The sequence below is a fragment of the Ziziphus jujuba genome, chromosome 1 (assembly GCF_031755915.1).
Source record: "Ziziphus jujuba cultivar Dongzao chromosome 1, ASM3175591v1".
NCBI lineage: Eukaryota > Viridiplantae > Streptophyta > Magnoliopsida > Rosales > Rhamnaceae > Ziziphus > Ziziphus jujuba.
In genome coordinates, this window is record NC_083379.1 from 28726677 (window position 1) to 28798765 (window position 72089).

The 72089-nt window shown below is 32.8% G+C and overlaps 5 protein-coding genes and 1 non-coding gene across 10 annotated transcripts; 3 read left to right on the forward strand and 3 right to left on the reverse strand.

Annotated features, from left to right (window-relative positions):
• Positions 1 to 13824: 13824 nt before the first annotated feature.
• LOC107426552 (pentatricopeptide repeat-containing protein At4g30700) lies at positions 13825 to 17998 on the forward strand. Of its 4 annotated transcripts, none has more exons than XM_016036762.4 (3): positions 13825 to 16440; positions 17031 to 17136; positions 17769 to 17998. In XM_016036762.4, exon 1 carries the CDS (start codon positions 14073 to 14075, stop codon positions 16416 to 16418), a length of 2346 nt encoding a protein of 781 aa, XP_015892248.3. In that variant the 5' UTR covers positions 13825 to 14072; the 3' UTR covers positions 16419 to 16440; positions 17031 to 17136; positions 17769 to 17998. The 4 variants fall into 4 exon arrangements, with proteins under 4 accessions (XP_015892248.3, XP_060676405.1, XP_024932649.3 ...); XM_060820422.1 differs by having other exon boundaries at positions 17829 to 17998; XM_025076881.3 differs by having other exon boundaries at positions 17047 to 17136.
• Positions 17585 to 22876, reverse strand: LOC107426543 (cellulose synthase A catalytic subunit 7 [UDP-forming]). The gene is made up of 12 exons (XM_016036749.4): positions 22549 to 22876; positions 22039 to 22437; positions 21839 to 21941; positions 21611 to 21731; positions 21262 to 21528; positions 20566 to 20911; positions 20206 to 20469; positions 19906 to 20118; positions 19561 to 19774; positions 19259 to 19455; positions 18675 to 19028; positions 17585 to 18378 (listed from the first exon to the last, which is right to left on the reverse strand). The coding sequence occupies exons 1-12, from the start codon at positions 22621 to 22623 to the stop codon at positions 17797 to 17799; spliced, it is 3135 nt and encodes a 1044-aa protein (XP_015892235.1). The 5' UTR covers positions 22624 to 22876; the 3' UTR covers positions 17585 to 17796.
• Positions 22877 to 25198: 2322 nt separating this feature from the next.
• Positions 25199 to 29038, reverse strand: LOC107426410 (translation initiation factor IF3-4, chloroplastic). 2 transcript variants are annotated; one of them, XM_048476955.2, is made up of 9 exons: positions 28678 to 29030; positions 28526 to 28565; positions 28353 to 28412; positions 27673 to 27725; positions 27225 to 27280; positions 27090 to 27123; positions 26477 to 26549; positions 26267 to 26359; positions 25199 to 25771 (listed from the first exon to the last, which is right to left on the reverse strand). In XM_048476955.2, the coding sequence occupies exons 1-9, from the start codon at positions 28995 to 28997 to the stop codon at positions 25628 to 25630; spliced, it is 873 nt and encodes a 290-aa protein (XP_048332912.1). In that variant the 5' UTR covers positions 28998 to 29030; the 3' UTR covers positions 25199 to 25627. The 2 variants fall into 2 exon arrangements, with proteins under 2 accessions (XP_048332912.1, XP_048332915.1); XM_048476958.2 differs by lacking the exon at positions 26267 to 26359 and having other exon boundaries at positions 28678 to 29038.
• A 621-nt stretch (positions 29039 to 29659) lies between these two features.
• Positions 29660 to 32316, reverse strand: LOC107426626 (heat shock 70 kDa protein). The gene has a single exon (XM_016036860.4). It carries the CDS (start codon positions 31852 to 31854, stop codon positions 29890 to 29892), a length of 1965 nt encoding a protein of 654 aa, XP_015892346.3. The 5' UTR covers positions 31855 to 32316; the 3' UTR covers positions 29660 to 29889.
• A 13201-nt stretch (positions 32317 to 45517) lies between these two features.
• Positions 45518 to 51753, forward strand: LOC107426396 (eukaryotic translation initiation factor). Its single transcript, XM_025067831.3, has 9 exons — positions 45518 to 46018; positions 47136 to 47207; positions 47435 to 47530; positions 47774 to 48001; positions 48711 to 48808; positions 49283 to 49370; positions 49470 to 49820; positions 49930 to 50172; positions 50252 to 51753. Exons 1-9 carry the CDS (start codon positions 45818 to 45820, stop codon positions 51308 to 51310), a joined length of 2436 nt encoding a protein of 811 aa, XP_024923599.2. The 5' UTR covers positions 45518 to 45817; the 3' UTR covers positions 51311 to 51753.
• On the forward strand, positions 46624 to 46728 carry LOC112489393 (small nucleolar RNA snoR103). The gene has a single exon (XR_003053666.1). It is a non-coding gene; the product is annotated as a small nucleolar RNA snoR103 (small nucleolar RNA).
• Positions 51754 to 72089: the final 20336 nt, after the last annotated feature.

The window sequence follows — 72089 nt, forward strand, 5'->3', positions numbered from 1 at the left end:
TATAAAATTATATGAAAATTAACAATTGATTAAATTTACCTCTCTTGCAACTGAGGACAATTTCTTTTATCATGTTGTTACCCATGAAGTCCACATCCTTGACGAAGTCGTGATTTTGAAATTGACATCTCTTTTAGAGTTTTAAATCTTTTCCCACATCCTTTTGATCTTATGTACAATGGATTATTAATACTTCGAAGCTCTTTTGTACTTTTTTTGCTATTTGTTTTTTACACTACAATTCCATCGCCATTCATTTTCTTAATTTTGCCACATAGCAATTGAATCTCATTCAAAAGGAATTTGGTACCCTCAATTGTGAGAGATGCATCATCAATTAAAGTAGAACAAGATCGAGATAAACTTGCATGCCTAGTCAACAATGATATATCGTGTTGGTCATTCATTTCTTGACCATTATTATCACACATTTCACCAATCATTGCACTTTTTGTCCATCTCCTAAGAATATATACGCTTGGCAAAAACATGACTTGTTTAATTCAAAAATAGGCTAATATATGTATACATGGAATTTTATTAAAGTCAAATAGCCTACAAGTGCATGATACAAAATCTGAAAGCTTATTATATTTAAGCTTTTTACTTATTGATTAACAACTACCACTAGCCTTCTGCACCGTATAAAGCCTTCATCATCCTCAAATGTGCAACTTAAGAAATAAGTAGAAATTTCAAATAACTCATCCTGAAAAATCATAAAATTTCTCTTTGTGTATATTTTCACCATTTGTAAATCCATTGGGCACATAGTTTTCAACTTTGGTTGCTCATTCACATCAATATGATCTGCAACTAACTCATCTTGTCTTTGATGATTAACAACTCTTGTAAAGTGTACAATAAAGTCCATCAATGAATTTTTTGTTTTAGATGTACCTTTCGAAAAATGCATTTGAACTTTCTGCTCTTTGACCTCTCAACATTTCTGCATTGAAGATATGATTAAAATAAATAGGAACCCACTTATTGCGGATTTCATACATTAGGCGCAACCATGTATTATCTTTCACATGAATACTCTTCAACAACTCTACCCAACTAGTTTCAAACTCTTCAACAGTCTTAGAGTTAAAAATGAAATTTTGGACAAATTATAGTTGTCCCGATAAATTACTGTATTTATCTTTTCTGAAAATTTATTCAAAATATGCTAGATACAGTATCGATGACACATTGATGGGGGAACTTAAGCAATTGCCTTAGTTATTGTAGGATTTTGATCTGTAATAATCATTTGAGGTGCACCCCTTAGAATTGCATCCAACAATTGATTGAATAACAAAATAAAAGATTCAGTTTTTTCACCACTCAACAAAGCACACAGAAAAAATGATAGTTTGACCATGATGGTTTACTCATGCCAATGGGACAAATATCATATCATATTTATTCTTGCTGTAAGTTATGTCAAACACTAGAAATGATATGATCTCCTTGCAAAAGGATCTGCCCAGAAGCATATAACAAGCCTACTTTCTTCATCAAGTTCAAACTTAAAATAAAAGGCTGGATTTTTTTCTTCTTTGGAAGAAAAAAAATTCAATTAACAAATTTGCATCATTATCTTTTTTATCATCTTTCACCCTTTATCCATAGTTTATTATATTTTTCTCAACACATCTGATATTTTGAGGACCATTAGCTTTTATTTCCAACACCCTTATTTGTTGACACATTGGGATATTTGCTTTTGATAACTGTTGGCTCAAAACTCTTTTTGCAATTGACACAACTCTATGAGATCTTAACAAATGTACCTTGCTTGGACTAACAAGTACATAGTTATGCTATTCTACAAATGACTAACAATCCAATTTGGTCTTATTTGCCTCTTAACCAATATCATCCTAGCTTTGCAGCCAACTCAAGCTAACCTCGATTCCTTTCACATGATCTTTGGACTGTATGTTTTTCTTTCTTTTGATAATGTTCATTCGTCTCTCCTTCCTTAAAACACACAAAATGTTTCCAAATTAGCTCATTTATTCCTTTTTTTTTCTTATTAGGACTCATTCTTGCATTAAATCCACATTCTCTTACATATGCATTATAAAATTGGAAAGCCTCTTCAATTGTTTGAAATTCTTGTTTAACTTTTGGCTTTTTTGGCTCTACAATTTGTGGAGTGTACAATTGAGTTCCAGTCTCATGAGAGATGTTGCTGCAACCAAATTAAATATTTCAATTAATTATCATGTAAATAAAAATAATTAGTTCAGCACATAATAATGCAACCAGCCAAAGAGAAGCAATGCGGGCAAGCAGAAAATATGGCAACCAACCAATGACCACTCACAGATATGAACACATCAAAGCTGTTTATCAAAGCTGGATAGTTAATGTGTTTATCAAAGTTGTTTTCGTAGTCTACATTACAGATATGAACACATCTATAAACATTTTAAATTTTGAACAAGGAAAACTAAAGTTATAAAGGACCACTGAGAAGGATTCATCAACTCCTCTATTTTGCTTAACTTCATACCAGAGAAGAGTTCATAGATAAGACAACCTATCAAGTTAATTACAAAGTTAGATTTCTTATAGAAGCTAAGACAACCCAGTTTTGAGTGCTTATTTTATTACTATTTTTTTTTTCCCATCTATACCTTACCTTGTCTCCAATCTATGGAGGAAAATTCTAAGACATGGCAGAGAAGGAAAAGTGGTGGCAAGTGTGCAACGACAGAGAATGAAAACTGGTGGTGAGCTTGTCTCCAATTTAAGGAGGAAATGTCGAAGACATGGTAGAGAAGGAAAACTAGTGGCAAGTGTGCAACGGCAGAGAAGGAAAACTGGTGGTGAGCTTGTCTCCAATCTATGGAGGAAATGTCAAAGACATGGCGGAAAAGGAAAAGTGGTGGCGAGTGTGCAGCAGTAGAGAAGGAAATTTTAGGGATTTTTGGGATTTTAAGCTTTTTGCAGTTGGGTATTGAAGTTTTAAGGATTCTAAGAAGGAAAAAAGGAAAAAGGATCATATAAAGAAGAAGAGACGAAGAAAAAGACGCAACAATGTTTTCCTTTTTTTTTTTTTTTTTAAGAGGGGGTGTTAAAACGCATCGTTTTGATTAAATGGACGTAACAATTTAACATCTGTAAAGGGTGCATTCCAAGAGGTGCATACTGGCTCTCTCTGTAGCATTTCTCTATATAGATGTACATATATATACACAAATATGTATTTATATATATATTTATATAAATATATTCGTCTATAGATATCCATACATATATTCACATATATATATATATATATATTCATACATTTAAATATATACATATAGACCTTTAACGAACATATTATATTCATACATTTAAATATATACATATAGACCTTTAACGAACATATTTTTTTAACAAGTATAAATGTTCACACATATATATATATATATATATATATGTGTGTATATTTTTATATTCATATACAAAAGCTTTCAACAAAGATATATTTAAACAAATATCTATACATGTATACATTCATACACTCACAATATATATATATACATTTGTACATACATATATGTATATATACATATATAGGAGGAGACTACGGTGCGGTCCGCATGCCGACCTGCACCAAAGCCGACATTTTTTTAAAAAAGCGTCTACTTTGCTATGTATGTGTATAACTGTATACAGCAAAACTGATGCTTTTTTTAAAAACAGTCACTTTAGTGTGGGTCCGCATGCGAACGGACCGCACCGTAGCCTTTCGCTACATATATATATATATATATACACACAAAATATATATATTTGCAAACATACGCTCACATATACATGCAGATATACATTTACATATGTATATATATTGAATTTCACACCATTTTCACGCTAAATACAAAATTCCCTAAAAAATGGTAACTTTTCAAATACATCATCATAATTCATAAATAAGGTACCAATGGAAAGACAAAGAGACGAGGAACACGTTACTAACCTTCATTGGGCTCAATACCACCGGTGTTGATAGGAAAACAGACGGAAATTTTCGGCCAAACTCCCATTCAACGTATCTCCCAAACAGTTTGGAATTTGGATGAATGGAAGTCATTTTCTAGATTAAAGGATAGAAAACAAGGGGAGGTACCTAGATCTTGGCCGAAAATCATCGAAAAATAACCGATTCTGGCTCTTCTGCTGGCCAAAAGGTCGAAAACTCGACCGCCAATGTCACCCGGTTGTGGGCTTTCACGTCTGCTGGCAAGCGTCACCACTCAACGACAGGAACGCAGCCAAACAGCCAGTCAATGAAGAGAGAGAGGGAAAGGGAGAGAAAGAGAGAGAGATAGAGAGAGAGTGGGGCTATTTTTTCATTGGGGGTGGAGGAAGAAAAGAAAGGAAAAGAAAAAGAAAAAGAAAAATTAAAATATAATATAATAATATAATATAATATATTGTCCTTCTTGAAAAATTCTATTACCCTTTAAACAATTTAAAAACTTCAACAAAAGAAAAATGGATTAAATCAGCTAAATCCACAGTCCTGTCTAGTCACCTTTTAAATACAAAAACCATTATACCTCCTCCAGAATCACCTCTTAATCATTTAAAAACCCATTTAAAAACCTTAGAATCACCTCCTAGTACCAATTCCATAGATCCTAAAATATTAAAAATACAGAAAACAAAGTGTCACAAAGCCTTGAGGTACCATTACCCTTAATTGGGCTGTTGGGCCAAAGAGGACAATATCTTGGACCGAGTTAGCTTTGGTATCAGAGCCTACTTGGATCGGTGGGCCTAACTGGGGATCAGATGCCCCGGAAGGGAGTGGGGATTGGAGTGATTGCTGATCCCACATCGGTTGGAAAGAGTGGAAAGAAGCGCCTTATAAGCGTGTGCTACCCCTTTCCTTCCAAGACGCGTTTTGACAAAGCCTTGAGGTACCATTACCCTTAATTGGGTTGTTGGGCCAAAGAGGACAATATCTTGGCCCAACAGCCCAATTAAGGGTAATGGTACCTCAAGGCTTTGTCAAAACGCGTCTTGGAAGGAAAGGGGTAGCACACGCTTATAAGGCGCTTCTTTCCACTCTTTCCAACCGATGTGGGATCAGCAATCACTCCAATCCCCACTCCCTTCCGGGGCATCTGATCCCCAGTTAGGCCCACCGATCCAAGTAGGCTCTGATACCAAAGCTAACTCGGTCCAAGATATTGTCCTCTTTGGCCCAACAACCCAATTAAGGGTAATGGTACCTCAATGCTTTGTCAAAACGCGTCTTGGAAGGAAAGGGGTAGCACACGCTTATAAGGCGCTTCTTTCCACTCTTTCCAACCGATGTGGGATCAGCAATCACTCCAATCCCCACTCCTGACGAAGCCTCTAGTCAACCTATAGCTGAATCATCTAAATCAAAGGACCTCTTTGGAGCATCCACAAGATGGGCCGACTACCAAGACAGTCAAGATCCATATGACCTGGGATCTGACTAAATCATAATCAACATCAGGAATCTCTGCCAACACAAAGTTGCTGACAGAAATTCAAAAATCAGACAAATCACGAGACTTACTGTTCAATCACTATTCATGAACAGTAAAAGGAGCCGAAAGCAAATCACTGTTCAATCAATCAATCAATCAACTATTCATTGACAGGACACTGTTCAATCAACTATTCACAAGACCTCCTTTGGCTATTTAAAGGAGCCTCATTTTCATTTGTAAATCAAGTTTTTTAAATGGGTTTTTAAATGATTAAGAGGTGATTCTGGAGGAGGTATAATGGTTTTTGTATTTAAAAGGTGACTAGACAGGACTGTGGATTTAGCTGATTTAATCCATTTTTCTTTTGTTGAAGTTTTTTAAAGTTTTTATAGAAGTTTAGAGAGAGTTCAGAGAGTTTCTGGCAGATTTCTCCTCTTTTCTCAATCTTCTTCTCTAACAAACTTTGTAATCAATTTATTTATTCTGAGTGTGAGTGCTTGTAACACTTTGGTTCGTTCTTCGGATCAAGTAAGCATTCATTCATATCTTACATTTCTGCATATATATTAATATATTGTTTGGCTGGCTTTGCCGCCTCTATCTTTTATTATTTTGTTTTAAGTATTTTAATTATATTCATTTTCATTATTTTAATTATATTCATTTTCATTATCCTTGGCTGGCTTTTGTCACGTCCCGTGAAAAAGGAGTAAAACCCTTGAGGTTTAACCGGAAGACTCTACACTCTCCATGAAGAATCAAGAGAAGCCCGGAATATTCTAGAAGATTCAAGAGAAACCTAGACTAATATAGATTGGAATTTCTCTAGAATACTCCATGTAAATATCTTATGCATAACCCTAGAATAATCTAGAACCCTAACTAGATAGGTGACATGTGTACATATCTAGAACTTTCCTACATGCCAAGCCCTCTATATAAAGGGTTGGACTCTCTCATTTGGATCACATCCAAGAATTCCCACATTCACTTGAAAAGCTCTCCTCTAAGCAATATACTTTCATTCTCCCAAACTCTCTTTGTGCTCTAGCTTTCTTTGCTTAGCTTTCTCTTTTTGTGAGCAAAAGGCTTACTTAGTTGCAACAAAGGGTCGGAATAGCAACTAAGGCCGCACGGCTTGAAGGGTAAACAAACAAGTCCGTGACACTTTGCCGCCTCTATCTTTTATTTTGTCATTTTCATTTCCTTCCGCTTTCATAATCATACTCTGCCTCTTCCGCATTCATATCTACTTTTACTATTGGTGCATCCCCCCTTGTTGGTATCAGAGCCTTAAGTGTTCCGATCTATCGTTGCTTCTTCTTTTAGCACCCGTGGAGTGTTATATCTATATAATTGTTTCATATTTTGATTTTTAATTCTTAAACCTTCATACCGTAGATTTATTCTGAGTCTTGTCTATCTTTTAGTTTGCTCTTGTGCTATCTCTGTTTGTTCGTAGTTAGCCAATTGCTTTACCCGTGTGCTACCTGAAACCGAAAGCTGAACAGTAAGACCGTGGGACTGAACAGTAAGACCCGAGGGATAGGGCATGAGAGGAGCGGCGTGAGAGGTCTAGGAGGAAGGAAAGGAGGGTAAAGTGAAAGGTTAGTGAAAAATAGATAGTAGAAAAGAAAAGAGAGTAAGTTAAAAGTGTAGATTAGGGTAAGGAATAGATTTATTTTATAAAGATTTAAATTTAAAAATTTGAAAATGGATAGATTATTTAGGTCTAATTCTTCTTCGAGTTCTAGAATAAGTACTAGCTTTAGGTCTTCACTTAGTGGTAATCAAATACCAGACATAATCAATGAAGAACATTTTAGTTTCACCTCTAATGATTCAATCAACCCCGATTGGAATATACCTTCAGTTTCCCCTAATAATATTTATTGTCATAAATCATGGTCTTTATCTTCTTTTAAGTCTGAATCACATGTTAAAACTGTCGAACAAGTTCATACAATTAACAAATCAAATGAAACCTGCCAACTAATCAACAAATCAAATATTAATCAACATCTAAAAGATGGTCATAAATTCATGCATATAGGATTAGTCCAAATAGGAATAAAACCCCTTACCAAATTAGGAACTAATTCATCCATTCTCTTGTGTCTCAGAGATGCAAGTTTTAAACAATTTAATCAAAGTGTTTTTGGAGTTATAGAAACTAGCTTATGTAATGGTCCTGTTCATTTTGACTGTTATCCAAACTTTCCAGTCAGTTTAACAGATCCATGCATACTAAAAGTCTTAACTCTTAATTTAAAAATTTCGGGTTATAACTTCGACGAAGGTCGTCAACCTTTAGCTTTAATTTACAGAATTCATTATAAAGTCTCAGGAACTAATATGAACTTTAGAGCTAAACAGCATAATGCTAAAGGTCATACTATGTTAATCCAGAGTCAAAATCAAGATTTAAATATTCAAATTCCTAGATTAATCAAATGGTCAGAAGTTGATCTACCCTCTGATTGGGTATTAACGGATGTCCAAAGTCCAACCCCAATTCAAAATATATTAACCAACACTGAATCTATCTCACAATCTGATGATGGATCAGTTCGAATCACATTTGATAGAAATAGATCAAATCAATACTTAGGAGAAACCTCCTCAAGAAAATCCTTCAATAAACCAATCATCGAATCAATCTCTTCTGATAATACATCTCGAAGAGATAAAGAAATAGAAAAAGAATTACATAGGATCAAAATTCAGGAATTAGAACAACAATTACACAAATTAAGATTAGATAATCTTAAGTTAAAATCAATCCACCACACTGGACAGGTTAGTCAACCTCGTTACAGTGATGAAGAAATACAATCAACACAGTCACCCACAGCCTCAGATTTCATAGATCCCCAATTAAAAACATTAGATACACCCTTTAAACCACACTGGAAACAATTAAATCAAGAAATGATGTCTGATAAAAATCACGATAAATTAATCAAATATAGACAATTACACACTAGAGAACAAAAAGAAGAAATTTGGCAAACTTGGAAACAAACGATGTTACAACTTAAATTTGATATTAAATTTTTTGATTTTCTTGAAAAATTCTATTACCCTTTAAACAATTTAAAAACTTCAACAAAAGAAAAATGGATTAAATCAGCTAAATCCACAGTCCTGTCTAGTCACCTTTTAAATACAAAAACCATTATACCTCCTCCAGAATCACCTCTTAATCATTTAAAAACCCATTTAAAAACCTTAGAATCACCTCCTAGTACCAATCCCATAGATCCTAAAATATTAAAAATACAGAAAACAAAGTGTCTTAATTGTAAACAATTTGGCCACCTTAAACATAAATGCCCTAATCAATATTCAAATAAAAATTTAAACAATTTTTCTGAACTCCCTTTTCATAATCAACCTTTAGATCCAATCTCCAGTTCCAAACCTAAAAATCATAAAATCATTACTCTCGATTTACAATCGGAATCTAAATCAATTAAAAATGAAATCAAAGAATTAAAAATTCATAATCAACCACCATTATATCCTCAGCCAACACCTAGGAAATGGCACATACAAATCACCATAATTATCCAAGATTTTCAATTAACCACACAAGCCCTTTTAGACTCAGGTGCTGATCTAAACTGTGTCCAAGAAGGTCTTATCCCGAGTATATACTATACCAAATCAAAAGAAAAATTAAACTCTGCCAATGGCAGTAAAATGAATTTAAAATACCAAATCAATCAAGCCCATATTTGTCACAAAAATGTGTGTTTTATCACATCCTTTGTTCTAATCAAAAATTTAATAGATCCAGTTATTTTAGGAACTCCTTTCCTTTCTTTACTATATCCATTTACTATACACCAGGATGGCCTATCTAGTCAACTTTTAGGTGGAACCATCAAATTCAATTTTATACCTTCTAATCACATTTTAGAAAAGACTTCTAATCAACTTCAAAACAAAACCAAACATTTACAATCCCTTCAGGAAGAAATCAAATACAAACAAATAGAAAATCAATTGTCTCAGTCTAGTCTTCAAAATCAAATTAATCAATTTCAACAAACTTTAATCAGTGAAATTTGTGCTGATAACCCTAATGCCTTTTGGCATCGGGCTAAATATATTGTTAAGTTACCCTATATAAAGGATTTCGATGAAAAAAATATCTCTACTAGGGCCAGAGCTATTCAAATGAACCAAGAATTAATGGAATACTGCAAATCAGAAATCAATGATCTTTTAAATAAAAAATTAATTCGTCCTAGTGAATCCCCTTGGTCTTGTTCTGCTTTTTTTATATTCAAAAAAATGCTGAATTAGAAAGAGGATCCCCTAGATTAGTAATCAACTACAAACCATTAAACAAATGTCTTCAATGGATTAGGTACCCTATTCCAAATAAACAAGACTTAATCAAAAGACTAAATCAAGCTACTATCTTCTCAAAATTCGATATGAAATCAGGATTTTGGCAGATAGAAATCAATGAATCAGATAGATATAAAACTGCATTTGTTACCCCATTTGGTCATTACGAATGGAATGTAATGCCTTTTGGTTTAAAAAATGCCCCTAGTGAATTCCAACATATGATGAATGACATATTTAATCAATATAGTCATTTCACTATCGTCTACATAGATGATGTCTTAGTTTTTTCCCAATCAATAGATCAACATTGGAAACACTTGAAAATATTCTTGAGCATAATCAAAAAACATGGTCTAGTTGTTTCTGCCCCTAAGATCAAGTTATTCCAAACCAAAATCAGATTTTTAGGTTTCAACATATATCAATCACAAATCACCCCAATCACTCGAGCCATAGAATTTGCTAATCATTTCCCTGATGAAATATTAGACAAAAATCAATTACAAAGATTCTTAGGATCTTTAAATTACATTGCAGATTTTTATAGCCAATTAAGAATCAAATGTAAACCCTTGTTTGATAGGTTAAAATCAAATCCTCCTCCTTGGTCTTCCCATCATACAAGTCTTGTCAAACAAATCAAAACCCATGTTAAATCACTTCCTTCTTTGGGAATTCCTTCTCCAAACTCATTCAAAATTGTTCAAACCGATGCCTCTGAGCTTGGCTTTGGAGGAATCCTACTCCAACAAATCACTCCACAATCACCTGAACAAATTGTCCGCTTCCATTCTGGAACCTGGACCTCTTCTCAAATCAATTACAGCACAATCAAAAAAGAAATTTTATCATTAGTACTATGTATATCAAAATTTCAAAATGATTTATTAAATCAAAAATTTTTAGTTCGCATTGATAGCCAAAGTGCAAAATTTATCTTAGAAAAAGATGTTCAAAATCTTGCATCCAAACAGATATTTGCCCGATGGCAAGCTATCTTAAGTGTTTTTGATTTTGACATTGCATATATCAAAGGAAATCAAAATTGCATTCCAGATTTCTTAACCCGAGAATTTTTACAGGAAAAGAAATCTCTCTGCAGGATAATCATAATGCCTCCCAAGAAAAAAGGGTCATCAACCCACCACAAGGGATCATTCATCCGTCCACCTCCTCAAACGGGATCATCTATCCCTCCTTCTCAATCCCACACCCAATCATCCCAAAATCAAACACTCCCCGAGGATCACATGACACCCAAAAATCAATCCAATCAATCCATAATTCCCATTAAATCAACTCATCTTCAACATCCTATCCCAATCAGTCAAATTAATTATCAAACTGCTCTCACCAAACCATATAACCCATACAGTTTAACTTCAAGCCAACCATTTACCCCTCTTGCTCAATCACAAACCAAATCAACTCCTTACTTCGATATTGCTAAGAAACTTTTATTTTACATTGAGCCTTCCCTAACCAAATTACCTACCATTCCCCAAATCATTAATCAATTCTTACCACCCAATTTCCATTTCATACCTAAAATACCTGGCATGAACCTCAAATACTATACAGCCATTCTCCAACATACACAATCAGCAATCACTCCAATCCCCACTCCCTTCCGGGGCATCTGATCCCCAATTAGGCCCACCGATCCAAGTAGGCTCTGATACCAAAGCTAACTCGGTCCAAGATATTGTCCTCTTTGGCCCAACAGCCCAATTAAGGGTAATGGTACCTCAAGGCTTTGTCAAAACGCGTCTTGGAAGGAAAGGGGTAGCACACGCTTATAAGGCGCTTCTTTCCACTCTTTCCAACCGATGTGGGATCAGCAATCACTCCAATCCCCCAAAGCTAACTCGGTCCAAGATATTGTCCTCTTTGGCCCAACAGCCCAATTAAGGGTAATGGTACCTCAAGGCTTTGTCAAAACGCGTCTTAGAAAGAAAGGAGTAGCACACGCTTATAAGGCGCTTCTTTCCACTCTTTCCAACCGATGTGGGATCAGCAATCACTCCAATCCCCACTCCCTTCTGGGGCATCTGATCCCCAGTTAGGCCCACCGATCCAAGTAGGCTCTGATACCAAAGCTAACTCGGTCCAAGATATTGTCCTCTTTGGCCCAACAGCCCAATTAAGGGTAATGGTACCTCACAAAGCTAACTCGGTCCAAGATATTGTCCTCTTTGGCCCAACAGCCCAATTAAGGGTAATGGTACCTCAAGGCTTTGTCAAAACGCGTCTTGGAAGGAAAGGGGTAGCACACGCTTATGCATGCCACCAGTCTACTGACTCTTATCAATGAGCACTATCACACATAAGTCAACATCAAAATCCATACAGATAAAAAGTCAACTCTGGCTTGCTGATCAATTCCAATCGCATCTTCTTTTTACCATAACTTTCTATTATTAGCTTTGATTTTGGCGTACTACTAGTCTGCGAACTCATGTCGATTAGTACTTTTCCATGGTATCTCGATCAATACCAAATTCCTCTTACAATAAAAAGTCAACTATGAGATCCACTTTGTCAAAACCGATCAACTTTGGTCAAACTTGATCAAAATTTCAAACTCAAGGCATTTTCTCAAGTCAAGGTGTTATATCATGCTCACCATCTAAAGCCATCTTTAAACCCTCATTAACCAATACCACCTTCATTTTCATCTTCTAATTGATGGTTACTACTATATGTAGTTTGAAAGCAAATCTCAACCAAGCAAACAAACCAATGGCAAAAAAATAGCAAGGAATAAATATGAGCAACAATAAATATCACCCATCTAGAAAGAAAGAGACAAGAGCATAAATAAAAAGAGGTAAGAAACAATGCACCAATTACCAACAATGGCACTTTATGGAGAATGAAAGCCCACTCTTTCCAACTCTTAAAAGCTCACACGCATTCACATTAGCCTCCATCTCCAATACCTAAAGAGATATATCACAAAAAAAGGCAAAAGAGACATTTCCAATTCCCAAGCATCAAAACACAATCGACCTATAGCTTTTGAGTTTTTTTCTCAAAATACATGAAAATGAGTATCAGTTATAGGGGAAGCACCAGGGCATTCAAGGAACAGCATTGTGATGCTTGACTAATCAATTGGCTAGCACTTCAGCTCTCAAGGAAGAAAGCTACAGCCTTTCAAGCTCAGTTTGGAGCCTTGATCAGCTCCTTCATAGCGCCACTACCTTAGAGGAAGGGCTATGGCACCCAATGTTGTCCCATGCATATACCTCTTATTCCTTCTTCATTTCATCTCCATTCTTTCTCTAACTCATACATGCCAATCATACATCATCAAGCTTCATAATCCTTGAATTTAGAGTCACAATATTCACTGTTGTCATCCACAATTCACATGGTGAGTTAATGGGAGGTCTAGCTCAACCTTTTGAACATACATGGAGTGCTTCATTTGTGGAATTCCTTGCAGTACAAGAGGGGGTAGAATGGTGGAGAGGTAGTTTTTTAATCTACAGAAGCTATTTGGCTGTTAGAGGAGACTATGCCATGCATGGATAATAATTCTTTCCTAGTTGAAGAGATTTGATGCCTGCTTTTTGCATATCAGGGCTTTGCCTGCTCTTATGCCAGTAGAGACTAGAATATATATATATATATATATATTTATTTATTTTTTTTTTATGAAAAGACTAGAATGTTGTTGCTCATTGTATAGGACAACATGCTGTAGATTTATAAAAGGGTTAATTTCATTTATCTTTTTTTAAAGTTTGATTTAAATACAATTTGGTTCCTGGTTTCAAAAATGATATTTACCTTTTCTAAGATATCAACCAGTTTTTATTTTTTTTCTCTATTATTTCATTCACACCCTTAAAATAATTTTATTTATTCTTTCTATAAGGATGCCAATTATAATTTTCAAAATGTGATAGACTAAATTGAAATTAATACAAACTTCAAAAATCTACATTAAATATTCCATTTATTATAAAATGTTTCTTTTGAGACTAGGCTTGAGGAACGGCCCGAGTGGCTTCTTCCTGTTTTTCAAGCTAATGTTTGTAACGATATTTCTTTGCAATAGTTGGTTTCTGTTTGTTTGAAATGATTTATTTATTTATTTATTTATTTTTGTTTGTTTATTTTATTATAATTTTTTATGCATCATAAGAACGGCTAGTTGTAGGAGAAGTTGAAAATAAAACCGAACCAAATTTCTTCGTTTTACCGCCTTTTCTCCAGTTGGGGAATCAAAGCACCAGGCGGATGATTCCTGCATCGCGCAGCCGAAACTTATTGCTGAGTCTGCTGAACAATGCGACCTCTGTCTCTCAGTTGAACCAGACCCACGCTCAGATCATCCTCCATGGCCTCCAAAACGACCTTGCTACCGTCACCAAGCTCACCCACAAGCTCTCTGACCTCAAAGCCATACGCCAAGCTCATGCCCTCTTCCTCACCACCCCCAACCCCGATCGCTTCCTCTACAACGTCCTCATTAGAGGCTTTTCGAGCAATGATTCTCCCTTATCTTCCATTTCAATGTATTCCCATTTGAGGAAAAAGACTAATCTTTTACCTGATAACTTTACTTACGCCTTCGCTATTTCGGCTGCTTCCGGGTTTAAGGATGATAAGTATGGGATTCTGTTGCATGCGCATTCGATTGTTGATGGGTTGGCGTCGAGTTTATTTGTTGGGTCTGCGCTTGTTGATTTTTACTTCAAGTTTTCTAACGTTGAGTTGGCACAGAAGGTGTTTGATGGAATGATAGAAAGAGATACGGTTTTGTGGAATACAATGATATCTGGGCTCATGAGGAATTCGTGTTATGTTGACTCCATACGGACTTTTGTAGATATGGTTGCAGTTGGGATGCCATTTGATTCGACAACCTTAGCAACGGTGCTTCCTGCAGTGGCAGAGTTGCCGGAGTTGCAACTTGGAATGGGAATTCAATGTTTGGGTTCGAAAGTGGGGTTGCACTCTGATGCGTTTGTGCTTACAGGTTTGGTTTCAATGTATTCAAAATGTGGGGAAATTGACACGGCGAGGTTATTGTTTGAGCAGATTGGTCAACCGGATTTGATTTGTTATAATGCAATGATTGCTGGATATACTTGCAATAACGATATTGAGTCCTCAGTGCGGCTATTCATGGAATTGCTTGCATCTGGAGAGAGAATAAATTCAAGCACAATGGTGGGCTTGATTCCTGTATCTTCTCCCTTTGGTCATCTGCAACTGGCTAGTTCTATTCAGAGTTTTTGTTTGAAGTCTGGAATTCTTACACATTCTTCTGTTACAACTGCATTAACAACAGTTTACTGTAGACTGAATGAAATAGAATCAGCACGGCAGCTTTTTGATGAGTCACCAGCGAAAAGCTTGCCGTCTTGGAACTCCATTATCTCGGGTTATACCCAAAATGGGCTAACAGAGACAGCAATATCTCTTTTCAGGGAAATGATGTCTGAATTCACTCCGAATCCTGTCACAATAACAAGTGTTCTTTCAGCCTGCGCTCAACTTGGAGCCCTAAGTCTAGGAAAATGGGTCCATAGCTTGATTAAGCACGAAAATCTTGAGTCTAACATATTTGTGTCAACTGCTCTGGTTGACATGTATGCAAAGTGCGGGAACATTATCAAGGCTCGAGAACTATTTGACTCCATGACAGAGAAAAATGCAGTCACTTGGAATGCAATGATATCTGGATATGGACTCCATGGTCACGGGCATGATGCACTGAAGCTTTTCTCTGAGATGTTACATTCTAGGGTTTCCCCAACGGGGGTAACTTTCCTTTCTGTCTTGTATGCTTGCAGTCATGCTGGCTTGGTGAGAGAAGGAGATGAAATCTTCCAGTCTATGGTTCATGATCATGGATTTGAGCCCTTATCCGAGCATTACGCCTGCATGGTTGACATCTTTGGCAGAGCTGGACAATTAGAGAAGGCCTTGAAATTTATTAGGAATATGCCAGTTGAGCCTGGCCCTGCTGTTTGGGGTGCCTTACTTGGTGCTTGCATGATTCACAAAGACAGAAACCTAGCACGTGTGGCTTCTGAAAGGCTGTTTGAACTTGACCCAAAAAATACCGGGTATTATGTCTTACTTTCTAATATTTACTCAGCTGACAGGAACTTTCCAAAGGCAGCTTCAGTACGAGAAGTAGTCAAGAGTAGGAAGCTGGCAAAAACTCCTGGTTGCACCCTGATTGAGATTGGTGAGACCCCACATGTTTTTACAGCTGGAGACCGATCCCATCCACAAGCAACATCCATCTATGCAATGCTGGAGAAGTTAACCGGAAAGATGAGGGAGGCTGGATTTCAGACAGAGACTGTCCCTGCTTTGCATGATGTGGAGGAAGAAGAGAAGGAGTTAATGGTGAAGGTTCATAGCGAGAAACTGGCCATTGCTTTTGGTCTTATTTCTACTGAACCAGGAACTGAAATTAGGATCATTAAGAATCTCCGGGTTTGCTTAGACTGTCACAATGCAACCAAATTTATATCCAAAATTACAGCGAGAGTTATTGTGGTGAGGGATGCTAATAGATTCCATCATTTCACAGATGGTATATGTTCTTGTGGAGACTATTGGTGAACTTTATTCTACATTGGTTAAGGTATGTTGGGTGAGACAGGCATCCGGTCTGTTTTGTTTTCCTAATGCTTATATGGATGCCATTTTACACTCTCTTGTTAGTTTGTTGTAAAAACTTTTTGACAATAATAGAAGAAATTGAATTTTATGAATGTTAACATTTCATACCATGGTTGTGTAAGTTCTATTTTTCCATCACTAATGATTCTGCAACAGCTAAATTTAGAAAGCATTTTAGCACTGTTCTTACAACTATATTCAGAGTAGTCTGGTCATCACATATAAGCAAAACTCCTTGTCATTTTGGATTATTGATCAAGGTTTATTACTATCATTTTTAACTATGTTACGTTTTTGGAAGAATGTTGGTCTACAATTAATATGTGTCTTGAATATAATTGAAACAAATGTCTAAATAAGTGGGTCCAGTTGGTAACAAGTTAATTCTGTACTCTATGCATATTGAGGTGTATATCCCTTGTACAATAACTAATACCAGGAAATTTTGTTTCTGTCTGCTAAACCGAAATCAGGTGTCTACTTAGTTTTTCAAGCAAATATTTCATGCACATTGCTTTTTCCTTGTAAAATTCTTTTTTATTGATGTTATAGGTTGCTAGCACTGCAGATGAGGACAACAATAATGAAACAATTCTGTCCGTAGAAAGATAAACAAGTATGGAAGAATTCTGCCCTTTGGAAAGCTAAACCTCTTCAGGTACAATGCATGTCACATGAACTTAATTTAATAGTGCAGAGAGTGTTTCTTTTTCCCAATGTTTTGTTTTGTTCTATTTTTCGGCCACTGAAGATAATCCAGGATGCTATACCATTTTTCGTCATATTCTATCGCACTTTTTCACCACCTCCACCACAGCCCCCCCCCCAAAACCAAAAAAATCTCCTTTTGTTTTTGTTTACGGTGCTTACTTAGAGCTTGTTTTGCCATATACTAAAAACCTTTTTTTAGATTTAAAAACACAATATTGTTCATTAAAGAACAATTTTTAAGTACATGGTCAAACAAGGGCTAAGCTTTCTTTATCTTTTCATTTATTGTATTTGATTTCATAATGAAGATGCAAATTGTACAAAGAAACTAAATAGAAAAATCAGCAGTTTCAAAAGCATCAGTTGTGAAGCGATGGTGTCCTATCCCTTTGCAGTTGGTGTCAAAAGCATTATAAGCAACAGTTTCCATTTCACTTGCAAAACTGGATACATTGAATTTATGCTACACAAAAATTTTCCACTCTAGCTTTATTCATTCTTGAGCATCTCCACGTTCTTGATTCATACATCATACTCATATAAACAATAATGTATCATGTATCTTCTGGAGATGCACAGATAAAAGATAAGGGAAATACAAATATATTCAGCAGTTGATTCCACATTGCTTAACGTCAGGGCCCTTGGATTTCAACACAAATGGATCAATTCGGACCCAGAGCAAGGAGAAGATAGAGGCCAAAAGGATTGACCATATCACAACAATAGTTGGTGTCCTGTTTTGCCGCCCCATCAGACCTTTAAGGAACGGATAGAGATGGACAATTACCCAGAATGAAAAGAAGAGCTTTCCAAATAATGGTCCCCATGATTGATATCCGTTGTTTATGGCATCTGATATCCCAGCAACAACTCCAACAAGGTTTATTACTAAAATTGTGGTAGGTGGGATTAGAAGGGTTGTCCACTTAAAGGTGTATAATTCTCCAAATTCTTCATCATCTGTTGCCTTGGATGTAACAGTAAAGTTGGTGTCAATTCCAGCCAAAACCTTCAGAAGGCCTTGTATGACAGCAAATAGATGGGCTGACACACCACCAATGACCCAGAATTGCTCATTTCTCCACCATTCTTCAATGCTCACTCCACTCCATCTCAACTCAAGAATACCGGTTGCAAAGATGGAGATGAACAGACCAATGAAGTAGAGACTTGCAAAAGTGCTTATCTGGATCATGAACAGGTGAAGAATTAACTCTATGGAGATTTAGCAGGAAGAGACGGGGAAAAAAAAAAACAAAAAAACAAAAAAACAAGAAAACAAGAAAAAAAAAAAAAAAAAAAAAAAAAAAAAAAAGAGATGAATCCTGAGAAGACATGAAAAGCTATAGGTCATATTCTTTGCATGAGTTGGATGTAATTTATCTACGAATCCCATGGATTTTCATTGGTTTATTGTCTCTAACCATTTCCTATATGTTACTATTTATGTTCACAAGAAGTAGTGTAATTAGATATGATTACCGGTGGCATAATAAATTTATCAGTGAGCAAGCAGATGGCAGGGAGGACAGTATAAGCGAGAAGAGCTAGCGAGGTGAAAGGATAAACAGTTGTGTTGACATAAGCAAATCGCTCGAGCCATTTGAGCTTTCCTTCCTTGTAGCCATACCATAGGGGACTATGGTGACTGAAAAAGATTTCAATGGAACCCAGTGCCCACCGAAGCACCTGGTTGAGCCTATCTGACAAATTGATGGGTGCTGTACCCTTAAATGCAGGTAATGTTGGCATACAGTAAATTGATCTCCAACCACGGCAATGCATCTTGAAACCCGTCAAAATATCCTCTGTGATAGATCCATAAATCCAACCTAGCTGCTCATGCAAATGTGAGAATATTTTCAGTTGTATAATGCAGCATGGCAAACTCATGCTTAATGAGTGGTTCATGCTTTCAGTGAGTAATCATCTATTTATGAAGTAATAGGAGAAATTCTTTCAAGTACTTGAGAAAGTATTTTGTATGGAAAATATGGGGTTACTTTTTATATGGAAAATACTTGAAATTAATTCCAAAATACTCAGAATCATGATGAAAACTTTACCTCAAGACCCCATTCTGTTTTGTCTTCATAACCACAACTGATTACGTGAATTGCTTCTTTAAGTAGAGCTGCTGGACTTGACGATGGAGGGACACCACCTTCTTCCATTAAGGTTGAAGTCACAAAAATTGCAGACTGTCCAAATCTCTTTTCGAAATTCATCTGGGACATCAGTACCTCCTTGTCATCATCCACTCCTAATGAAAATATATAAGTTATTGTTAGGTGAGGCATGCTCTGATTGTATTAGGAAGTGAAACTGTATCCACGAGAAACTATTATCAGGAAATAGATCTCTAAACCTTGTAGGCTTGCACCCTCTCCATTTGCATCATTCTTAGAATACTTGGGAAGCTTCTTGCGGCGTCCAAAACATGGGCAGCAGTCACAGCTTATCATCTTTGGACGCTTAGGACCCTTTGGAGGATTATATCCATATAAAGCTTGCCTTCTGAAAACACAGCCTGTACCCACATAAACCGGACCTTGAATTCCATCCAGACCCTTCATGTTAATCTGCAAAATCAAGCAGAAAAACGAAATGATTCTCATATTTTTAAAGCATTCATATACATTATGAATATTATATATGCATATTCTTACACAATCTAAAGAACAAATAGTTTGTGTTTCATGCATCCACTTACATCAAAGAAGACAGTGTTTCTATTGGCATATCGATCATTCCTATCAATGCCATCAAATCTTTGAGGGAACTGGACATAGCAGACCCTCTTTCCAACCTGGGGATCCATCAAGAAACACATAGCCTCTCTCACAGCCTTGCTGTTGTTAATATAATGATCACAATCCAAGTTCAGCATGAATGGAGCATTTGTGAGCACCGCAGAGACCCGAACCTGAAAACTTACAAAGTATTAAAGCCAGGGATTTTGAAGCAACAGATTCAAAAGACAAATTTTTAAGGAAGCTTGAAAAATTCATACCAGAGCATTCATGGCACCAGCTTTCTTGTGATGTGAGAAACCAGGCCTTTTCTCACGAGATACATAGACAAGACGAGGAAGCTCATTTCCTTCAGTATCAAGTCCTCCACTGTGGCCAAGAAATACTTGGATCATACCAGGGTGATCCCTTGTATTGTTTCCAGGCCATGGAGTTCCATCTTGCATGATCCACCCTTCCGGAGGAACCTTTGTGGCTTTGGCCACAAGAGCATTGATCCTTACCTTGAATTCCTCGTATTCTCTCTGTCAGACACAGGAAAAACCGATGAAAACTCTCGGCTTATATAAACTGGAATTTCCTGCAAGTAATTATTAATTCTCAGAGAATGAATTACTCACCTTCATAGCCCGCCGCTCCTTGACAAAAGTAGGCTGCACTTTGTCCTTCAGATAATCGATTTTCTCACAGAAGTACATCTCGGGAGCTCGAGGCTCAATAGAAAATTTCTTACAGAAAGGTACCCATTTCCTAGCAAATTCTGCAGTTTCGGACAGGGCTTCGAATGTGAGCATCGAAGCTCCATCATCAGAAATATAGCATGAGACCTTATCAACTGGGTAGTCCATGGCCAGAATTGAAAGAATTGTGTTGGCTGTAACAAGTGGAGGTTCCTTCATCGGATCCACTGTACTCACAAACACATCCACTGGAGATAGCATATTAGGCTCTCCCTCCCTCTCATACCTGCATTATAGGTATTCTACTATCAGCATTATTACATAAAAGCACTACACTAGTTAATCTCAAACTATATATATATATATATATATTTTTTTTTTTTTTTTCCACTTTAAAAACACAAAAAAAAATAGTCTCATTTATTCTATAGATTATGTTTCAATTTTTGTTACTTTTCATATAAATTTCCAGAGTTCATGTAACTTTTTATAAGTGGGTTTTCAGAATTTAGAGATAAAAAGTTAAAAACTATTGATAATTTGATGGGAAAGTATAATCACCTTAATAGTTTAGGCTCTTGAAGTTCATGAATAAAACAGGAAATTTAACATTAATTAATGAATTATATATGTTACCTGAAAGAAAGACGATCAAGGTAGGTCTCACGATCAATGGGTAACCACTTGGGGAACTGATCAAGAATCCATGAAATTGCAAACCAGATTTCACAGATCACAGATGTTAACCAGAGACCAAAGGCATCGTTGACAGGGTTCAATATTCGATATCGGAGAAACAACGAAAGCACTATCAGCCGAGCCACAATGAGCATTCGATATGGGTTGATCTTGCTTGATGCTATAGGTACTTTTCTAGACAGTGGCTGCCTTGCTTCGTCCATCCTAAAGATTCACATTCAAAGATGTTAACAATTAGTTTAGCTAATTTCGACAAAACGAAACTTTCTTTGCTATGTATACATACAAGGCCATTTCATCGTTCAATTCTTCGGCGTCAGGACCCTGCAGGTTGCCCTGCTGCATTTTCCAATCCTCCATCCTATCTTTCCACCCTCCTTCCTTCTTATCATCCCATCTTCCACTTCCTGTTTCTCCAAGCATGCATGAATATGTATATCATTACGATCCATATATAATATTCTCACACACACACACACACGTATCATGAAGCTATAGATATACAGTAGCGTACCAAGCTCATGATCAGCAACTGGATATGGATGCACTCGCTTATGCAGCGATGAAGACAGAACCTGCTCTCCATGACCATGAGATAATGGCAGCTCCCCACTAACCTGTATGCATGCAAATTCATGTATACCAATGATCATGATGCATGATATTAACGTACATGTGTGTGTGTGTGTGTGTGTGTGTGTAACATATACATACCGGTCGGGATCTACCACCGGTGATGACAGGTACGGGGAACTGAGCATTTTCATCATCTTCAGGGCCTCTTCCATAGCTCATCTTCCCATGAAGCATGGCATCCACAATGTACTCATTCTTTTTCTTTTCGTCTTCGATCTTAAATTCTTGTTCGATATCATCCACGTCTTCTTCATCCTCATCTCCCTCCACCCTTGGACTCCCTTTGAGACGCCTGTATCTGGTTTTGCACTGAGGGCAATTCTGGCTGCCTTCTCTTCTCTCATACTCATAGCAAGGTCGGCACACTGGAAAACCACACTCATTGCAAGCAACAAACAGATCTCCATCCACCGTCAACCCGACTTCATCACCGCATATCTCACAAACTTGACCATCCAAGTTCCTCAATGTCTTTGGCTGCAAGCAAGCACCCAACAAAAAACACACACATACAAAGGCACTATTAGCAACGTCCTTTGGTCTCCTATGGAAAATGCATTAAGATCTTTCAAGAAGTGGTTATGTTACCTCTTCGTGGCCGTGAATGACGACGAGCTCGTTGCGGTTGTGAGATCCCGCAACCAGTCCAGCGCTGGCTTCCATGGCGACAGATCGAGGCTCTCTGTCTGTCTGTGTGTCCTATCTCTCTTTTTGTCCGTTGGAGAAGGAGGTGAGAGTTTTGAGAGGTGATGAGGATAGGGTGGTTTGTATCTTAAGAACGGTGGGAAAAGGAGGGGTTTGTAATGGGTTCTCCACCTAATGAGAGAAACCACGTAAGAAGGAGGGTGCTGTTGGTTGCAGGGTCACCATTGCCATGAAGTTAAGCTTCAGCTATTCTTCAACTACCACCCTCACCCCATCTGCCTTCTCAAACACCTTCTAATTCATTGCCTTTTTTTTTTTTTTTTTTTCTTTTTTTTCAACGACCGCCTTTGTGTCCATATTGTAACCCAATTTCTTTTCTTATTTTTATTGAATTAAATGTCCTGCTTATTTGTCTATTCTTTTTTGTTTCCTTGTAGTTTGACAAATTGAATTTATATTTTGACATTTTTTTTTTTTTTTGGACAAATATAGTTTGATAGCATTGAGAGATATAAGTTATAAGGTAGGATTTTTTTTTTGTTTTTTTTTTTTGCAAAATATATATGTGAATTATTATAGGTAATTTGAATGAACATTAATAATACACAATAATTAGATATTTGTGTAAGTCCTACCAATATATTATTATTATTTTTTTTTTTTGGGGTAATAGTCCTACCAACATATGATTTGATCATATAAAGCAAGAATTTAAGGTTGAAAACTATCCTTCCAAAAAAACAAATGGTTAAAAAATATAGAATCGTATAATGTATTATGTACTTTTATTTTTTTAATCTTAAAAAATGCATGCGGATGGAAAAGTATGTTATTTTTTATTATTAATTAAATAATAAAATTTGATCTACTCAAAATGTATATCGATATATATATATATATATTATTATTATTAATAGAAGAATAGTGCCTTCAGTTGGGTATAAAAATCCCGGGTTTGTTTATTATCAGCGTCGTTGCTCCACAGCAAAAAAAACATGAAGATCATTTTTTATACCAATTATTTCCCTCTTGCTAGTTTCTATGGAAAGGAAAAGGACACAACCCTTGAATAAGAAGATATCCTCGCACTTGTAGTAATTCAATTTACGCTACTTTTAATATAGAAACTTCCATTTGGAATTTTCTAGTTGTGTGATTTTCCTATCCGGGTAGTTCTTTTTGTTTGTGTATATGTATATATAAGTTATTTTGGTCTATTAAGATATTTATCTAAGGGATATTACAAATTCACGATGAAAAATTATATACAATATAATATATATATATATATATTTTATAAGTTATTTTGGTCCATTAAGAGATTTATATGAGGACATTAAAATTCATGATAAAAACACATTTTTCTTTTTCTTAACATCACGTGCCGATTCGATTCACCTAAACCGTGTATCTTCACAAATGCAAAATAAACCTCACCATATCATTCTGTATTTGTCACCTGAAACAGTAAGCCAGTCAGCATCTAATTTCCGGAAAAAAAAATACTAAGAAAATTACAGCACCTTTTGATGTTTAAATGGCATACACATCTTGTCAGCATCTAAAATGTGAAAAATTATTGTGAGAGAAAACAAAAGTACTAAAAATTGCATTGTAACCTTTAAATTTTTTAAAACATTGTAATTAGTAGATTTTTAAACTTCAATTTATTACATTTTAATCCAATCAATTTTTTTTGATAAAAAAGGAAGAACTAAAATGCAGATTTAATAAATTAAAAAATCGAATTGCAAAATGGCTTAAATTGTAAATAAATTCAACTATATTGGTAAAGTTAAAAAAATTGATCTAAATGTAAAAAGTTAAAATTTTAGTCTAAATTGCAATATTTTAAACATGAAGATATATAATTCTCTTAAATAGGGTATTAAATTGTAATTAATCTTTATTATTAATCAACAAATCGGTCCTATGTCCTGACGAAACGCAAAGAAGAAGCAGAACCCAGACACCCAAGTGCTTATCTGATGCTCTACAGGGAGCCAACCTAAAATGCATTAAAATACAGCAAACCTATTGCTTTCACAATTACCAGCAGTTTAATAACAAGTTGTGAAAGAAGCAAAAATATCAGAGAATGCTTTAAATGCAAGAACTTGGAAGCTAAGCTAAGTTCATATCGTTAGGTAGGCAAGTTGAAAACTCTCCATCTAAAAAACAAACAGCTGATGCAACATGGCTGTAACTTGTACATATATAAAGCTATCAATAACCTATTTTCAAGCACATGCAAAGAGGTTGACAGTACATAACATGTTTGCTCAGAATAATGATTTCCTGCCAAACCCTCAAGCACTTGCCTTTCATGGGTAAACCAAGGAACCTAAATTCCGGGGATTGAGGAAAAAAATGAAAAAAAAAAAAAAAAAATTCTATACTACCGTGTGCAGGACCGCAGGTCCCGTTTGATAACATTAACCTGGTTTACTTTTGGTTTTTGTTTTTTCTCTCTCTAAATATGTATAATCTACTTTCCTCGAGTGTTAATTAAAGCGTTAATCAATGATAGCTAAAATTTGTAAAAACATTTTAAACAACTGTAAAAGCATCTAAACTAATAATAATAAAAAAAGGCACCAATTGAATGCAACTTTATATTATAGCTGTTCAAGTGTTTTAACAAACTATAATTACCACAACACACATTTGAGATAAGCAAATTATCCACAATTAAGCAGAAAAAAATATTAAAAAAAACAAAAAACCAACCATACTACCATTGGTGCTTTTATATTTTACAATTTTTTTTTTCTTTTTTTTTTTTTTGGGACCCAAAAAAAGAGTTACTTGATGATTGGTAGGAGCAAATGCTTCACTGCAATATATGGTAACAAATTTAATAAGATAATTTCTAAATCAAAATCTAATAACATATTTCAGCACAGTTTTAACACTAATGCTATACATAACCCTTGAACATCCCCCAACCTCATTGACCAATATAAATCAAAATACCACAAATTTCTTTTTCTGTCAAGCCTTCCTCCGAACATTAGTCAACTCACACACCAGCTGATACTTCATTTACTGCTGATTTATCCTTTTTAGCTGGTGGTTCCTGCCCTTTCTGTAGAACAGTCCTGTTAGGAACTAAAATTATGAATATGTTCCTGTCACGGAAGTTCTTGGCTTCCTCTGTTGCAAGCTGGAAACCATAACAACACCACAGGGGGTCAGAAATGAATTAAGGTAAATAATTCTAACAATAAAATAATTAAAATGATTAAGAAATAAAATAAATGGCATAAAAATACATTTATTTCAAAGCTTTTCAACAGAACTCTCTTGGGCTATATATGAGAACCCAACAAATAAACTCGGAATAAACAAACTACTTTCAAGTTTGTCTATGGACCAAAATTTATTTACATTTGGTAGTTTGGCGTATCCAAAGAAGTAAAATTAACAAGACACTGATTTGAAACGATTATGGGTTTTGTGTAGTTCCCTCTTGAACCATTAGCACTCTATTGGTAGAAAATGGTCTGGCACACTTGGGTTGCTAGAAACAAACCATTAGATCTTTCTAGCAGAAGTTGACCATACTGGTCAACTGCTTGACTAAATCCCCCCTTAATATAGTTTTAAGTATTGGCATACTGTTACTTGCTTAAGATAGTTTATGGACATATTTAAGTACCTCCCCAACTTCATTCTGGAAACGTCTGATAAGCTCGATCGCAATATTCCGGAACTCATTTTCACGACCTTTCAAGTTCACTATGACCTTAACCTACAAAACAGGTTTAAAGGTTTTAAAACATTTTAAGAAAAGGCATAACTAAGCAAGCAAATAAGGATTAATAATCAAGCATGGGAAAATGCTGACAGCTAAAGAAAGTTAAGCTACCTTGTCACCATCTTTCAAAAACTTCCGAGCAGCTTTCAACCGGACAGAATAATCATGTTGATCAATGTTATAACTGTTAAAGAAAAACCAATGAAAACAATAAGAAGAAATTCTATATATTAAGAATAGCATAAGTTAACCATTCTCAGCCTTGAACGATCGAACCTAAAACATATAGGTATACAGGAAAAGACACTTGTAGAGCTAAATTGTGCTACTGGATTTTCAATACATTTTGAGTTAAATAGCAACCACCTCTTGTAATGTTGAGAATAAATTGTATTTTAGCTTGAAATACATAGTTGGACCCACCTCCCATTAGCTTAAGCTTTTGGAATGGATGGTGATGAAAAATTTTTCATGCTACAAGATATTTGGTACTCACCCAGTTTAATATGTTATTCCTTGTGGTGTTAGGCATACAACTATGATACAACTTAGACAGCCAGCTATCTATAACGAAATTATGCTTCCAGATACAAGTAAACAAATTCGAAACCAAAATTCAACACTAAAATGCTTACACTAAACAAGTGCATCAACCATATATACTATATAACAGAAGTTTGAGTAAGACAGAATGAAAATAGAGAAATAAGGACTCAGATTATACCCCATTTTTAGCTCCTTCAGTGCCATCCGACTCGCTGACATTTAACAGCAGACTAAAGTCAGGAACTTTACTCACATAAATGAACTTTGCATAAATCATAAAGAAAAGCAACCTCTTATTGGAGAAGACATTTACCTGCACTTTTCTTCTGCTGATCTCTTTTCTTCTTCTGCTGTTCATATCTATATTTACTGACAAAAAGAAAAGGTATAGACATTTAGGTCTAGAAATTCTCATAGGTAGACTGCATGGGATGTGTCTGTGTGTCTGGATCTCTGTCTGTATTTTGTACAGAAAAAATTTTGTAGGAAAAGAATAGAGATGAGAAATAAGGAAATTAACAAATATTCATAAATATTTTGTTTTTTTATTTACAGGTCGGTATTTATTGGTTGATGAAATCAAGAAGAATATATATTTACAAGGTCACGTAAACTTTGCACAAAAACTAACCTTTTCTTACTATTATAATAAACATTCCTTGTTTCAAGATATCAATGCACATCTACAGTGAGGTAGGTTTTTGAAATGAAATATACTATGAGCATGTTATACAAAATAAGATCTCACAAAATTGTCATACTTGTAATCCATTATTTTGACAACTGGGGGATCTGCATCTGGTGATAATATAACCTGCAATGACAAAGAGAAATAGGTTTTGACACATAGCAAAAGAATTATACTTACCCCACTTACTAACATAAGAAGCTGAAAATCAATGCCTCTTTTTCTTAGAGAAATGATTAACGTACTACATAGAACATGAAGTGTACTCCAATTTATCAACCACAAGTTGTCTGCTTTAACTCTAACTCAGTATTCCAGAGCAGTACACTAGAATTTTCTCTTAACGACCTATACAGCAACTCATCCAAGAGGCAACCATATTAACACAGTAATGCCAGTGACCAAAGTGTGCAGATAAAACAACTTTTCCAGTATAAATCAAGGGCAAGGTTAGCCATATCTAGCGAAATCTTTCCCCATTCATTAGAATCCAGTGGTATCTATAAATTAGTGGGCAAGAAATATGACCCATCTCATTACTTGTATGAAAAATTTCAAGTCATTGTGTAATATTCTTTAAGCTCAAACCCGAAGGTTCATACAGAAACAACAATTAAAGCATATACCATCTTCTGGCAGAGTTCAAAGTTCACGAATTTGATATCTAATAAACCAAATTGCACGGCTAGAATTCAAAATTCCATATTGCTCGAGGAAAACAACAATAAATTTAATGGGAAAGAAAGCACATACAAGATCGAGTTCAGCATCTTCAGCAATTCGAACGGCCTCACTTTTAGACACAATTCCAACCTACAAATATGAAACAATATTAATTAACATAAATATATATATTTAGTAAGCAAAAAGTTAGCCCAAAATAATACCCAAAATTTAAAATTGAAATGCTCTCAAATAGCACTAACCATATTCTGGTTCTCATCGATAAGCCTCACGGAATCTGACCTATTTCAGACCACCCATCAAGCAACCACTTTCAATTTCAATCTCCCAATAAACAAAGAATGGTAAAAAAAGGAACTATAACGAATAAAATTGCTGAACTAATTTGATTAACCTGATAGTTGAAATATCAAGGGCTTGATCATCATCGGAGTAACTCTGGCGTGACCGTTTGTCAGGACCCGAATAGCGAGACCCACCACCATATCGGGAAGTGATTGCGGCGCTGAAACTGGAAGATGCATAGACGAGAGAGCTGGACTTGGCCAGGCTGGAGTTTTGAAGACGAAGACCAAAGAGCTTGGAGTCGAAAGAAGAAGATATGGGAAGCAAAGACGGCGTAGTATTGGTGGAGGTCTGGGTATGCACCAGCTTCAATGGACAGCCGGTGGCGATCCCAGCCATGGCGTTTGAGAGCTGAGCTCCTTCTACCATACTGGTTCGTGGAGGAATTGGCGCATAATTGCCAAGACAAATTTCTCCTTATCCACAAATTTGAGCTGGGCTGGGCTGGGCTTCACGTAGATTGGGTCTCACACTTGCAGCCCAACTGAACCGACCAGGCAAACATAATAAACTGTACAATTACACGAAGTGAGAACAATTTTAGCCACAATTAGTTTCATTCAATCTTCATCCCAAATTTATATACATACAGTACAGTTTCAGAGTGAAAACGGTTTTAGCCAATTTGTCTCAATCTTCATCTCAGATTTATATTCCATAATCAATCATTTGAGTGTTTTGTTTCTTTTAAAAAAAAAAAAAAATCAATCATTTTAGTCTTGCTCCTCCTTATGACAGATAAATTGAGAGAGAAAAAAAAAAATATATATATATATATATATATATACAAATGTATCCAAAAATAAAAAATAAAAAAGCATACAGAAGTTTACGATGACAAAGGATGAAAAAACCCAAAAGAGAACGGATCAAGCTTCCCACTCTTTTTGTTACGTATAGAATATTACTGTAGATAATTTTTGGCAGAAAACACAGGTTTCCTGCGAATTTCATTTCATTATCTTTTACACGCAAAGTGAAAATTAATGAAAATAATATATATATATATATATATATATATGATCCGAAAAGAAAGAAGTAAACTTTCTTCACTTCAAAACCATGTTTTGCATTTTTCATTGCATGTCTTCTTTAAGTCCTAACCTTGTCCATTTACATTAACACACAAAAAAAAAAAAAAAAAAAGAAAAAAGAACGACGTGAACAAAAGCAACTTTCTTCTTCACATGACTTTGAACCCAAAACATGATCCACGGCATCTCAAAAAGCCGAAACCCAACCGCCCACAAGGTCTAACCCCTTAATCAACTTCTTCAATCTTGGGGCCCGGTCCAGAAGACCCGGTGGACCCACCACCATAGCCACCGCCGGCGGGCATGTCACCTCCCATGGGCATGTCTCCGCCACCGCCCTGATACATTTTCGCAATTATGGGATTGCAGATTCCCTCCAACTCCTTAAGTTTGTCCTCCAGCTCGTCAACCTCCGCCAACTGGTTCCTGTCCAACCACTCGATAGCCTCGTCCACCGCCTTCTCGATCTTCTGCTTGTCCTCCGGGCTCAGTTTCCCGGCGAACTTCTCGTCCTTCACCGTGTTCCTCATGTTGTAAGCGTAGTTCTCCAGCACATTCTTGGCGTCCACTTTCTTCTTCACCTCCTCGTCCTCGGCCTTGTACTTCTCTGCATCTTTCACCATCTTCTCTATCTCTTCCTTGCTCAGCCTTCCTTTATCGTTGGTGATGGTGATCTTGTTCTTCACTCCGGCTGTCTTGTCCTCCGCGGTCACGTTCAGAATACCATTGGCGTCGATGTCGAAGCACACGCTGATTTGGGGTACTCCTCTGGGTGCCGGAGGAATGCCAGCAAGCTCGAATTTTCCGAGGAGATTGTTGTCCTTGGTTCGAGCTCGTTCTCCTTCATAGACTTGGATTAGAACGCCGGGCTGGTTATCGGAATAGGTGGAGAAAATCTGCTCCTTCTTGGTCGGAATCGTGGTGTTCCTCGGAATCAGAACCGTCATGACACCGCCCGCAGTTTCGAGCCCAAGACTGAGCGGCGTGACATCGAGCAACAACAGGTCCTGCACCTTCTCGTTCCCTTCTCCGCTCAGAATCGCTGCCTGAACTGCAGCTCCATAGGCCACGGCTTCGTCGGGGTTGATACTCTTGCAGAGCTCTTTACCATTGAAGAAGTCCTGCAAAAGATGCTGAACTTTTGGAATCCTTGTAGACCCACCGACGAGAACCACCTCATGAACTTGGCTCTTGTCGATTTTCGCGTCTCTCAAACACTTTTCCACCGGTTCCATACATTTCCTGAACAAATCCATGTTCAATTCCTCGAACCTGGCTCTGGTAATCGTCGCATAGAAATCGATTCCTTCATACAGAGAATCGATCTCTATTGTAGTCTGTGTGGTCGAAGAGAGGGTCCTCTTGGCCCGCTCGCAAGCCGTCCTCAACCTTCTCAGCGCTCTGGCATTCCCGCTGATATCCTTCTTGTGCTTCCTCCTAAACTCTGCAACAAAATGGTTAACCATCCGATTATCGAAATCCTCACCGCCGAGATGTGTATCGCCGGCCGTCGCTTTGACCTCGAAAATCCCCTCTTCAATCGTCAACAGTGAAACATCGAAGGTTCCACCGCCGAGATCGAAGATCAGCACGTGTTGCTCGCCTTTTCTCGAAGCCTTCTTGTCCAATCCATAGGCAATAGCCGCAGCTGTGGGCTCGTTGATGATCCTCATCACGTTGAGCCCAGAAATTGCTCCGGCGTCCTTCGTGGCCTGTCTCTGCGAATCGTTGAAATAAGCAGGGACAGTGATCACGGCGTTGTTCACTGAGTAGCCCAAAAAGGCCTCGGCGACTTCTCTCATCTTTATCAACACCATGGACGAAATCTCTTCGGCCGAGAATTGCTTCTCTTCGCCTTTGTAGTTGACGACGATCATCGGCTTGTCTCCCGGTCCGGGAATGACCTTGAAGGGCCAGAGCTTCATGTCGCTCTGGACTGAGGGATCAGAGAATCGCCGACCAATCAGACGCTTGGCGTCGAACACCGTGTTCTGTGGGTTCATCGCCACCTGATTCTTCGCTGCATCGCCGATCAACCGCTCGGTGTCGGTGAAGGCGACGTAGGAAGGGGTTGTTCGGTTGCCTTGGTCATTGGCGATGATCTCAACGCGGTCGTTTTGCCAAACGCCTACACAGCTATAGGTCGTGCCGAGGTCGATTCCTATAGCCTTGCCTTCAGTCTTGGCCGCCATTGAAGTGGCTTTTATTGGCTCAAAAATCAAAGACAGAAATCAGAAGAAATATCGGGAAAGAAAGAACAAATATCGCAGAGATTGTTTTTTGATAGTTTACGGCTTGAATGGAAAATATCTGAATTGGGTTTCGCTACTGAATCTTAGAACTTATAGTAACTAAAGAGAAAGTTCGAGAAAATTTCAGAGAAAAAAAACAGATTGTGCTGGAGGGTTTTGGAGCGTATCGGAATGTTTTGATGTCGGTTTCTAGAGGAGGGGAAAGAAGCTTGGTTAGGAACTGGTCATAAATTTTGAAGAATTTACATAAATACCATATTGGGTTGGACGAAATTAGGATAAAAAAGAAGGTTAATTTTGAGAGATAGAAATATTTTGGCGGTGTTTGAAACGGTGAGTTTGTTTGCATGCGATGGGTTTTGAGAAGTTGGGAAGGAGATGAGGAGTACGTGTGATAGTCGACGTGGAGAGAATTCGAGGGTGGAGCGGATTATAAGGTGGCAGGTTCTCGACGGGGTTCTGAATTCACGTGGCAATTCGGTGGTCAAAGAAAGTCTTTGTACAGTGACACCTGGAGTTGAAGAAATTCAAGCGTACAAAGGTGCTCGTATGCAAAGATTATATCAAAATATTATTCGGATTGATTGCAATTTAATATACTTCATTTGGGAAAATTACATTTTAGGCTTTTAAGTTTAAACCATTACGATTTAAATTTTAAATTGTTACATCCTGATACAATCAAATCTTTTACCAAATGGCCATTGATGCGGGATTAAATTATGTTAATATGTAAATCTTTAAAATTGAAGATAAATAATTTGGAAACCAATTTAAATACTGGATTAATATATGCTTAAATTCAAAGGTGGAATATAAAACCTAGCCAAAGTACATTATATTATATAGGACATGCTTATCTTTTGGACTAGGATTAGCATAGGATAGGATAAAAATTAATTCAATATTCTAAAATTACCAATTTGTTTGGTTAAAGTGAAGATTGGATCCATTTATAATAAATTATAAAATTAAAAATTTAAATTACTATTTTTATTTTTAAAAATTAAACGTTTAACATGCTATTTTTTAAAATTGAGGATCTAGATCATAAAAAATGGTTTAATTTTGGCAACCATTTTTTCTTGTTTTCCTTTAACCAAATTCATAGAAGAACCGAAAATAACTTGTTAACGTGTTCCAGAAGCTTCTTATTGACCTTTTTCGATCGCTCGTTCAAATCTTTGAACTGTGTCTCAAATTTTACTTCCTCAATCCGATCTAAATTTTGTTCCTCTTTGACCAAATTCATCGCAAATTCTAACTCGGCGTTCTTCTTCCTAAGATGGTGATTTGAGCATCTTCGACTCCCTTATTAAACTTTTTGAGAAGCTTATCGTAATTTTCTTTGGCTTTATATGCTTTCTCATTCGCGGCTTTGAACTCCGTCTCGTATTTGACTATTTTAACCAAGTTGTCTGGAGGCAGGATTGATGAAGTTGTAGGTAATAAGGAAGTACCAGCTCATCTGAATCTGATGATACGGATAGCAGCAGTGATGCTTATGCTGACATTCATTAATGAACTTCTATCAAAATATCAGAAGACTGAAGAAAATCAAAGATGGGCACCTGGAGCTGCCATGGTTTCAGCATTTGAGAAAGATCTCGAACTTTGTTTGAATGCTTTTTGTGCACTTCACTAAATCCCAATTTATCTTATTGCTCACCGAGTGAGACGCAAGTCTTATCTTTGCCCTTCATTTGTAGTATTTTGTATGCTTGTTACGTATTTGGAGCAAAGTTTTTTTTTTTTTAGTGATTTTGTATATTTTATTTAATATCATTTATTATTATTTTGTTTAAAATTATTAAAAAAATTATCAAATAAATGGAAATTATAGTATTGAAAGATAACAAAAAAAATAATAATAATAATTGAAAAAAAGGGACCAAAGCCAATGCTGTTACATGTCCATAGCGTCGGTTTTGGTGCATTTTGTTAAATTTTTGAATTTTTTGTAAACTTATTTTTTTTTTATGATTTTGTATTTTTTGTTTAAAATTATTTGTTATTATTTTGTCTAAAATTATTAAAAAAATTTACAAGATCAATGGAAATTACAATAACAAAAGATAACAAGAAAGAAAAAAAAATAAAAAAGGGGAGGCAAGGCCGATGCTGTTACATTTCCATAGCGTTGACTTTGGTGTATTTTTTAATTGAAGAGATTTTTGGAAAAACTTAAAAAAACAGAGAAGGCCAAAGCCAACACTTGTAAATGTCCATTGCATAGGCTTTGGTGCTCTTTAAAAAAAAAAAAATCAATGATTTTGTATATTAGTCAAAATCCTTTGTCATTATTTTGTCTAAAATCATTAAAAAAATTTATTAGATGAATGACAATTACAATAGTGAAGGATAATAAGAAAAAAAGAAAAATAAAAAAAAGGAGCTTAAGTTGACTCTGTTACATTTCCATAGCGGCAGCTTTGGTGTATTATTTATTTGAAGAGATTTTTTCGTAAATTTTTTTTTAAGAAAAAAAACTTTAAAAAGTAGAGGAGGTCAAAGCCGATGCTTATAAATGTCCATAGCTCGGCTTTCGTTCTCTTTTAATTTTTTGATTTTTTATGTATATATATATATATATATATTTTTAATGATTTTGTATGTTTTGTTTAAATCCTTTGTCATTATTTTGTGTAAAATCATTAAAAAAAAATTTACCAGATGAATGGCGATTACAAAAGTGAAGGATAACAAGAAAAAAAAGAAAAAAAAAAAAGGGCCAAAGTCGACATTGTTGCATGTCCATAACATCGACTTTGGTGCATTTTGTTAAATTTTTGAATTTTTTGTAAATTTGGTTTTTTTTTTATGATTTTGTATCTTTTTTTTTAAAATTTGGTTTAAAATCATTAAAAAAATTTACAAGATCGATGGAAATTACAATAATAAAAGATAACAAGAAGAAAAAAAAATAAAAAAATGGGAGGCAAAGCCGACGCTGTTACATGTCCATAACGTTGACTTTTTTGTATTTTTTTATTGAAGAGTTTTTTTTTGTAAATTGTTTTTAAGAAAAAAACTTAAAAAAACAGAGGAGGCCAAAGGCGATGCTTGTAAATGTCCATTGCATCGGCTTTGGTGCTCTTTTAATTTTTTGATTTTTTACGTATATATTGTTTTTTTTTTTTTCAATGATTTTGTATGTTTTGTTCAAAATCCTTTGTCATTATTTTGTCTAAACTAATTAAAAAAATTTATAAGATGAATGGCAATTACAATAATAAAGGATAATAAGAAAAAAAGAAACATAAAAAAAAGAGGCCAAAGCCAACGCTGTTACATTTCCATAGTATCAGTTTTGGTGTATTTTTTTCGTAAATTTTTTTTTAAAGAAAAAAATTTTAAAAAAAGATAAGGCCAAAGCCGACACTTGTAAATCTCCATAGCGTTAGCTTTGGTTCTCTTTTAATTTTTTGATTTTTTTATGTATATTTTGTTTTGTTTTTTCAATGATTTTGTATGTTTTGTTCAAAATCTTTTATCATTATTTTGTCTATAATCATTTTAAAAAATTAAAAAATAAATGGTAATTACAATAGTGAAGGATAACAAGAAAAAAGAAAAATTAAAAAAAAAAAGGTCAAAACAAACGCTGTTACATGCCCATAGCAACGGCTATGGTGCATTTTGTTAAATTTTTGAATTTTTTGTAAATTTGGTTTTTTTTTTTATGATTTTGTATCTCTTTTTTAAAATCATTTGTCATTATTTTGTCTTAAATCACTAAAAGAATTTACAAGATCAATGAAAATTACAATAGTGAAGGATAATAAGAAAGAAAAAAATTTAAAAAAAGGGAGGGTAAACCTAACACTGCTATGTGTCCATAGCGTCGACTTATTGTATTTTTTAATTAAAGATATTTTTTTCTGTAATTTTTTTTTAAGAAAAAAACTTAAAAAACAAAGGAGGCCAAAGTCAACACTTGTAAATGTCCATAGCATCGACTTTGATTTTGTTTTAATTTTTTTATTTTTTATGTATATTTTTTTTCAGTGATTTTGTATGTTTTGTTCAAGATCCTTTATCAATATTTTGTCCAAAATTATTAAAAAAAATTACAAGTATCAATGAAAATTACAATATTAAAGGAAAACAAGCAAAAAGAAAATAAAAAAAGGGATCAAAACTGACGCTTTTACATGGCAAAAGCATTGGCTTTGGTTTTTTTTGTAATTTTTTGTAAATTACTGTAGTTTTTTTAATGATTTTGTAACTTTTAATTAAAATCCTTAATAATTATTTTGTCTAAAAGTGTTAAAAAAATTTACAACTGTCAATGGAAATTACAATAGTGAAGGATAAGAAGAAAAAAAAATTAATAAAAAAGGGGTCCAACGCCAATGCTTTTTTATGTCAAAAGCATTGGCTTTGATCATTTATTGAATTTTTTGTAGTTTTTGTTACTCTTTTTAATAATTTTGTAACTTTTGATTAAATCGTTTGAAATTATTTTTCTAAAAGTGTTAAAAAAAAAGTTTACAAGCATCAATGACAATTACTATAGCCAAGGATATTAAGAAAAAAATATTTTAAAAAAATGTTGCCAAAGGCGACGCTTTTAAACATAAAAAGCGTTGGCTTTTGTCGTTTTTGTAATTTGTTAGTTTTTTTAAAAAATTTTAATTTTTTTAATGATTTTGTAACTTTGCACTATAATCCTTTGTAATTATTTTGTCTAAAACCATTAAAAAAATTTACAAACATGAATAGAAATTACAATAGTGAAGGATATGAAGAAAAAAATAATTAAAAAAAAAGAGCGGCCAAAGCCGATGCTATTACATGTCAAGAGCATTGGCTTTGGTCCTTTTTTTTTACTTTTTTAACTTTTTTTATAATGTTTGTTAATTATTTTAATGATTTTGTAACTTTTAATTAAAATCTTTTGTAATTATTTTGTCAATAGAAAGCGCAATAGTGAAGGATAAGAAGAAAACAAAATTAATAAAAATGGGTTCAACACCAACGCTTTTTATGTCAAAAGCGTTGGCTTTGATCATTTATTGAATTTTTTGTTTTTTGTTTTTTGTTTTTTTTTTTAGTTTTCTTTACTCTTTTTAATGATTTTGAAACTTTTAATTAAAATTCTTTGTAATTATTTTGTCTAAAAGTGTTAAAAAAAGTTTACAAGCATCAATGACAATTACTAGAGCGAAGGAATTAAGAAAAAAAAAAGATTAAAAAAATGTTCCTAAAGCCGACACTTTTAAATGTGAAACGAGTTGGCTTTTGTCATTTTTTTTTTTTTAGTTTTTTTAATGATTTTGTAACTTTGCACTATAATCGTTTGTAATTATTTTGTCTAAAACCATTAAAAAAATTTACTAGCATCAATGGAAATTACAATAGTGAAAGATGTGAAGAAATAAATGATAAAAAAAAAAAGGTGGCCAAAGCCGACGCTTTTATATATCAAAAGCATTGGCTTTTGGTCAATTTTTTAAAATTTTTGATTTTTTTTTTTTTTGTAAATTTGTTTAGGTTTGTTAATTATTTTGTAACTTTTAATTAAAATATTTTGTAATTATTCTGTATCAAATCGTTAAAAAAAGTTTATAAGGATCAATGGAAATTAATATAGCGAAGGATGTGAAGAAAAAAAAAAAAGGGGTGCCTAAGTCGATGCTTTTACACATCAAAAGCGTTGGCCTTGATTATTTTTCAATTTTTTTCGTTAAATTCTTTTAGTTTTTTTAATAATCTTGTAACTTTTGATTATAATCATTTGTCATTATTTTGTCTAAAATAGTCAAAAATATTTACAAACATGAATAAAAATTACAATAGTGAAGGATATGAAGAGAAAAAAAAATATTTTGTCTAAAATCATTAAAACAATTTACAAGCATCAATAAAAATTACAATAGTGAAGGATATGAAGATAAAAAATTATTAAAAAACATGGATGGCCAAAGCCGACACTTTTACGTGTCAAAAGCATTGGCTTTGGTCTTTTTTTTTCAAAAATTTTGTTTTTTTTGTAAATTTTTTAGTTTTTTTTAATGATTTTATAACTTTTGATTATAATCCTTTATAATTATTTTGTCTAAAATTGTTAAAATAATTTACAATCATCAATGGAAATTACAATAAGGAAGAATAACATGAAAAAAATAAATCAATAAAAAGGCGGCCAAAGCTGACACTTTTAACTGTCAAAAACGACGGATTTTGTGCTTTTTTTAGTTTTTCTTTTTTTAAAATTTTTGATAATTTTTTTAATTATTTTTAGAACTTTTGTTTAAAATCCTTTGTAATTATTTTTTCTAATTTCTCTGTACTTTTACAAGCATTTTTGTACTTTTAGCTTATACACATTGTTTTTATCAATTTTAAGAAACATATTTTTTATCAAAGCCGACGCATTTTACTCCTAAAAACATCAGCTTTTGTCATATGTATAAAAATAAAAAATAAAAAAATTGTCATGGTGTTATACTTGGAGCAACTAGTATACTTGGGTGAGAAACAAAATGTTCAACTAATGTATTTAACATTTTAAATGCAATGTTGCATCAATATAGCTTGAAAATTAATTAAACATTCAATCTTTATCTAGTTTAGACATAATAAATTGTAACAAATTTTAATAAACTATCAATATATAGCTAGGTTTAAATTAATGAGTTTCAATACAGATAATTTTTAAACGGTCCAAATTTGGCGAGGTTTAAAAAACAAATTACGAAGAAAAAAAATTTTGGGGCAAAGCCAATGCTAATTAAATATGCTTGATAGCGTTAGCTTGGCCTTTCTAGTAGAAAAAAAAATGCTGATAATTTTTCAAATTATATAGCAAAGACAACAATTGCACCAAATTAAGAAAATAATTATTTCCACAGATTTTGCAAGATAGTTTTTCACACTCAGGGGGTCATCCCTTCAGCTACTAATGCGGACCTGCAAAACAAAATGTTGAAGACTATAAGGACTACTTTTGAGAAGGCATCAAAGACAAGATATTTCACAAGCATACAGCAGTTATAACTTAGTTTTATACCTATAGAATTAAACATGTCAGATTCAGAACTAGTTTTATACCTATAGAATTAAAACTATCGGATTCAAATTCAAATTCTGATGCATGTTGAGGAATATTCTCTTGTTGTGAGGACCTACATAGAAATCATAATAGTTTGTACATGATATGATTGTTCCGATTGCATAAAATAATAAATAATACAGTTTCTTTTGTTACCAATTTTGAAGGACTGGACAGTTTCTTTTGTTGTGTGATTGTTCAATTTTTCCACATCTATTGCAACGTCTTAGTAGCATTTGTTGCCTTCTCTTTCTCCCTTTTTGATCTTCTTCCACATCCTTTTTCCCTCACTTGAGATGGGTATTTCAAAGTTGTGTCATGAACGTTACTATCTTTTTCAGAAATGCCTCCACTCTTTATGCTACCAACTACGGATTTAATCTTATCAAACAGACTTTGTAGACCATCATTCACAATTACAACTGCCTCTTTGTTTGTTATGGATTTCTCAATGAGTTTTGAAGCAAGTTTGAACATTTTACTTCGCTACATTAACATGGAACCACCTTTTCCAGTTATCTCTACACCTTCTTTATCGGATATTATTTGAGATTTTGCAACTCTAGTACACCTTTTTCATTATATATCGATTTGGTAGAGGAATATTACCAAAAGAATAGCAAAAATGCCAAAATATGTCTACATAGAATTCCTCTAGTCTCAAACTTTTTACAATTATAAGATGCATAGTCCAAAACTTCATCATAAGCAATTTTTCGAACCCTCCAAAACACCTTCATTTGGACAACTCTAGACCATATACATTTTATGTATATCATTTTCATTGACCATTTGTGGCATTGTTACTAAGCTATGCCACAACTCATCTTGAAATTTATAAAAAATCTTGCATGTGTATATCTCAACCATTTGCTTTTCCATCTTGAATGGCAGTTTCAAAACAGGATTCTCATTAATATCAACATGATCAACATCTAAGTCTTCATGATGTTGATGTGCAAGTGCCCTAATAAATCGAAGTATAAAATCCATTAATAAGTTTTTCTTTGAGACGTACTTCTTGAAAAATACATGGGAGCTTTCTACAAGTTGGCTATTTGACATTCTAGCTGATAGAAGCCTATTTTCTTTCAAACTTTTTTGGAAATTCTAATTCCAAAATGCAGTGTTAGAAGTCCTTGTAAAAATCCCTATAAATGATTGTATTTAGATATATAGAAAACTTATGAAGTATGTGCCAACTACAATATCTATGAAATGTATTCGGTAAGCTCTGAGCTACAGGCTTTGTCATTGTAGGATCTTGATCAATGATAATCATCTTTGGGTTGTTTGTAGGCATGCTCTTCTTTAATATCTCAAATAACCAAACAAAAGATTCAGTTCTTTCATCACTTAAGAATGCACATGCAAATACCACTGTTTGACCATGATTGTTAACTCCAATCAAAGGTGCAAATATCATAACATACTGATTAGTGTTGTAAGTTGTATCAAATACCACTACATCACCTAAACATCCTTAAGCTCTTTTACAAACCGAATCAGCCCAAAAACAATGCTTCAATTTACAATCATCATCTACATCTATTTCAAAACAAAAATGATGGATCCTTTTCTTGCTCTGTTAGGAAATATTCCTTCAATAGTTCTGCATCTTGTCCTCGCATTTTATTACGCAACATAGCTTGCTATAGATATCCTTCTTCGTACACCTAATATTCTTTATACCTCTAATTTCAAATTCAAGAATACTTATTTATTTGTGAGCTGCCACATTTGCCGCTGAAAACTGCTAGGTTAGTGATTTTTTTGCTTCAGATACATTATGATGTGACTTCAATAAATGTACTTTCTGAAGGCTTGATAATGGATAACTGTGTTTTTCAACAAATACACTAATGATATATTTCCCCCTTTTTGACATAACCACGGTTAGTTGTGCCTTATAATTATCTTTAGTTATCCCCCGACACCTTTTTTTCTCACTACCCTTTTTTAGAAGATTCTCCTTCTTTAAAACAAACGAATTCTTTTCTTATAACTTCATTGGTATCTTTACATCTCTTTTTGGAATTGCTATGAACACTAAACCCCACCTCTTTTGAATATTCAATGTAAAACTCATCTATCGATAGCAAATCTTGTCCAACCTTTGGTTTAAAGTTTTCCAACACTTGGGAATGTAAACATCATCAATGGCATTCAAACATGACAGCAGTGATATTTCTACATCTCCAAGATAATGATTATTTGCTTCAAACTATGAATAATTCACGTTGCCATATAAAATAATAAAATCAACATATGATCTTTATTAATTTCCATATAATATATTTCAATCCACTTCAAAATCGCACTTATCGGCTACTTATAATTTACATAATATGCTATTAATCATTAATCGAAATTAATGTTTACTTATGCTGCAACCAATTTTAATGTTCTAACATCACCATGTTAATAATGCAGCAAACTATATACATCCATGGAATCAACCCAGTGTTCTATATAGTAACCGCGGTACAAGTGTTCATAACTTTACCTAATTCCTATCTATTGTCGCATTTAATTCATATTGTCAAGCTCACAATACTCAATCATATATTGAAAACATAGATTTTACAACAATGAAGCTCACATGTAAGGGAAGGGATGAAAGCAATCAAAATTAAAAGATGCATGACAATAAAAAAATAAAAATAAAAAGGGTGAAACCTTGGCGTCCTACAATTGGAGCTTCCTCTTCTCCTTTGTCCATGTTTCTTTCTTCTTCTTTTTTTTTCCCTTAAATTAAAAAAAAAAAGGTTCATTAATACACATTGTCAGAATATAAAAATTTTATCTTAAAATCTAACCAGATTATCTTTCATGATTTTCAATACGATACAGGGAACGAAGGGAAAAAAAAAAAAAAAAACGCAATGACTTACAAATACTAAACTTTAACCCCAAGTATGGTATTGATGGCGGCGATATAGGGTTTGTATGCTGATTGGGAAGGATTTGAGATTTTTGAAATGGTCAAGGGATTTTTGAAATGGTCAAGTCGAGCTTCTCACTAAGCTAGAACTTTGGTGAAAAGGGGAGATGAGATGGTGGGTTTGAAAATTTTAAACAGTGAGATTTGTGTGAACAGATGGTGCGCACGGGCAGGAAATGAATAGCGGAAATGTTAAAGAAATATAAAATTTTCTGCAATTATTTCTCACATATGATAGAGAATAGTCTGAGCCGTTCGTGAGACTCCTTGAAATCCAATGGCTATGCATTTCCCCATATGTTTGGACCACATCATTTTAGTTAGGACCGACCTGACTATAGAAAGACTCTCTCTCTCTCTATATATATATATATATATTCCCCTTGTCCTTGAATTATTAAGAGTTTTAGATCATTACTACTATTTCCCATTTCGTAAGTGGTAAAGTTGTCGGAATTTAAATTATTTGGAAATGTGAAAACATTTTTGTATTTGAATAGTTATTAGGAGATCGAAAAGTTGAACATAGGAATCAAATTTTCAAATTTTGAAAAGGTAGCTTAAAAAGTTGTCTCCACATATATAAATTGTTATTTTGAAAATCTCTAGATAAAATAGTTATATGGATTTTTAAAAAGACAATTTACTCTTAATTTGTAGAACAAAACTTAATTAAATTAATTTCAATTTTTTTTGGAAAAAGAATTAATTTCAAGTTTTCAAATTCCTAAAACCTAATCAAACATTACATGAAGAAAATTGATTTTTAATATTTCTCGAAAAATTGAATTTGTAAAGTTAGTTTTCTTTAAAAATTTGATACTTCTCAAATAGGATATAAAAATTTAGTTTTAATATATTTACTAATAACATTCTTACCCTTATATAATATATATATATATATATATATGCTTTTAATTGATTTTAATAATGTCTTTTTTCATGGCCTAACCAAACACCTCACCATAAATTGTTTGGAAACTGATTTTATTTTATTTTTTTATTTATTTTTTTATAAACCATGAACCATACGAGGCCTTAAGTTGCCTCCTAGAAACCATTGTATGCATGGTGTGGCTCACTCTATTATATGCCTTTACACTAATCTACTAAAAGAAAAAAGAAAAGAAAAAGAAAAAAAAAATTGTCAAACCAGTGAATTTTTTCGGTTTGAAAAATATCAAAATTTTGAGGGAATTTAAATATGATTAAGTGAACCCTTAAATGGAAAAGTGAATTAAAAAAATAGACCAATTAAATATTACCATATTTTACCATATCATTTTATCAATAAATTTTATAAATATTTTATAAATTTAACATTCTTGTTAAATTACTTTATGTTTTAAAATTAAATATTGGTTATCTTATAAAATATATAAAATTAATTTATTAAAACATTTAAAATGATACTTTTTTAGAAAAAATCACTTTCACCTTGAATTTATTTGATTGTAAAAAATAGTTTACAGAGCACAATTTTCACTTTTTAAAATTATGAAATAGTGAAAAATTTTTAATTTCCTACTAAATTTAACATTTCTAAAAGGAAAAGAAATCAAAATTTTGACATTTCGTAAAAAGTTCCCCCAAAAAAAAAAAAAAAACTACTTTGAAAATCTCTCCAAAATAAAAAGCCATATCTATTCAAATTAGTTTTATTAGGACAGAGAAAAACAAGCATGATAAAATCCCCCTTTCCAATTTTAAAAAAATATATATATATATATATATATTTATGGCAGAATATCTATTTGATCTAATGTTCTAAACCAAAAGAGGGGGGTAAAAAAGAAAAAAAGCTCAGTCGATAGTGAGAGCCCAACGGCCCAATAATAGATAATTAAGATCCTAATTAATGACGTCAAGATATGCGTGGCGAAACCTAGCAAGTCCAGGCCGTACCATACCGAGTTCGATGAGCAAAAACCAAAGTGTGCTCAGAGAGAAGGGAAGGGAGGCCAAAGCTGACCGCCACGTGTGAGTTTAGGAAGCTGCTGTCGCTTCGACAATCGGTTTGCTGATCAGCACGAGCGCGCCGAACCTTAATAGGAGGCTTCGGTTTCACTAACCGGTAACCGGTTAAAGTTAGGGCAAAATCCCTCGTGCTTGTTAGGAAACCTCGTTGTTCTTTTGGTAACAAAATATGCTTTTTATGGAAACCCGATTCAATTTTTTTTTAAAAAAATTACTTTTTTTCCATGTGAATTACCATTATTGTCCTTGTACAATTCCCATGCTGGATAACATATCTTGATAAGTTGATCATTGGAATTACTTGGAAGTCCTTCCTTTTATAACTAAGTCACAGTGGTACTTCACCAAAATGACATATACTAACTTGGAGGAAAAAAAAAAAAAAAAGCTCAACTTTCTCTGACACACAGTTGAAGTTCAAAAAGTAGCTATTTTCATCATTGCTTTTTGAAAGACGTCTCGAAAGGAAAATAAATAAAATCAAAGTTAATTATACATATGCCAAATACTATATTTACTTTCTAACATTCATTTGCGAATTTAAACGCTTTAGGAATAATGAAGATGAGGATAACTATGAGAACGAGGTCAAAGGAAATGCACAAATATTCAAAAAAATCTACCTTCTTCATCTTTTTGTTTTTGTCCTTTTATTCCTTTGCTGAGACTAAAAACGTATTAGACAAATTTATTGCGCATCTCACCTTGGAAAAAAATTAAAAAAAGACATAAATTGTGTATATTGCTTTTACGATATACTTTCTTAGTCAGAAGAGAAATTCTTGGCATCGAGTTTGGTTTGTAAAAAATTTACCACATTCATGCATGCCAATAATGATCCAAAGAAAGGGTTTATTATGCATGCCAATGAAATTGAGAATTCGAATCTACATATTTTTTTTAGACCATATAAGTAGCTTAATTTAAAATTGTTTTTTTTTTTTAAACCAAAAATGTTTAAACTTAGTTTTGATATATATATATCATATATTATTTATCTTTTATGATTTTTTTTGGTTACTGTACTTGCACATCTCCATGCAAGGAGTAAATACACTATCTCTTTAATGTATTTTTATAAACTAAAGTTAATTACCCTTTTAGAACTCCAAATATAGAAATTTATTGTACTATTTATTCAATTCTCAACCCACAAAATAGCTTTTGTCATGAAAAATTAAAAAAATATTTATTTCAAATTAAAAAATAATAATGAGTTAAAAAGTGATAATGAAAAATAATTAATGCTATATTATAGAATAGTCTAGTAATAAAATTGTTAATTTTTTTCAAAAGTAGATAAAAAAATACAAATCAGAATTTAGAACACAGGTGATTTACAGCTTAACAAACAATAATTTACAATTGTCCATGCTTTAAAAACACATGTTTTATTTTTTTATAACTGAAAAAACGCAAGTTTTAATTAGGAGTGGATATCCTAATCCTAAATAAACTGATTTTTTTTAAATAGCAGGGGTAGATTGGTCAAGAAAAGAAAGAGTATCTAACTAATATCTTATGGAGAAAGGACAACGACGTCATTTACACTCCAAGCAGATATTAACCAATCCCAAAAATACCCAAAAAAAAGAAAAAAAATGAATTAGGAAACCCAACAAGAGCCATTCTCTCTCACAACGAGCGAGGGTTTTTTAAGCCTCTCCACCGGCCTCTTGTACTTCTTCTCTTTTCCATTGCTCTCTCTCTGTCCTCTACAGAAGAGAGAGAATTAACCAAACCTCTCTATCCTCAAAACCCTCTCTCTCATTCTCTCTCTCTCATTCTCTCTCTCTCTTTATCTTTCTCTGAATCAAATCCCATCGATTCGGCGTCTCGCAGCCGCTGAATCTCTTTTTTTTGTCTATCTCTCTCTTCTTTGATCGAACGGCGGAGATTTACTTTTCGGAGTGAAAGATCGAGGTATGCAGCAAGGTGATCAGACGGTGTTGAGCTTGAGACCTGGTGGCGGTCGTGGCAGACTCCTTGGTCCTCGCCTAGACAGCTCCTCTTCCTCTTCTTCTTCCTCGTTGTCTTCGTCTTCGTCTGCCTTTGCTCTCGGTTCCTTTTACTCTGATCCTCTTTTGCGTCCTCATGGCGGTGCTCCTACTAATTTCTCTATAAAGGTATATTATCAAATCTCTGCCTTTTTATCTTGGATCTAGGGTTTTCACGCCCCGTGTCTGTATGTTCATGTTTTCCTGTTTATTGCTCCACGTGGGTATTGATTGTTTTTCTGTTTTTTTTTTTTTTTTTTTCCTTTCAATTTTTTCCTTTCCTTTTTGGTTTGATTTGTGTTTTGAAGGTTGGGTTAGTTTTTAAATTTAGATGGATACTGTATCTTACGCTTTCGATTTATTTATTTGCTTTTTAAACATAAATCGGAGGGTTTTATGAGGTATCGGATCTTGCATTTGGTTATTTGCAATATGTTTACGTTTGATTTGGATCTTCAATAAAATTTTGAATAATATCTCAGCTATTTTGTTTCCCTTATTATCAGTAAATTCTTTCTGTGCTTAAAGGTTTTTACTTTGATTGTTAAATTGCTCAAATTTATTGATTACTTGCTCTCTGCTTCAATGGATTTATATGTATTATTTTCTGGGCTTATTGGGATGAGTCATGACTGCTGGATTATATACTGCTCGTTGGCTATACTGATGTATATGATATTAGCATGGAGTTTGTAAAGAATGGTTGTAGTCGATGTCCTAATTCTTGGTGGGGCGCTTAGTATGTGTACCTGCTGTAAATATGGACAAACAGCTAAGTGTAGGCTTTAGGTGGGCATGCAGTTAGTTTCAGATTGCCCATAAAGGTCCTACAAACATGGAATACCTATATGATTAGATTTTAAAGTAGTCTTAAAAGTAGTTAATTTTATCTGTTATTTTGGCTTTAATAATTTTGCATGTAATGTTCATTTTATTTGTTCATAGAATTCCAACTAACCTCATTACCATTGACTGTGATATCCAAAATATCTTGTATATAATGTACATTACGTTTTTGAGGTATTAAAGGCTTTTGATTACAAAACTTAGTTTTTACCAATTATGCTTATTGATTTCGTTATGTGGTAATTGATGCAAGAGGTGATCTTTTGCAACTCTGCATGTTAATCTTTGCCTATGTTTTGTTCTTGGTGTCTTGTAGAGATTTGTCTATGGGTTGCATGATAGGCATGTAACTAAGGTTATTTTGAAGTTTCTTGATCATTTATACATTTTGTTGTTATAGATTGGAGATTCACGGTTTGAGGGTCGTGAGCGTGTGCGGTACACACGGGACCAGCTACTGCAGCATAGAGAGGTAATGGATTTTTTGTGTGCTTTACTTTAATGCTTAGATCTATGATATTTTAATCATGTGCCTTCTTAGGAAAACCTTTTTTTTTTTTTTTGGGTCAAAACCTGTATATTTGCTGTGTATTAAACCACTTTCTCTAGGTCATTAGTGTGGTATTACATAATCCGACGAGGGTAAGTTATGTTGTCTTTGTCCTGTCAGTTTTTGAATCTGCTTCCTCTTCGTTACAGGTTGGTGACATTCCTGATGAGATTTTAAAAATTAGACGGGAAATCGAAGCTGAATTTCTTGGTGAAGATCAAAACTGGGGACGTGTCGAAACCAATGTATGTTCTTGGACTATATTGCTGCATGCACTTCCGCTTTCAGTATATGGGGATGTTGAATTTCGTGGAACCTCATATATTTTTTCTTTTATATTGCATGTAAAATGTCTTACGGTGGTTGTTGATTGGGTTGTAATAAATTTTTTGATTCATCTTTGGCTTTGTTTTTTTGATGTGTGTTCATATTCTGGTGATTTTGTTGCACACTTAGTCTAAGGTTTTCTTTTTCTTTCCCCTTTTCAGGTACCAAATCAATCTCAGAGTCGTTATTCTGAGCCAGATGATCGTGATTGGCGTGGCCGGTCTGCACAGCTTCCTACCTCTGGAGATGACAGGTCTTGGGAAAACCTACGTGAAAATAAAGAATTTGGTAATAGATTTGATTCCAGACAGCAGGATGCGAATCAATTTAATCGCCAAGACCAACTCAATACCCAATTTGGAAGGACACAGTTGCCTTCTAACCAAGGGGTAATAAATATTTGGGGGAAAAAAAAATGATTTGATCTCTAAACTGCTCTACTTAATTTTTGCTGTTTGCAATTGTTTTATAAAGATCTAATGATTTGAATGTTGCATTTTTCAATGGATTTCTTCTTATTCTTTTATTTTTTGATTTTTTTAATTAATTAGTTAATTAATTAATTATTTATATTTTTTAATGGTAGAATTCCTTTTGTGTTATAGTAGATTTTAAGATAGTTGTCCTTTATTTTGTTGCAGTATCATTGAGTAGTCAATGTGCTTGTTTAATTGCTGGTCGTTATTCATGGTATGGTTTAGCTTCATAGCTTCCTTGCTGATCTAAATTTCTGAACTTTGTCTCAATTGCATTGAACTTGTTTTAGATTTGGTTTATACTTTAATGATTTATGGGTGAAGGTGGTCTTTGTTGTTTATTTGCTGTGGAAATTGTAAACTTCTCATTGCTCATTCCCTGTCTTTAGGTGCCATTTACTCTCTTTTACTCTTAAATCCTATTGTATCTTCTAATTTTGTGACTTAAAATTTAAAGAAGTTTAATTCTTATTCTATAATATTTTTAAATCACTGGGTTAGACATGTGTAACTTCTTAACAGTGTTCTCCTTTTATGCTTTTTAAGTAAACATCTTCATTTGCCTATGTCAATTGGCTATCACTGCATTTCAGTTCTAATGCAATTGTTATGATTATCTCAGGGAGGACCACCTCCTGCTCTTGCCAAGGCTTCAGTGCCATGGTCAGCTAAAAGGGGAAATTTATCTGAGAAGGAGCGTGTTTTGAAGACCGTGAAGGGGTAAATGTCATAAATATCTCAGTATACTTTTGATTTATGCATCTTGAAAAATTATGAATATAAGGTGTTACATCATTTAAATGCTTAATTTTTCAAGACACTGTAATGTGACACCTTTATATGCTTGTGGATCATTCTTTATTTGCCCTCAAGAAATGACTATTTTTTGCTTAAAAATGTTGATATCAAAACATTGTTTGTCGCATGTTATTGGTGGCCTGTTCTTGTATCAGTGATTGTCTACAAAACATTGAGATTTAAACGTTGTTGGCCACGTGGTATTGCTTAAAAATGTTGGGGGTAGAATCTTGCTTCCTCTAGGCTATTGTAATTTATGTTTTCAATAGCCTTGGTCTTAAGAAGCTTTAAAGGTTTAGGGATTTGATATGTGCTGTAAACTGCTACTAATTTTGTTTTGTTTGATTTTTATTGTATTTATGTATTTTTTCAATTTTAATTTTTACAATAATGTAGGATACTGAACAAGCTGACTCCTGAGAAATTTGATCTTCTTAAAGGTCAACTTATTGATTCTGGCATTACATCCGCTGATATCTTAAGGGTAATTCTTTTTAGCACCTTATTAATCAGCTCTTTTTTTCTTTTTTTACTGTTTTACATGTACTGGTGATGGTAGACTTAAAATTTACTTCAATTTCAGGATGTTATTGCACTTATATTTGATAAAGCTGTGCTGGAGCCCACATTTTGCCCCATGTATGCTCTTCTATGTTCCGATCTTAATGCCAAGCTGCCCCCATTTCCATCTGATGAACCAGGTGGGAAGGAAATCACTTTTAAGCGTGTCCTCTTGAATAACTGTCAGGAGGCTTTTGAAGGTGCTGAAAAAATGAGGGAGGAAGTCAGGCAGATGACTGCTCCTGAACAAGAAGGGGAGCGTAGGGACAAAGAGAGATTGGTCAAGCTTCGTACTCTTGGGAACATTCGTTTGATTGGGGAGCTTCTGAAGCAGAAGATGGTACCTGAAAAGATAGTCCATCACATTGTTCAGGTACTTATTTAAGCTCCCTTTTTTCCTGCCCTGACTGACTGAAAATTAGTTTGAAGTTTGTTGAAGGTATTTGAAATTGATATTCATTTCTTGTATAATGTGAAAACAGGAACTTTTAGGGTCTGACGTTAAAACGTGCCCTGCTGAGGAAAATGTTGAGGCCATATGTCAGTTTTTTAACACTATTGGCAAGCAGCTAGATGAGAGCCAGAAATCACGCCGGATAAATGATATGTACTTTAGCCGATTGAAGGAACTGACAACTAACCCTCAATTGGCTCCGAGGCTAAGGTTCATGGTTCGTGATGTTCTGGACTTGCGAGCCAACAATTGGGTTCCGAGACGTGAAGAGGTGGATTTTCACTTAATTTGTTTTTGATGCAATTTTAATTTCCAAGTGCATTTTCTAACCTTCAATATTTTTTTTATAGGTAAAAGCGAAAACCATTACTGAAATACATACAGAGGCTGAAAGGAACCTTGGACTTCGTCCAGGGGCTACTGCAAGCATCAGAAATAATCGTGGTGTTATTTCTGGAGCCCAAGGTAGCACCAGCCCTGGAGGCTTCCTCATCACGAGACCTGGTACAGGTGGTATGATGCCTGGAATGCCAGGAGCAAGGAAGATGCCTGGAATGCCTGGAATAGATAATGATAATTGGGAGGTGCCTAGGAATCGATCGATGCCGCGGGGCGATGGGCCAGTTATGGAGGCTGCTGGCCGTGGTCAGTCATCATTGTTTGGCAAGTCAGCAACAGTTAACGTAAGACTTTTACCTCAGGGTAGTGGTGGATTCATAAGTGGCAAGACTAGTGCCCTATTGCAGGGCAGTGGTGGGCCTCCTGCTCGTTCATCGAACTATGGTGTGGGTACAGAGTTTGCAGCTCAAGTCCCTTTGCCTGCTAAACCTGTTCCTGCTGCGGCAGTGCCTCTGGTTGCTGAGAAACCACGGTTGCCAGAGGCTCCAGCAACAAAATTGAATGAAGATGACCTTCATAAAAAGACGGTCTCTCTTCTTGAGGAATATTTCAGTATCAGGATTTTAGGCGAAGCTCTACAATGCATAGAGGAATTGAAGGCTCCAGCTTACCACCCGGAGGTTGTTAAGGAAGCCATTTCCCTTGCACTGGAGAAAAGTCCACCCTGTATCGAGCCGGTTGTGAGGCTTCTGGACTTCTTGATTTCTAAGAAGGTTGTCACAGCCAGAGACATTGGGACTGGATGTTTGCTTTATGCATCAATGCTGGATGATGTAGGCATTGATGTACCGAAAGCACCAAATAATTTTGGTGAAATTATAGGGAATTTACTCTTGATTGGTGCTTTGGATTTTAAAGTGGTGAAAGAGGTTCTCAAGAAGGTGGAAGATGATCGTTTCCAGAAAGCTATATTTGAAGCAGGAATGCGGATTATTAGCGCTAGTCCATCAGGGCAGGGTGTACTGGAATCACAAGCATCTGATATTGATGCCTGCCGGAGTATGCTCTAGAAAGTCATAAATTATCCATGCGACGGGTACTCAGTTTCTGTAACCATGTGAACTTGTGGTTCTCCTTTTTTTTTTTTTTTTTTTTTTTTTTTTTTGGTGTCTTTTCTTCTCACATCCCTGCAATGACCTTTTCCTTCTTCCCCTGTTTGAGATGAGGGAGTTGTATTACAGTATGTGATAAGGTGGAGCTTCCAAGAACGAAGGTAATTTTTATTGAGTTGTATATTTTTTCGAGGTAATAGCCGTCGTGTGTTTGTTGAGGAAAGAAAATGAAAAACATAACGCAAATGGATTTTGGTCTCGGGTGTGGCCTAACGATGTGCCAAATTTCCTCGAGAAGAGTCGCCCTTAAAGGGGATCCAGTTGTTTTGTACTTGATTAGTTTTTGTTTTTTTATCATTTTTTATTTTGTCTACCGAGTATAATTTAGTTCATTGTTAAAACTGTCTAGTTCATAAATGCCATGTTTTTTTTTTTTTTTACGTTCCACTACAAAAGGAAATCATCTGCTTTTATTGTGCTACCTTATCTGAATTTAGTCTACGAAACAGTTTGTGGAATGTCATTCGTGTATCTTATGCTTTTTTCACCAAATGCAAACGCATTGCAACTTGGAATTGTTTTTTAAGTATCATATGGTCAGGCACGGTGAAACTGACATTTAGCTTCCGTGGTGTATGTATCATCCATACGATTGATAGCAGTGTTTTTCAAAGTGCACTTCTGATTTAAGCAAATTTATAAATTATAAAAAATGGTTTTGAAATTTTTAATAGAGAAATTGTATAAAGCCCCTTGGAACATTTTGGGTTTATCAATTGCTCCTTCGAACTAAATCAGTGGCCGATAAATGTGTAAATGGTAAATGGTAAAATTCTAATAAGTTTATCGATGATGCTAGAGGCACTTGCTAGATAATTTACTAAATAAATAATGTGGTAAAATGATTAGTATTATTTTATCGATTTGAGTATCTAATTGTATATATTTTTTACATTTATTTATCCATATCTAATTTTTATATATTTGTCAACCAATAAAATAATTGACATATCATTTTTGCCACAAATTTTGGTAAATTATTTGGTAAACATTTTTGGCATTGTAGCATATGTTTATTATGCTCTGTCTCATTGGTCGCATTTTTCTAACATTTTTAAAGCGAAGTTAACAAGTTTAAATAATTTAATTTGATCAATATATATTATATCTTTTTTTGGATATTGATGGTAGGGAATTGGAGCGTAGATGATTTATGTTGAGCATGATTTAAATTATCCGTAATTTCTAATTTTTTAAGATGTTGAAATAAAATTTAGATTTCAAATGGAAATAAATAGAATTTTCATAATATCTATCGAAATTTTTAAAATTTTGCCAAAATTTTCATGGAAATTTCTATAAAAATATCCACATCAAATCCTTAACAATTTAGTTAAGAAATCTATAATTTCTATGGAAAATTTTGAATTTTCCATGAAATTTTGAAAATATCCACGAACTTTTTCTTTTTTTAAATTTTTTTTAAGAAAATTTATAAATATTATTGATATTTAGTAATTTTTTTTTATTAAATTAACTTCATTGATAGGTTTTTTTACCCTTTAATTACCTTTTAAATATTTAATAATATAAACAAAATAGAATGAATTGAATTGAATAACATTTATAAGTTTTATTTATTGAATTTTGATAAAGCAAAAATACAAAGATTGTGGCCAAAGGGAACTTTAATAAATTATTTGAATTAGAAGTTAGAAGAGGTAGTGGTAAAAGGGAATCATCAAATCAAGAAGTTGGATTAAGCTCATTTATTGATGAACAATATTACATACATGGAACATAAGATGAAGATTATGGAAGTAGAGATGCAGATCAAGGAATCGGTACTGTTGGAAAAGACTATATACGTAAAGAGAAATCTATAAGGGAGATGTCACAATAAGAAAATAATTCGATTTTTATGAATTTTAGATCAATAAGGGTTGGAATTCATTTTCATAACCCTTATTCAATGGATATTTATGGAATATCATCAACTAGCAACCCATGGGTATCATCTCAAACTCAACTATCGGAGAGTAGTAATTATGCACATAGTCAACAAATAATGCAAGATCCATATAATTGACATATTAATAATTATATGCAAAATTATCGGGAAAATACATTTTTTCATAACCAATTATCACATTTTACATCTCATAATTAAAATGAGGAAGAGATCAATGATTTTCAACCACCTAGAAGTTCTATGTGGTATTAAGATGATATTTATGAAATACAATGTAATTGTAATAATCTTTTTATATATTTTAGTTAATAAATAATTTTATCAAATATGTATTTTTGATATATTTTTATTAATAATAATTTATCTATGGTCATTAATGCTTATTATAAATCAATTGACTAAGAAATATATAACATCCATTTAATATTTTAGCAAGTTTTATAATCAATTTGATAATTGATGGATTAAATAAGCTAATTCTAAAGTTTCAATAAAAATTTCCATTTTAAAAAATAAATTTTCATCAATTTTTATAATTTTTTATCGATATTCGATACTTTCTGATATTTTCATAAAAATTTCCGTATTTTAAACTCTTGATATTTCCATTGATACCGATATTTTGAACCTTGATGTGGAGAACAATGAACTTTTCCATTGATTATCCTCAAAGCGACTCTGATCAATATAAATTAAAAACAAAATTAGTGTTGGTAAGAGTAAAGCTCAAAGTTTCGGTATCGATAGAAAATATTGAGGGTTTAAAATATAAAAATATCCATAGAAATATTGAAAATTATCGAATATCAATAAAAAATTATAAAAAAAATAATAAAACTTGATAAAAATTTATTTTAAAAAATAGAAATTTTTATTAAAATTTTAGAATTAGCTTTTTTAATTAATTAGTTATTAAATTGATTATTAAAATTGCAAAAATATTGATTGAATATTATATTTCTCCAAATCAATCAATTTTTAATAAACGTTAATAGCTAAAAATATATCATTATTAATAAAAAATAAAGAAAAGTACATATTTAATAAAATTATTTATTAATTGATATATATATATATATATATGTATATAACAATTATTACAATTATATCATATTTTATAATTGTCATTTCAATACTATAAAGAATTTCTGAATGGTTGAGAATTGTTTGTATCTTTCTCATTTTCATTTTAAAATATAAAATATAAGAAATAATTATTAAAAGATCTCTTTCATAATTTTGCATATAGTTTTTAATATCCCATCAATATGAATATTTGAGAGTTAAGTTTGCATGTATCGAATACCATCGATACCAAAGTTTTGAGCCTTGGGTTGCAAAAATATATTTTCTGTATATCTTTCAATTTTTGTCTACGATATAATTTTTATGTACTTTATAATATTTATATAGATATTAAATTTATTATTATAGAAAAATAATAACAGTTAGGTAAACTTATAACTAGTGATACTATTTTTTCTAAGATATGATAAATAAACTTATATAATATAATTTTAAATATTGTTTGTTAAATGTGAATTTTTTATTTTTATTTGCTTAATTATCTGAAGATAATTAAAAGGTAAATATATATATATATATATATATATATATAACTAACATTAATTTAGCAAAAAGTTTTACTAAACATCAGCAATATTTATAAAATTTTTTGATAAAAAATTTAACATAAATACAAAGATATTTTCAAAATTTACATGGAAATTTATAGAAATATTCATAGAAATTATAGATTTTTTAACCAAATTATGAAAGATTTGATGTGAACATTATGATAGAAACTTTTATGAAAATTATGTAGAAATATCAACATTTTGATGAATATTATGAAAATTATAACCGTTTCCATTTGAGAGCTAAATTTCTTTTTAATGTGTTTAAAAAATATAAATTTTGCAAAAATTTCATGGAAAGTTTTGATATTTTAAATTATAAATAAAAGTGGTTTTACTATTTTCATTTTTATTCTTTTAATAAAATGCTAATAAATTTATCCTTAATCTATGTATCGACTTTATTATAGGCTGTTATTTTGTAAGATCAAGGGTATTTATGACCAAGGTTCAAAATTTGGTGGAAATATCGAAGGTTCAAAATACAGAAGTTTCTATGAAAATATCAGAAAATATCGAATATCGATAAAAATTCACAACAAATGATGAAAATTTATTTTAAAAATGAAAATTTTTGTTTTAGCATTATCTTATTTAAACAATCAATTATCAAATTGATTATAAAAATTGCAAAAATATTGAATAGATATTATATTTCTCTTAATTAATTTAATTTGTAATAAGTGGTAATGATCACAAATAAACTATTATTGATAAAAATATGCAAAAAATATATATATTTGATAAATTGTTTATTGATTAAGATAAAACAATCATTAAAATTACATTATATTTTACAAATATCATCTCCATACTCATAGAACTCTGAAACAATTGAAAATTATTAGTATCTTTCTTATTCTTGTTTTGAGATGTGAAATGTAAAAAATAATTATTAAAAGATGTATATCCTTAATAATTTTTTATGTAATTATTAATATGTCTACCATAAGGATTTTGTATTAAATATAGTTGTCATTGATGATTAGTATAATATATTCTATGATCTTTTTCTTGTTATTTGTTTAATCTCATTCTTGTTTTGAGATGTGAAATGTAAAAGGTAATTATCAAAAGATGTATCTCTTCAATAATTTTTTATATAATTATTAATATGTCAATTATAAGGATCTTGTATTAAATATAGTTGTCCTTGATGATTAGTATAATCTATTCTATTATCTTTTTCTCTTTATTTGCTAAATGTTATTAATCTAAATACTATCAATATCAATTCTACATAATATTGTATTTTTATGTTATTATTTTTCAATATTATATAATCAATTATTAACTTGTAATTATGGAATTCTAATGAATCCATCTTATACAAAAGGTATAGCAAGTATATATATATATATATTATCAATGAATAAAATTTATTAAGGTTATTGAATTTAATGTACGTTATTTTATTTATATCATTAAATACTTAAAAAACAATTAAAAGATTAAAAAAAATAACACTGAAGTTAATTTAGTAAAATAATTTACTGAACATTAATAATATTTTAAATTTTTTTATAACAATTAAAAAAATTTCATAGATATTTTCAAAATTTACATGGAAATTTTTGAAAATTTACATGGAAATTTTCAAAATTTCATGGATATTATAGATTTTTTAATTGAATTTTTAAGAATTTGATGTAGATATTTGGCGGAAAATTTCGATGAAATTTCGATGGATATTATGGAAATTCTAGCCGTTTTTATTTGGAATCTAAATTTTATTTCGATCTTTTAAAAAAATAAAAATTTCAATTTTTTTTTGTATATTTTAAACCTTATCTATGATGTAGTCCTTTTTTCATCACAATATTATACAATTCAGATATGCACGAGGCATTTCTCAAATAAAATGTTACTTAGAGCATCTCCAATGGTTCTCTGTTTATTTAAAAATCGTTTGCTATATCAGATAAATAGATAAGATTTAAAAAAAATCTTCTCCAATGGTTCTGTACACTAGTTCTGTCAAGCTGATGTGGCAATAAAAAAAATATAAACTGTGAAGGACACTGTCTACTTCTGAAAGTTTTGTTAGACATGCTGAGTCAATATTTTATTTATTTTTATTGATTTTTGTTAAAAGAAAAAAACTTTTTCATGAGTTTTTGATTTTTTTAGTTAGATATAATTTTAAAATAAAAATTACACATTAACATTTAATGACATTTTAAACATAATCCATTAGAGAGAAATTGCCTAAAACATTATCTATTAAATAGAAAGAATGTCATATAAGCATAAATACTTTCCAAAATCAATGCCACATAAACTCCAATAGAAATAACCATCGGAGATGCTCTTAGTGTTGATATCCTAATTACCTGCATCCAAAAATTTTGGATTCATAGCAGCATTATAAAATAATTAAAAAAACATATAATAATAACAATCATATTTTAATTACACATTTTACTACTTTCTGATTTTTTCTAACTTCAATTGAGGACATTTTCCTTTTTTCCTTTCAATCAATTTGAGGTTTTCATGTCAATTATTGATTAAAAAAATGTATTTATTAACAATGCAATTTCGAAACTCAAGAAAACTAAAACTTTAATGATGGAACACATGAATAGAGAAAACTCGAGTAAACTTTAACGATGGAACACATGGATAGTTTCTCTGGTGCCAACATTATCGATTTTTCAAATCGGTTTTAAAAAACAAGAACATCTAAATCCATTTTTTTCGTTTTGAATTCATTTATATTCAGACTTTTTTTTTTGGTTAAAGGTTAAAATTCTGCTAGATTTGATGTTTATTTTGAAATAGAAAAATAAAATAGATTTTTCATAAATTAATTTAGTAAAATATCAATATATAAAGGCGGAAAGTGACAATTAGACAAACTTTGGTGTATAAATGATGTTTTTTTAAGCTTTGAGAGTGTCAATATATTTTTATTATGAAAAATACTACATGCACCATCTAGTCTATTAGCATATCTATTAAGAATACACGTGTCATTATTTGATTGATTTATATTTAGTAACATTTAATTTTTCAAAAGTTCACTGATCTGTTTTTAAATTATATTAATATGTTAATCAATTAAATAATAATATATATTGGTAAATATGTTGGTACATTAGAAGTTATTTGTAACATTACTTTTTCATCATAAATAAGTGAAATCTCTAAATTAAACAAAATTGAAGGTAATGAAATATATCAAACTCTAAAAAGTGCAATCAAAACTATTAAATTAAACACAGTATTAAAAATTTTGCAAAATCAAGAGTGTTATTTTGAATGAACTCTGAGTTCAAGTAAAGAGATGCTTGATTTCGCATGTGTAGGAAATGTAAATGAGTAAATAAATATGGTAAATAATTAACTTTTAGTTTTAGGTAAAACATAAATTTATGGTTAAGAAAGCCATTACTTATAATCCATGTACGAGAAGTTAATAATATAACAGAAAAATTATTTCCTGTTATACGAAAAGCATGAAATAAATGTATAAAATGTCCAAATTCCAAGTTCTATGAAAAACAAAATGAAATTAAGCACAATATCAAAACATTAATAAGCGCCCTTTTTATAAATTGTCATTGGTAATATTTGAAGTTGAAGATTAAATGAAGAAGTTATTAATATGATGGGAAAAAAAGCAAATATTAGGACTGTTCATTAAACTCACCACCGCGTAAAACTCAACCGACTTGACCTACCTCGATCCAATAATAAGAGAAACCAATGTCATTCGAATGGATTACGGTTTGATTTTTTTCAACTCAAGTTCATCAGATCGGATATTAAATTATATATTAGAAATCCGATATAATCAATATTGATTAAAATTGTATTAATGATGGTCACATATAGGTATTTGTGCTGTTAGAGGTAATTGTCGCACATTGGCATAATATAGTCACATATTAGTAACTACAAGCATAAACGCAAAATGATAGCCACATAGAGGCAACTTAGGCACATCATGTGTAACATGGTTATATATATATATATAACAATGGATATATATGTGTAACGACAGACATATAAAGATAACTGCGATACATTTTGCATAAAATAGTCATAGACGTATAACAATTGCTATACAAGCATAATGATTGGCATACATGTGTAACGATGGACATACACGCGTAACATTGACACATTTTGCGTAATATGATAATGATATTCACATATGCATAATCATGGTCATACATGGTAACTTTGGTACAATTTGTGTAATAATAGACATACATGCATAAAGATAGGCACACATGCACAATAATGGGCACATAGAGGTAACTTAGGCATATTTCACGTAACATAGTTGTATATATGCATAATAATAAGCATATGTGCGTAACAATGAGCATATAAATGTAACTTCAGTACATTCCATATAACATAATCACATGTGTAAAAATGAGCACACAAACAAAACAATAGGCATATAGAGGTAACTTTGGCACATTTCACGTAATGTAGTTACATATGCAAAACAATAGGTATACACATGTTACAATGAGCACACATGCATTATAGTAATGGGCATATAGATATAACTTTAGCATATTTCGTTTAACATGATCACATATATTGAAGTATTTGAGAACAAAAGCAGTGTGAAGCTCTTTTATTCGACCAAAAGCAATGGTAAAGCTCTTTTTTTTTTTTTTTTTTTTTTTTTTTTGTAGTAATACAATTTATGTTGTGTATGCCCCCATATAAGTTGAACTCATAAATTTAGTATAAATTTAAGAAATAAATAAAAAACAAAAGGAGATTAAAAAAAAAACTGACCCATTAACAAAAAATAAAAAATAAAATTGCACAACCGAAATTATCAATGTTTTATTAGTAATCACGATAACAGCCATTGGTAATTTTTCTAGAGTATATGTTACATTTTAAAAAAATTACTATGGTGCGCATTGGTATTCCTGATATAGTTTTTGATAATTTGCTAATTCATGCTTGTGGTTTTGTTTTTTTTTTTTTTTTTTTTTTATGGTATCATAATTATTTATGTTGTGTATACCACAATATAAGTTGTACTCATACATTAAATAAAAATTTAAGAAATAAATAAAAACAAAGGAAATTAAAAAAAAAATAAATTTTGACCCATTAATAAAAAAATAAAATTATACAACCGAATAGGAAGTCAACGGGGCAGGACGGGGCCTGTTTTTAAAATCCTGTGCCCATCCCCACGGGAAATTTTTTATCCCGTCTCCGTAGTTTTCCCCGTTTCTTTAGAGGCGGGGTGGGGATGGGACATGGCTTATTTTTTTGAGAAATTTATAAATTTTTTTTTTATGAATAAAATGTAAATAAAGTAACTAAAATGTAATAAAAATACAATAAAATACATTAAGGTCCAAATTTACAATTATAATAAAATACATCCTTAAAAAATATAATAGTCCAAATATATAAAATATATATATACAGGGTAGTTTCGGACCGGGACCTTTATTCCCCGGTTCTGGCCCGTCCCTAATTCGGGCCTTAAAGTTTTCTCCCTAGCCCGTCCCGCGGTCCCAATTTTTCATGGAAAAACTGCCCCGTTAGGGGAGGTGCACTATGATTTTCGGGATGTACAGGGTAAATTGACATTGCTACAACCGAAATTACCAATGTCCTATTGATAATCACGATAGCAGCCATTGGTAATTTTTTCAGAGAGTATGTTACATTTTGAAAAAATTGTTGATGACACCTATTGATATTATAGATATAGCTTTTAGTAGTTCCTTTGCTAATTTGTGAACATGTTTTTTTTTTTTTGTTTGTTTGTTTGTTTGTTTATAATGCTCCATGTGATTTACAATTAATTACGTTGTGTATGCCAACAAAAGGAAAAAAAAAAAAAATCAACAAACCAGAAAAAAAAAATGAAATTTCCAATGGCCTCTAGATAATCTTGATAGTAACCATTGTAAGAACTTTATATGAAGTTTAATATACATATGTTTACTTATATATCTTCTTTTGGTTTATTTTCATGTGTACAATTTTCTGTTTAGATATAAATGTTATTTTTATTACAAGTTTCATAATACTATAAATATTAAACATAAACATATCAATTTTCAATAAGATACACATTGTAATAAGTTCAACAAACCAGTTTCTCAAAAAAGTACATGACATAAATTGACTATGTATTGTTTAGACATGAATGCCAATTCCAAAAACCTTGTAAAAAGTTTAATGATAATTTCTTTTTTAAAACTCAATGATAAAAATACATAGACTCATTTCTTTGGAACACTAGGCATTAAATTATTGCACCAAGAATTAAATTATAATCTTGATTGGTCTTGTTGTTTTTGCACTCCAAGGCTCACTTGTTTAGATCTTTACTATGTCTGATTTTTCTTCTACAAAATCCTCTTCTAAAAACTTTCTATCTTCTTCACATACATTTTTTCCTTTTTTTTGATGGAAGAATGGAGAATGAGCATTTTTTTTCCCAATTAAATAGTCATTGCATTTAAGCACAAAATGACCTCTAAAGCAGGAGGATTACAACTAAGGCTAGATATTAACATACCAACAGCTATATGTCCATGATATTCCTAAGAATAGCTTCTAAATTACAACAATTATAGTAAAAAGCAATATTAAGATGAAAAGCCTTCTTAGCAATAAGGTCTACTACTGCATTCAAACTCCTTAAATTCCAATTAATACTCCAATCAAAGCACCTAAACCAACTCCAAATAGCTAGAGTGACATATTTGGAGCTCAATCTAGAAGGATCTATAGGTGTTCCAATTTCCTCCACCCTAACTGTAGCATCAGAAGACTACTATAATTTATTCCACCCTTTGCTTCTACAAATTTAAAGGCTTATCCTATCGCTTCCATTTTAGCATCAAAAGTGACGAATAAGGAATGATTTTAAAGGCAAGAAACAGAAGCGTCTCCGTCCAATCCCTCACAACAAAAGCTATACCAGCTATTCCTTTTTCAAAGCAACATCTATGTTCACATTCCATCAACTAGACTCTGTGGCATTCCAATTCTCATTAAACCTTAGCTACCTCTGCTCTAAATTATCGCTCATAGCCATAAACTCTTCAACTAAACTCTCAAACTTTACCACAATCTCATTAAAAGATCTCACATCTCAAAACATGCTCTCATTTTTGAAATTCTAGCAGCAATAAAGAAAGGTGATAAGGAACGTGGTAATAAAACCCGTATTCATATTTCTGAAACAAGCTTCTACAGACAGATTAATATAAAAATCTACCAGCTCCTCAATACTTGAAATTCTCCATTGCTTTAGCCGATATCCCCATATATTAGCAAAGGCCAATAGTTAGTTCCGATGACATTCTTTGAACACATGATAGGTAGTCTCAATCTTAGTTCCACACATCACACATTTCATATCCCTTTTTCCCAGCCTACTACACAAAATCTCTCTCGTTGGGATAACATTCGCCAAAATTCTTTGTAAGAAATTTTTTAATCTTTCATGGATTTGTAGCTTCCACAAATACTCAGGGAAAGAGAAGGAATGGGAGAGGGTGAGAGAAATTAATGTGGTGGGTGAGTTGTTTATTATTATTGAATAAAAGTATAGTTGAAATGGTACAAAAGAATGTGGATAGATAAAAAAAAAAAAACACTTTAAAAAGGAGGAAGCATCTACTGTTTACAACCTGCTTAGGTGGAAAATGGGCTAAATTCTCCTTTGGAACTTACCATGGTGGATTTGGATCACAATACAAAATTTCAAAATCTAAAATTGATTCAAATATGTGGCTGTTAAAATTTGAGAATTTTACTCTATTTTCATCGCCAAAGGTCTAGTGAATCTTAAAATCTATCTGTAAGTGGGTGTCCTATGATGGGAGAGATAAGCAAAAAACCTACAGAAGGTGAAGAAAGAGAAGATAAGGCCGTGCTTCCTCAAATAAGATCTTTGACACTTGACTGCCTACCAAAGCTTGCAAGCATCTCTTAAGACATAGTTACTTTTGAATGGCCACTAATCGAACGAATAAATGTTAACAAGTGCACCATATTGAAAACATTCTTTTTCAAATTGGATAGCACACCAACACTAAGAAAATGGAAGTAGATAAACAAGATGGTTGTTTCTGGTGGCATTATAGCTCATATATAATGTGAGGGTTGTTTCTGGTGGCATTACAGCTCATATATAATGTGGCACCATTGGTGAAGGAACAAAGAATCAGATTGTTGCCTCAACTAAAGTTTTTGATGCTAAATTGAGTGGCATATTATTGCAAAAAAAACAGCACCACTCATGAATCTTCATAGTGAAAGTATTTCTACAATTAAAACAAAATTACAATGCTTCACCTTTCACCCTTGAACTCCTTTTTGAGTTATGAGTTCTCATAATCATATATACTAATTTTCCATATGTCTTGTTATTAGTTATAAACTACCAATAATTATGTCCCAATATTCCTAGATTAAAGTTCTGTGTACTTTTTTTCTTTGTCAATGAAGTAAAATTTATATCATGAAAACCTAACCTATTGATGGACCAAAATTGCATTAGTAGTACTCTTAAGACAATTATCTTTTTGGTTTATACTAAACTACCATGATTAATAAAAAAATAAACTACCATGGCTTTATTTGTTAACTTTGTACACCCTCAACCCCAATTTCTTTCTTATATGACTATTAAATGCTATGTAGCTTGTTTAACTGCCAAAAAAAATAAAAATAAAAAACATAAGTAAAAAAGTAAACAATGAGGAGGATCTTCCAAATGTAATATCAAATGTATGCCAAATATAAAAATGCATATGCAAAAAATATTAACTACATATATATTAATCAAGAAAAGGCATAGTTACCAAGTTGTTCCATCTTTGACATGATTCTCGTTCATTATCCTTTTGGATAAAGCTACATAGAAAGAAATGCACATATTGGCTAAGATAATGACAAAATAAAGATACCAAGAAAGATAAAATCTAAGAAAAATGTACAAATGATGGTTTATACATCCATCATACCATAGGAATGTTAGTGAATGTTTTTGACTCTTGTAGAGGTTTGCCTACATATATGCATTTACAATAAAAAGAATGTCAAGTATAAATATGAATAAATAAAAGAAATGAGTCTGTACTTAGCACAAAAAAAAAAAAAAAAGAAAAAGAAAAAAAAAGAAAAAAGAAATGGGTTTTTTAATGGAATGGAAAAGATCATGTTTTAGTAAGAATTTGTGACCATTTATGATGTGAAGACAATGAAGTGTCTTTGTGCATGGCTACTTTCTACTCTAAAATTCCCATATCTCTTTGTTTAACAGCCAATACAACATAAAAAAGGTTAGCTTTGGGAACTTGCTTCACTCTTTTTGTGCTTAGATTATATGTTATTGTATTTACTTCATTGCTATTTCCTGTGTCTTTAATAGTCATAAACACAAGGTTACAGACAAATGAATAGAAAAATTGGATATTGTATCAGGCTATCAGTTGTTGGAAAAATATTAACTACATAGTAGCACTAGCTTAGTTTCAAATTAGTTATTTGATTCATTGTGAGAGTGATGTTTAACTTCTCACCAGGCAGGTTGAAAGGCTTGTTGATGGAAGATATGGGGTGAACCTACTAATGGATGTACCAGCAAGAAATTTGGAGAATGTTTTTTTTCAAAAGTAGAGATCTGGTTGCATGATGTGGACATGACCATATAAGAAAAGGAGATGGGTTTTGGAGAAGAAATAATGGCAAAGACAAGATGCTTTAATGGTTCATGTCTGAATTTGAAGTCCCACCATGAGTAAGGAAAGTTAGGAATATTAACCTAATTTTTAATAAGCTCTTTGAAAAATGGACTTTGAGGGGCATCATATCCCACTCTTATTCAGAATTATGATTTTCATCCACTAAACTAGGACTACTTACTTCTCCACTAACTCTATAGAATGTTAAGAATATAAATTGCCATATATAAAAGAGCTCTTGAGGGCCCTGCGGAATGACAAAATTACAATGATTGGCATGTGTGGGATAACTAAAAGGGAAGGGGATCTAAAAGTGAAAAATTCATGTAGAAAGTAAAGCATCTATTTGATGAGGTGGTGATGGCAATTGTATCTACAGATCCAGATGTGCAATGAATCCAATGTGAAATCGGGGATATGCTAGGACTCAATCTAGAAAATGGTAGTATAGCTGAGGGAGCAAAGATGCTAAATGCAAGAATGACATTGGATTCTAATAGGTTCCCTATAATAGTAATTGATATTTGGAAAATACTTTATTTGGAAGTGAGTACAACAAATGATGCAAGATCATATTGATGTCATAGAACTTGATTTATTTGTATGAAAATTTAGTGCAATTTCAAATTGATCTTTTCATCCAAATTCACAAAAGGACCTCTTGGATGCTTTAATGGATGATGGAATCAATTAGTTGTACTATGTGGGTTTTACCGTATGAAAGAAGTTAGTAAGAGAGCAAAAGCATTGGATATATTTGATGAGATTTTGACGGTGATTCTTACTCAAAAGCTTAACTTGAGGAGTATTCAAGATGAAATTGCACATTTTCTTGGTCTAAAATTTAAAACATAGAGTTTATTTGGAGTATAAAGGTTGTGGTGAAAGATTATCATATCCTAAAAGAATCCTTCAAATATTAGATGATGTATGGACAATGTTTGATTTCGAGGAAGTAGGTATCCAATTTCATTGTGATCAAAAGGGCAAATTTATGGTATCTTCAAGAAACTAAGATACATTAAATGGGATGAAAACCAAAATTTTTTTTGTCTATTAGTGTTTTGCTAGAACATAAAGCTTGGCCTTTTTTTAAAGAGATGACAAGCAATTCCTTCGAATCTTCTAAGTTATGTACTAGCAAAAATGGTTTTGAGTGAATGTGCTGATTTGCCAATTGCTATTTCAATTGTTTGAAGAGCATTACAACATAAAGCAAGCATATTTGGAGGAATGCACTTTAAGAACTAAGAAAAACTAGCTCAAAGCACATTTCATGAGTGAAGAAGGAAGTGTACAAAAAAATAAAATTTAGTCTAGCTATAAATGTTTAGAAAGTGATGAAGCAAAAATGAGTTTTTTGTTTTGTTTCCTATATCTAAAAGGTAGTGACATAATGATTGTAAATTTACTTAGATGTGGGCTAGGACTTGGCTTGTTGAATACATCGATTCAATCATTGAAGGAAGAAACAACATTATAGCATTGATTGACATGCTCAAAATATGGTTTTTGTTGTTAGATGGTGATGTGAAAGGGTATGTAAAAATACATGATGTGGTTTTATCATTATCAAGGGAAAATGTGGTTTTTTCATAAGACATGGTGTATGACTAGAAATTTGGCCTAATGAAAATGTTTGTGAACCATCATACACCTCTAGCACATTAATAACGAAAGAAATATGTGCGCTTTACAATAACATGGATGCTATAAAAACTACTCTTATGATGTTGCTACATGAACAATCTAGGCATTCCACCAAACTCTATTCTCAATCAAATGGAAGAACTAAAGATATTGAGAAATCTATTCACCATTGGAGTGCTATGGAGACTAATGATACTTGGTTTACGTGGTTCTTGCATGCTTGATTTACCAAGTGAAACTAGGAATTTGTCCAATCTAAGATTGATGACTTGATTGGTTGTAATATGGTTGCAATTTCAAAGACTGTCTTATCTATTTATGTAGGTTTTGAAACTAAAGACACAGCAAAAAAATGTGAATGAGGAGCAGGAACTCTTTTCCATTACCAAGTATATATAACACATACAAAAGTTAAGTTTGGTTACCAACTATTGTTACTTAGTCAACAGTGCTGCCCATACATCATGTAAGATTTTAGTACACAACACATTTTCAAATTTAAGCATAACATAAAACTAATGTTTGAATTTTTTTTTTTTTTTGATATTTTGATAATATGACAGCAAAAATGCTATAGTCATGAACACTCCTTCTTGGCACTTTTGTTGGAAATACTAAGATCATTTTTTAATGTTTCAAATTCACTAAGATCATCTTTTAATGTTTGACACTTGATCCTTGACCATGCTTTTGTCAAAATATTAGCAAGCTAAATCTTTAACTTGTAATGAACCAGCTTCACTTCACCATTTCTGTCAACTTCCTTACAACAAGATATTTGACTGGAATATATTTTCTTCTTCAATGTTTACCTGGATTTCTACTATGGCAATTGCAGACTTGTTATCACAATATATTACCATAGCTTATTCTTGCCTCTCATTCAAATAAACAAACAACTTTCTTAGCCATAAAGCTTAGTTTGAAACAGTGGCATATAACAACAATATATTAAGCTTCAGCTGTTCATTGAGCAACTTAACCTTATTTTTGCGAATTACATGAAGATGGACCTGAATCAAGCAAAAACAAGTATCCAGAAGTACTCTTTGAATCCTCTATATTGCTAGCCCAGTCATTATCAGCATAGCCTTCCAACTTGCCTTCTCCTTGCTTCGAAAACCTTACACCATAATCTATAGTGCCTCTAATATACCTTAGCACTCTTTTTGCTGTAGAATAATGAATATGTGATGGAGCATGCATAAACCGAGAAAGCAACTCACAGGAAACATATTACATCCAGAAGCATATAAATATAAGCTGAAACGTCAAACTTGGTAGCACCATCTTTGAGTTTAAATTTTTAATTGTGAATAATTGGAGAATCAATTGGATTGAACCTCTCCGTATCAAATTTTTTTTTAAGTAGTTCCACAACATAGTTCTTTTGAGATATGAAAATTCCATGACTAGATTGACATATTTTTATGCCAAGAAAAGTAACTCATCAACCCCTAATCTGACATTTTAAATACCTTTGTATTTTAGCCTTAAAATTCAACACACTTTGTGAATCTCTTACTGTAATAAACAGGTCATCAACAAATAGAGAGACAATTAATTATTTATCACTTGAACCTAATTTAACATACAAAGTAAGCTCATTCTCATTTCTTTTAAATGTCTTTTTCCATAAGATGTGAGTTGATTCTTCCATACCAAGCTTTAGGAGCTTGTTTTTGGTCATAAATAGCCTTATGCAGCTTGTAAACTTAGTCTTCCTTTTCTTAAATAATAAAACATTTAGGTTGTTCAGCATACACCTTTTAATTCAAGTAATAATTTAGGAATGTAGATTTTACATCTAAATGGTATACTTTCCAACTTTTATGAGCAACAAGATCCAGTAGTAATCTGATTGTCTTATACCTTGCAACTAATGCAAACGTATCTCCTTAATCAACACTTGGTTACCGCACAAACTCCTTAACCACCAACGTTGCCTTATGCTTGTTTATTGTACCATTTACATTAAGTTTGGTTTTGAAAACCCTTTCAATCTAATTGTCTTTTTCCTTGAGGTTTGTCCACCAATTTCCAAGCCTTGTTTTTATTTATCATACTGATTTCAGTTGTCATGGCCTCTTTCTATGTCTCAAATTGATTTGCATCATAGAAAGTGATTGGATCACCTAATGCTAGGTTGCATCACTCATATACATCTGTTAAGGATCTAATAACTCGAATTCCAATGGCATTTTCATCATATGAATCAGCCTTATCCTGAATTTCATCATGTTCTTAGATAAAATTCTCTTATAAGCTCTGAGTTGCGCTTTTTTCCTAGTTCCAAATAGCAACTTCAACTTTGACATTTCTACTAACAACCAGCTTGTCAGTCTTCAAATATTATGCTCAGTATCTTTCTGTGTTGCTATTATAAACAACAAAGATTTTTACAACAGCTTTGTGGTCCAACTTGTCTTTTTTAATTTCAAGAGTATGTGTACAACATATGCTCCCAAATATTTTCAGATTCTCCACAGTAGGCTTGACTGCATACCAAACCTAATATGGAGTTTTGAACTCTAATGCTGTAGTAGGTAATCTATTTAGAAAATATATTGAGGTTTTCATTGCTTTAGTCTAAAACTTCTTTAGTAATTAGGGTTCTACACGTCTTTGTAATGGTCCTATTCTTCCTCTCATTAACCTTATTTTGCTAAGAAATATAGGGAGAAGTCAGCTGATATTGAATTTTAGCTTCTTTGTATTGCATCTTAAACTTTTAAGCCGCATATTGCATCCTATTATCAAACTTTATCACTTTGATGCTACACTTTGTTTGATTCTCAACCATGGCATTAAACTAGTAAACATATAAACAACTTCAGATTTTTGTTTCAAAAATTACACCCAACATAATCTGGAGAAATCATCTATGAAAGTGAGAAACTATCTGCTGCCATTGATAGAGTTCTCACTTATAGGTCCATAGATCACTACAAATCAATTGAAGCTTTTCAGAAGCTCTCTAAACACTTTTTGAAGGAAATGGAAAACCTTTGTTGCTTACCAATCTAGCAAACTTCACGCACTTCCTGATTTTTGCTAATAGTAGGCATATCCTTAACCAATTGCTTTTCATGCATAAGATTTAGAGAGCCACAATTAAAACGACCAAGCCTTCTACTCTATACCTTAGATTCATCACTAGATTTAACATAAAAAACATTGTTTCCTTTCTTGTTCCACTCCACTGTAAAGCTTTTATCTTTCATTCTAACATTTAAAATTTTACATCCATGTTGATCGTATACTTTGTAGGTTTTATATTGAAAATTCAAAGAATATCCATTTTCAAGCATTTGTCCCACATTTAAAAAGCTTTGAGTAATTTTAGGTACATAAAGCACATGCGAAATAAGTTTAATACCAATTGATGTTTCCACAGTTACACATCTCCTTTGCCTTGACCTTGCGTAAAATTTCCATTTTTGATTTTGACTTTGGAAACAAAGCTTTTGTCCAAGCTCTTGAGGAATAAGCATCATGGGTTATGGGTTGAGTGTAACCATTATCAACCAACCAAGCTTCCTTACTACAGTTTGCTATATGACATGTGATAACAAATAGCCTTTCTTTATTTTGGCGTGCTTCATTAGCATGCTATACCTGGTGTGCTTGTTGTACTGGTTCTCTTTTGTTTTTGTAAACCTTTTCAATAAGTCCAAGTTGTTTGTAGCCCCTATATTGAACATTAGGCTTAAAGGAGCAATATTTTTTAGGATGGTTGTTTTTCTAGCCATGATAACACTTTTCAAAACTCTTTCTTTTGCCATCTTTGTTTGAACGTCCAACATTTTTACCTTTGTCTTTACTTTCTCCACCTTGTTTCTTCCTTCAATTGTTGTTTGCAAAGCTTTGCCTTTATGTAGTGCCACAAAAGCATTTTTTGTGGTCTTTTCTTGTCTTATGGATCTTCTTTGTTTAGTTTTCTTGCAGAGCATTAACAAGCAAAGAAATCTGATTTAGGTTTTTTTACTCCTTCAAGGATGAAATCTTTATTTCGAACTTCTCTAACAGGCTGACCAGCATTTTCTCCACCAGTCTTCTATCATATTTAACACCTTTCCAAGAATTCTAATATGGTTTACAACCTTTATGAGTTTATGTATGAAGTCTTTCACCAATTCTGAGTCCTTCATACTCAGACTCGAACTCCTTCCTTAAATTCAATGCCTGCATTTGTCTTATTCTTGAACTTCCCAAGAACTCTTCTTTTAGCTTGTCCAATATCTCATTGGTTATAGTGCAACTAATAATCCTGTGAATATCACATCTGAAACACTAGCATGTAAAATAGATAAAGCTTCAAAAGTTTTAGCAATTTCCTCATTTTGTTGCTTTATTTGTGCAATAGTGGGATTTGTTCTCAAAGAAGAAAAATCTCTGTTGATTTCCACAACTTCAAACAAGTAGAAAGCTTGAAGGTAAGCCTTCATGTTTATAGACCTCATGGTATAATTTTTCTCCAGAAAACATAGGAAGAGATGGAGAAGAGAAATGAGTTGAAGCCATCAAAGAAAGATGTGAAGAAAGTTTTCTCTATTTTTTGCTATTTTTCTCATAGCCCCTCAAAAATCATAGATGCTTTAATTCCAGTTATAGGTTTTGAAAATAAAAACACTATAACAAATGTGAATGGGGAAATCTGGAGTGGCAGCTTTTTTCCATTACCATCAAGTATATATAACACATACAAAAGTTGAGTTTGGTTATCAATTACTGCTACCTACTAGTAGTGTTGCCCATATATCATATAAGATTTGGTACACAAAGCACATTATCATTTTTTCAAGTATAAACATAACATAAGACTAAATATTTGAACTAAAAAGTATTTGATATTTTGTTAATATGACAGCAAAATTGTCACAGCCATCAACAATCTAGCTTAGTCCAACTAGAAGAATTATATTTATTGAACAATTCATCCAACTTAAGGTTTCAGAGCTAAGTTCCTTGTCCCATTTGACTATTTACAACGTAGAAATATCTAGAAAGTAGTGCCTTGTTTGCAATGGTTGAGAATTTTATAATTTCTGTACACACGTGGGATCATTCATGGGACATAAATCCTTTTGGAACGATTTGAGACTTAATTTATATGGGTTTTCTTTTCCAAGTGATAAAATTAACACACTATTTAAGAGAACTAAAAATTTACAATCAAATGGAAATGGATTGAAGGGGGGCCTATCAATGTTCAAGATAGAGAGTGTTTTTTTAATCTAAAGTCTTTGACACTCAATAATAATCTAAAGTCTTTGACAATCAATAACTATAATGAACTTAAATACCTTGCTGACATGATAATGTTGATTGACTTGGATCCACTTAGTGCCTTCCCTACCTTGGATTCGCTGAAAATCTATGATTCAAAGAGTTTCAAACAGATTTGTTATGACCAACTTCCAATGGCATCATATAATAACACATTTTTGGATGATACCGACTGAGTTTGAATGCTTCAAAAATCTAGGATGTGTTAAAGTGAGCAGCTGTAGCAGTTTGAAATCTCTTCTTTTATTGTCAACATCTTATGATTTGGATCAGTTTGGAGAGGTAGAAATTCAAGTTTGTGAAAGCTTGAAACATAGTTTTGACTTAGATGGATGGCAGCATGAAAATGAAGCCTAGGAGATCAAGTTCGTAGCTTGATAAACTTAGTCTTGAAAGACTACCAAGCTTTGTTGGAATCATAAGAACTGTAAGAAAGATTAATTTTCCTTAATAGATCACTATGAAACTTGAACAACTACCAAAAC

Coding starts and splice junctions, on each gene's coding strand:
- LOC107426410 (XM_048476955.2), bottom strand. CDS start 28,997: ATGGTAGAAGGAGCTCAGCTCTCAAACGCCATGGCTGGGATCGCCACC. Junction 28,413..28,525: donor TCGATGAGAACCAGAATATG/GTTAGTGCTATT, acceptor TCATATTTGTAG/GTTGGAATTGTGTCTAAAAG. Junction 26,360..26,476: donor TTTTGAAAGATGGTGACAAG/GTAGCTTAACTT, acceptor CCTGTTTTGTAG/GTTAAGGTCATAGTGAACTT.
- LOC107426626 (XM_016036860.4), bottom strand. CDS start 31,854: ATGGCGGCCAAGACTGAAGGCAAGGCTATAGGAATCGACCTCGGCACG.
- LOC107426543 (XM_016036749.4), bottom strand. CDS start 22,623: ATGGAAGCCAGCGCTGGACTGGTTGCGGGATCTCACAACCGCAACGAG. Junction 20,912..21,261: donor CTTGATCGTCTTTCTTTCAG/GTAACATATATA, acceptor CCTATAATGCAG/GTATGAGAGGGAGGGAGAGC. Junction 19,029..19,258: donor AAACAGAATGGGGTCTTGAG/GTAAAGTTTTCA, acceptor TTGCATGAGCAG/CTAGGTTGGATTTATGGATC.
- LOC107426552 (XM_016036762.4), top strand. CDS start 14,073: ATGATTCCTGCATCGCGCAGCCGAAACTTATTGCTGAGTCTGCTGAAC.
- LOC107426396 (XM_025067831.3), top strand. CDS start 45,818: ATGCAGCAAGGTGATCAGACGGTGTTGAGCTTGAGACCTGGTGGCGGT. Junction 48,002..48,710: donor AGTTGCCTTCTAACCAAGGG/GTAATAAATATT, acceptor TGATTATCTCAG/GGAGGACCACCTCCTGCTCT. Junction 49,371..49,469: donor CATCCGCTGATATCTTAAGG/GTAATTCTTTTT, acceptor CTTCAATTTCAG/GATGTTATTGCACTTATATT.